At 35.9% G+C, this 72089-nt stretch overlaps 1 protein-coding gene and 2 long non-coding RNA genes across 27 annotated transcripts; all 3 read right to left on the reverse strand.

Annotated features, from left to right (window-relative positions):
- Window positions 1-5797: 5797 nt before the first annotated feature.
- LOC112040930 (uncharacterized) lies at window positions 5798-16596 on the reverse strand. 6 transcript variants are annotated; one of them, XR_010627178.1, is made up of 8 exons: window positions 16323-16596; window positions 14052-14132; window positions 10620-11519; window positions 8583-10163; window positions 8016-8124; window positions 7560-7913; window positions 7005-7076; window positions 5798-6904 (listed from the first exon to the last, which is right to left on the reverse strand). It is a non-coding gene; the product is annotated as an uncharacterized LOC112040930 (long non-coding RNA). The 6 variants fall into 6 exon arrangements; XR_010627180.1 differs by adding an exon at window positions 14963-15105 and having other exon boundaries at window positions 5798-7076; XR_010627179.1 differs by lacking the exon at window positions 7005-7076 and having other exon boundaries at window positions 5798-6046.
- Window positions 16597-20089: 3493 nt separating this feature from the next.
- On the reverse strand, window positions 20090-22459 carry LOC112010960 (uncharacterized). 4 transcript variants are annotated; one of them, XR_010627184.1, is made up of 4 exons: window positions 22387-22459; window positions 22170-22275; window positions 21080-22042; window positions 20090-20717 (listed from the first exon to the last, which is right to left on the reverse strand). It is a non-coding gene; the product is annotated as an uncharacterized LOC112010960 (long non-coding RNA). The 4 variants fall into 4 exon arrangements; XR_010627183.1 differs by having other exon boundaries at window positions 21080-21375; window positions 22082-22275; XR_010627182.1 differs by having other exon boundaries at window positions 21080-22275.
- Window positions 22460-35579: 13120 nt separating this feature from the next.
- LOC112020000 (putative disease resistance protein RGA3) lies at window positions 35580-46162 on the reverse strand. 17 transcript variants are annotated; one of them, XM_065768921.1, is made up of 13 exons: window positions 42235-46160; window positions 41952-42104; window positions 41699-41794; window positions 40157-40577; window positions 39801-39928; window positions 38101-38325; window positions 37430-37515; window positions 37231-37305; window positions 37032-37128; window positions 36849-36932; window positions 36184-36354; window positions 36005-36099; window positions 35583-35871 (listed from the first exon to the last, which is right to left on the reverse strand). In XM_065768921.1, the coding sequence occupies exon 1, from the start codon at window positions 46010-46012 to the stop codon at window positions 42269-42271; it is 3744 nt and encodes a 1247-aa protein (XP_065624993.1). In that variant the 5' UTR covers window positions 46013-46160; the 3' UTR covers window positions 35583-35871; window positions 36005-36099; window positions 36184-36354; window positions 36849-36932; window positions 37032-37128; window positions 37231-37305; window positions 37430-37515; window positions 38101-38325; window positions 39801-39928; window positions 40157-40577; window positions 41699-41794; window positions 41952-42104; window positions 42235-42268. The 17 variants fall into 17 exon arrangements, 16 of the variants coding, with proteins under 16 accessions (XP_065624996.1, XP_065624997.1, XP_065624999.1 ...); XM_065768918.1 differs by adding an exon at window positions 39336-39436 and having other exon boundaries at window positions 36849-37128; XM_065768924.1 differs by having other exon boundaries at window positions 35580-35871; window positions 36005-36045; window positions 36849-37128.
- Between the last annotated feature and the right edge of the window lie 25927 nt (window positions 46163-72089).

Here is a 72089-nt window from a genome sequence, read left to right on the forward strand (position 1 = left end):
ACCTATCACTTATTATCTATTTTCTTCTTTCCTCTTTGATATACGTAATAAAAAATAAAAAAGTAAAATTAATAATACTAATGTATTTTTATACAATTTTATATATGTGAATGAACTTTAGACTTAATTAACTAAAATATAATATTTTTCTTATTATACAAGCACTCAAAATGCAAGTGCTCTTTATTAGTTCAAAATTGGACTTCAACAGTTCAACGTGAACCCCTCAACTCACTAAAACTCATTAAAAAAAAATTAAAAAAAAAAAAAAAATCTAGTAAGTAATGGAATTTCTAACACGTGGAAAATGGGTCAAACCCAAAACCCAATCCGACGCAAACAAGTTAGGTACAGGTTTGACCAATTGAACTGAGGGGTCAAAATACAATTTTTCCCTATACTCATTAAAAGTTTGTTGGCAATTTTTGAATGTACTTTAGATCATTTTCTCAATTTTTTAAATAATTTTTTTGGTAAGAACGTTTTAGTTTAATTTGATAGGTACATTCTAGTATTTCCAACAAAAAAATTTAGATCCAAATCCCCTTCCATAATTGTATCTATCAAATTACTCCTATTAAAATTTATTCTCATTTTTTATGGAAATTTATTGAAATTAATTGATCTAAATAGTTTTAAGCTGTATTATCTTGTGATATTATCTATAAATTGAGATATGGTTTTGTGCATGGTAGTTAGTTTTTATTGGTGTTCAATGCTTGTGTGTACATTATATTGTAGGAATCGTATTAAATTACTGTATTGAATCTATTGATATGTATTGTCTAGTATTTCATGTTTTTTCAATTGTCATGTTACTAATTAGTTGATTAAAATATTTTTAATATTTAGGTAAAAAACAAAGGGCTCATATAGGTTAATCCAAATTTTTATTTTGATTTTTCATAGATCTTAAAAAAAAAAAAAAAATAGTGACTTCTTTAAATTTAGATTTAGTATATCTTTGGATTCTGCGTCCACCTTTTGCATTTTGTGTTTTGCACTTTTTTTTTTTTTTGGGACCAGCGCCTCTTACACTGTTCATGAGATATAAACAATACATTAAGGCAAATGAATAGTAATTTAAAAAGTGAACAGTAACCAGAAATTATTTTTTTACTGTTTTCAATTTTCAGTTTTCAGCAAAATAAGTTGTATCCAAACACACCTTTAAATACTTTTGATCCGAACCCAATCTTGATCTGAATCTGTCGATCCAATCATGTCTTTATTTCTTTTTTGGTTAAACAAAGCTCATAATAACATTAATTAGAAACAATCATTATCAATCTATTTACAAAAAGCCCAACTTTATACTGGGCAGGCGATTCAAAATATGCAGAGCAGGTCCTTTCTTCTCATGTTCACATTCACGCTTCAATAACTTTAACCTCAATTATTACAAATATTGACCACATTTGTGTTTAGGTCAATCAATGCTTTTTACGCTGGCTTCTTTTTAGGTACAGCATAGTTCGCATGCAATTCTCTTCCACCAATTTCACTGATACAGTACAATGCGCATCCAGCACTTTCTGCACTATCTCTTGCCATCTTCCAAGAAATTGCTCCTTTGGCAGACTCCTCCTGGATACAAATATTTTAGATCATCTAATTTTTTATGTAATTTTTTTAAATTATTTGATCTAAATAGTTGCAAGTTGTATTATTTTGTGATATATCATCTATTAGTTGAGATATCTTTTTGTGCATGGTTGTGAGTTTTGTATTGTTGTGTGTGCGTACATATATATATATATATATATATTGTGTGGGGGATCATTATGTTTGCCTCCTTTCTCTTTAATTGTTTCGTTTGATTGTTTCATCTGTATACTTTTATTATTATCAGATTTTATCTATAGGGTTCATGAGACTAAAACTAAAACCAAACTTTTTAGTGTGACCAATTTGATTGTAAATATTGTAAATACATATTTAGTCAAATATATATAATTATATTGCATAAGTGATTGCAGAAGAAATCATTAATTGAATTAATCCCAAATTTGAAAGAAAAATACTTATATATTTAAAACCTTTATAAGTTGTTGACTATTCATGTATCATATAATACAAGATATTATATGTGATATATACAAATATTAAAAATCTAAGTCAAAAATACTATTCTAATTTTGAAAAAATATATTTATGTAAAAATAAAATAAAATGCATGTTAATGGGATTTCTACCATGTACAAAATAATGCATCACAAAACTAGGCTCAATGGGTGAGGTAAATAGGCAACCTTGTAAGGTCCCAAAGAAAAAAGGCCTCTAAATTTTTACCAATATTGATATCTTTGTACCACTAGAAGTATTAATTAAGTCTTACAATTCACTAATAAATAAAAGATAGTTTTAAAAAAAAAAAAAAAACTATTTAAAGAAAACCTTTTTCATTGGATGTGACAATTCGTTTTTCTTAGTTTTAGAGTGAAAGAACTCATTTAATCTCTCACACACAAATACTAAAAAAACTCATTAATTTCCCACAAGTAAATAAATTTATACTCAAATTTTATTTAAAGATTCAAATGTAGAATTTTATTAAAAATTTTAATCATAATTTTTTAATATTTTTTTTCTTCACTCAAGAAATAGTTTTTAATTTAGTTCTATAGGCATTGAGTAATACAATAAATTTGTTTTAATTTGTTATTTTATATTAAAAAATAGATTTTAAATAATAAAAAAACCAAAAGTTAAGTAAATCTTCAACTTTATTTGAAGAAGTTGCCTTAGACTTACACCCCACAATGTCTTAAGTGAAGAATACAAAACTGTAACCTAATTCAACCCAACTAAATCTTCATTTCTCCTCAATTATTACTACCGATTCCATTGTCAGTTGATAGTAGACTCACACAATCATACTCACACGGGCACTTTCTTCTTTATATATTGTCGTCTCATCTTCGAAGAAATTGCAGGCTCGTTTGATAATATTGTTCTAGTAACGTTATTTGTATTTTTTGGAAATACATGTGAAAATTGAAAACTGTTATTTAAGTTGTGGTACCAAACACCCCCTGCTCCTCTAGCAGACTCCTTTTAGATGCCACTACTTGGAATAATAATTTTTTGATCTTTAGTCCATTTTTATATTGATTAATCAATTAATTTATACGTTTAAGAGAGAAAAACTCATGGATTGATCTAAGCTAGAAGACAGACAAAACAAATAAAAATTCTAACCCAACTTCACCTTCACGCTTGAATAATTTTCAGCCTTGCATTATTGTAACTTTTGACCACTTTTGCCATTGCTCAATCAACACTTTGCACTTTATCTTCTTCAGAAAAAAAAAATAATATAATTTTTTTATTAGTGTAAATATGTTATTTAAAAATATTTATATTTTTAAAAATACAACATCATTTTAGTATACATACGGAAAGCTCATCACAGTAATTGAAAATATTCCCGGACTAACATATTCATAATCTGTACAAGCTAATCTATACAAAATGTTTGATTTCTTCAAACGTGTTTGACAACTTGTGGCTACTATAGTTTGGAAGCAGCTTATTTAGCTGAAATTAAAAACATTTTGCTAAAATTACTGTAGATAAAGTTGAAAAGTAGCTGAAATAATACAGTAAAATCCATGAATAATATCAAAAAATGCCATAGAACCCATAAATAATAGCAAAAATAAATTGAATAGTAGCAAAAATAAGTTAAATTGTAAAAAATAAATAAATAAATAAAACTAGCTTTTTAAACCAATGCCAACGCAACTTCTATATCAAACCAACGTACATCTCTAACCATCACAAAAGTCATATACAAAGTCTATAATAAGCTAATTCCATAACTCAATATTTTTCATAGTTAAGTCATCAAGAACATCTACCATTGGATTAGGTATATCCGGAGTCAACTTGACTGGCTTTGGTCAATAAACATGTAGTAGTCTTCCTCATGTGGCACTTCCTGCTCTATCTCTTGTCATCTTCCAAGAAATTGCTCCTTTATGTCATTGTATCTTGATAGTATACACTCTGCATGGGGCACCTTCTGCAATAATCTATCTCGTCTTCTTCCAAAAAATTGGAATTATATTTTGATCTTTTATCCTTTTTTATATTATTGATTAATCCATCAATTTATCTTAATGATTAAGAGAGAAAAACTCACGGATTGATCTAAGCTAGAAGTACTAGTGACTCCCTTTAATACAGGTAGTTTTAATTTGATCCAATCTTGACCTTAATCTATTAAGTTCAAACCAAACTCAATCGTGTAGCCAAGACAGACCCAAAAATAAAAAATAAAATAAAACCCGACTTCACCTAACGCTTGAATAATTTTCACCTTCACCTTCACGCTTGACCACTTTTGCCATTGTTCAATCAACACTTGCCCTTTATCTTCTTCTGAGGTATTTCACATCCACTTGTCTACGTTTGAGTCTTGATGCCTTCATCATTCATGCCACTACGTTTAATGCTTATTTGTACGAATAGTGTTTATTGCACACAAACTAACTCACACAGTCTTGCATGCACGTCCAAACTACAGAACTTGTGCAAGTCATGATTTTTAATTGTGTGCCCCAAAACTGTGTGAATTAGTTTGTGTGCAATAGCTTTTACCCAATTTGATCTTATTTGCTTTTAGAAGCCCCTTTCTTCACCATGATGCCTATTGCTAATGTACCAGAGATTAAAATAAATAAAATAAAATAAAATAAAACGGATAAGGCATCAGAATATGATGAAGTCACTGCCTATCCAATATTATTCCACTTGATTATCAGAAAATTATCAAGGATAAAAATAAACAAAAAAAAAATAGAAAGAAAACTTAAAAATAGAAAAATTTCTCACCGAAATCCATAACTTGATCTCAGGAAAAAAAAAATGCATCAAATTCAAGTCTCAAGTTGCTTTTCCTTATTGGCCTCTCCAATTTCTTGCACAACTCTAAAGACAGAATTTTAAATTTTATGTCGTTTTTATTTCTGAAGTTTGAGCATTCAAATAAAGATATATACAGTGATAATCAATATGTAAGGCTAATCACAAATGCGTACCTCATAATCTAGAAAAGTGTTGAAGCCACTGCTATGGAGACTTTAAGTAGGAAGCCACAACATAAGATTTGAAAAGTGAAAGAATTGTCATTAATTCTGTACATTCAAGAAAGAATAGAACTATTTCTCATTATATAGATGGGAAATGGATGCAGCCATGGCATGAAGTGTAAATGCTAGGAAAGCCTTGGCCTTACTTCAGGGGCGAAACTACACTGCCCCCCTAAATTTAAAAAAAAAAAATTTATTATTATATATATGTGTATTAATTTTAGCAATTTTGTTCTATAAAAATACATTTTATTTCCTTTTAACAATATTATTAATTCTTTTAAGAGTAATGCTATACTCACAAACTTTTTTATAACATTTTTACAAACCTTTTTGGTAGCAAATTTTTATTGGTTTGCATATGGGCACACCATTTACATCATTTTTTTACTTACTAGTAACAACTTATTACATAAGTAATTTATGAAAAAAAAACTTGCAACTCTAGTATTTTCCTCATTTTAGTGACCATAAAAAAATTTATAGATGTAAAATCTAAAACAAAATATTCAAGCCAAAAAAAAAAAAAAAAAAAAAATTAGCTCAACAACAAAAATTACTAGTAAAATTTATAGATGTAAAATCTAAAACAAAATATTCAAGCCAAAAAAAAAAAAAAAAAAAAAATTAGCTCAACAACAAAAATTACTAGTAAAACTAAAAACAAAATTAAGCTTAATTAACTAATTTTATCCAAAATAAATAACCTTGCCAAAAAATTCTAAACAAAAGTAATTTTGTTCTTAACTACAAAAAGAAGAAAAAAAAAAATCTCAACAACTAAGTGGCAGAATTAGAGGTTGAAATCACTGCATACAGCTAACAGTAAAACCGCCCCCTAACTTAAAGTTCTGGCTCCATCCCTGCCTTACTTGATGCTTTGTCGATGGTGATACCTAATATACCCAATCAACAATTGCAGATACATTCAAATTACGGTTCTAGTTGACCTACAACCAAAAATTTTTGAGGAAAAATAATAAGAAAGAAAACTCAAAACAATAAAATTAATGTAGCTTGAGAATCACAACAATCTTGAAGGAATCCAATCATGAGTATCAAGTTGTAACCCCCTTGTTCAATTTGTTTTGAATATCAAGTTGTACTTCCATATAGTGTACACTGTACAGTAAACCGAATATTAAGTTCATCTACAAATATAATCAAAATAGAATAAACAATTTGTCACAGATTTTCACTCAAGTTCAGAACTAACTTCATATGAATTCAGAACATTAACAAACGTTGGTGAAGTTTCAAAATTTGAATAGATGAAGAGCCCTTACCAATGAAGACAATACAATAGTAACTAAAGATCCCTAAGCAATGTATACATTGTTAGTAGACCAGATTAAACAACTGTTCGTAGATTAGAATAAACACACATCACACAAATAATCTCAAGAACTTAAGAATTGATTGTCCAAAAGAATATACCAGATTTCTGCTGTAGGGAGGAATTTGAAGATCTAAGTATGCTATTCAGGAGAATATGTTGCACTATATGAGCACACGATTTTTTTAAAAAGAAAATTTTAAGTATATTATAAAAACATAAGTGCATAAGCTAGTCTATCTCAAAGTGATATGTTAAACAAAAGGACATTTGAGAAAAAATATCAATTTTAGATCTTTTGAGCTTAGAATAAGAACCAAGTGTTTATCAAGATATTTGGAACATGGGCAATCTTGAACTATCTAGCTGAAAAACATGTCCTCTAGTTGAAAAATAAAGGAATACCATCATCTGTCATTTAGTGAGGCACCAGACCCTTACCCCTGCTGGTAGATATCTCAGCTTCTTGCAACTATTTAGAGACAGGTTATCAAATAAATGAAAGGTTCTCCAAATATAGTGGGAAGTCATCCGCTCTTGTTAACTCTTTGATTTCAAAATATGTTACTTACGCTTGTTGGGATAGATGAGGCAGCAACTTGAGCTTAGGCCACCACCCACATATTGTTTGATTTGTGTGCAACCTAAAATGTCTGACACCCTTTAAACAAAAAAGAAAAGAGAGAGAGAGAGAGAGGGAAACAAGCTCCTTTAACAATACAAAATATAATTTTTCTTTCTTTTATGGATCCAGATTACAGTACCAAAGTCAGATAACACCACAATGCAGAGTATGTAACTGAAAACTAATAATGAGTATGCGTTTCAGTATTAGGCACATTTACTTTTGCAACCCTGAAAAGAATCTCCCCCCCCACCCCCAAAAAAAACCCCCCTAATTTAACAGGACATGAGAATCTTTAGTAATAGAGAAAACATAGTAAGATTTTACAAACTGTAATCCAGTCTCAGCTTTAGATTTTAAAATGAAACCCGAGAATAGATCCTTTTGATTAGAAAATGGGGAAAAAAGAAGTTCCAAAATGAACATGTAAAAGATTAAATTAAGAAATGGATACATCATACTGAAGAACTCCATATAGCGTGTGCAAGGTCATCAAAACTACCTATTGCTGTTGATTTGCCACTGAAACATAAAGAGCAGACAAATTTGAGAAAGAAAAACAAATTTAGTAAATAGTACAGAAGATTGAAAAAAGAAAAAGGAAAGAGCAATAATAAACGATAGAAGAGAAGAAGAGAGAACTCATAAATTTTATCTCTGGGCCACTCAACTACTTCTACCTCCTTTCAAAGTGAACAGCAACAATATCCAGCTTTGGCTGTAATCTAAGGTTTTACAAGTGTACAAGTTAAAATAAATCCTCAACCACTGACAAATCTTCCACGTAGCTTTTTCTAGAGAGGGATTGCACATCTATCTTTGCTGGATAGTAGTGAAACAGATCTGCCTCACAACTCTGGAAAGGCTTTAACATCATCAATATTAAATGAATTTAACTGGAGATATACATAAGTACCAATTTAAAAAATATGAAATGACATTAAAGTTACAAACTCACCTCATAATTTGCAGGTTCTGGTATTTGCCAAAAGTAGGGGAAGAAAATTGTTCCTGTCCTTACACCGCCCTAACTGAGTTCAGCAGAATATTTCCTATTCCTTATTTCCCTGCATTGGATTTCATCATGGAGAGCACATTATGGCTAGTATTGATGTAAAAGTCTATTTTTTTTCATTTTAGAATAAGACATAGGTGCTTGGTAATTTGTTATCCTTAATTTCCGTTTTCCTATAGATATACTTTTCTGAACTTCTTAGAAAGCACTGACCATAAAATATACATAATGCTAGAATTTTGAACTACAATTAAAAGCTAGATTTCAAGAAAAGAGCGCAATTATTAGGACAATTATTAAAATTATAGAGGAAAAATTCATCATTGGCTAAAGCTCAAGTAATATTGGGAAAATATCAATAATTTTGTGTGAGTTATAATGGATTTTATAAAAATAAAAAATTATCTTTCATGCATTATATTATGCTGGGGGAAGGGCAATAAAACAAAAAAAACAAAACAAAACAAAACCTTCACAAGAATGAGAGTTAGAGAGCTGAAGGACCCAAACCTGTTCATGCATTAGTGGACCGCAGTTGAAATACAAGTACCAAGTTTTCCTATAGACAACATCATGCCCAAATTTTATGAAAAATTTGAAGAAAGGTGAATATATTAAGGAAGGAATATCATATAGTTTATTAATAAAAGTTTGATATTTTATTCTAAAAAGGAAAAAAATACTAGTATTGGGGAAGAGAGAGTAGAAAGTCAGTTTTGGATGGAATTACCACCAGCTTGTTCTGATATCACATGAACTTCAAGATGCTACTAAATGGATGACATAACAGTCTATCTGCTTTAGATGACAATAATGGAAACCTGGGGAGTTACCTTTGGCACATTCTTCCTTTGAATGATGACAATCTTGGACAATAAAATATCTAATAGCTCCCATAATGTGGGAGCACATGCATCAGCTATGCCCAATCAAAATTGCTGTATGCAACTCCTAAATAGAATTTTCCGTTGTCTTCTAGGGGGGAATATTAATGCCGTCAGTAAGATAAAAACAATTATAATTTCACAAATGCAAAAGGAATCTTTCCTGACTATGTACAAAGCATTATAATATATAATGATTATTCTGAATAACCATCTCATATGAAAACTAAGCAGTAGTATACGAACCAAGCACAAAAGATTCCTTAGTTTGTCATTATTCATGTATGTTGAGTACAAAGTATAAAGACTTAAGTTCTTCAAAATTTGAACCCATAATGAAAAACAGACCTACCCAAGCATTCAGAAAATGGGAAAAAGCATGTATAGAAAAATTCCATCATAAGTATCACTCTACGATCAAGCAAAAGAATAATAAGTTCCCTCTTTAACCTAAAGAAATCCTAAACCTCTTATGAGTGTAAGGAACATCTATACTATCAAAAAATCTCAAATGCCTAATTTAATGAGCTCGACTTTAAAGTTTAAAGTTTAAAGTTTCTATATGGAAACTCTTAATGTATACACCCTGTGTTCTCTATGATTGAATAGCTAAATAAAGAACACCTGATGTTGCTAGATTCGTTAGAGAGAGTAAACTCATCAATGATTTTAGAAAGAAAAAGAGGAGGTTGGTGATAACTTGCCAAAATTAGTTATCTTCACAGTTATTGAATTGCATCATTACAATATGGTCTCAATTGTAAAAGTTTGAGCAATACTAGATTTGATGAGTTCTTACCCTAGTTGATGATAGACTACCACCAACACTTATCATTCAAAAATCACGAAAATATATTGAATTGACAAATTTTCTTTTTCTTTTGCAATGTAACAGGTTAGTAAACATTGTAGGAAAGGAAAAATGATAGGGAAGAGGGGGTCAATGGCATGAATAGTATTTTTTTTTGGATTGAATAAATACTTTATTAGTTAGAAGAGAATATTTGAAAACGTACCAACTTTAACGATATTATTTAGCACTAAAGGCATATCCTTAGGTCACAGTTACCTGCATTTCATTTTTCACAATATATTTAAGCTTTCATGAACTAATGTGGGATGCATGTACTTAAACAAGGCACCTAATGCTTGTGCACAGGTCTCCCGAACAGGAGCAACAACCTGATCTGATACATAATCACCAAATCTGCAATAAAATAAAATAAAATAATTGAATTTACTGATATACGAATACACAAACACAAACACAGATCAGAAATATATATAGTCTACTATTCCGAATAGATTAAGTGACTGTTTGGATCCGGCTGAAAAATCCAGCGTGTCTGCGTCTGGCGTTTTTCTTTTTCTTTTTTTTTTTTTTTTTGGATGCACATGTTTCTGGGTAGGAGACAAAGTTACTGTTCACGCACACAAAGTACTGTTCACTCACTATTCATGGGACCCACAACCACTTTATTCAGAAAAAAAATAAAATAAAATAAGTTTCACGGCACTATTCACACATTTAAAAATTATTTTGCTACAGTGCTTTCAATTTTCAGTTTTCAGCAAAATAAACTGTATCCAAATGGACCCTAAGAGGAAACCGAATCACTCAAGTATGTAGTTCATATATAAATATACATATATCAAACCGTACAGGTCAAAGACACAATAGATGAATTGCACATTCTTGAAGAAATTCACAGTTTTTTAGCCACGAATTCCTAGCTACTTTAACAAAGTTCATCAGCTCACAATTTTCAGGAATATTTTTCAGCATATCTGCTTTTCCAATGGAAACCTTATCCTCAGCGTAACCCTTCATCTCTGCAGTATCAGCAGCATCTTTACACATATATCATGCACCATCAAGAAAAGATTCTGGCTCAGCCTTAACAAAAGTAACATTCAACTGGCCATTATCCAGCCCAAAAGGCCAATTCCACCCATGATCAACCTCCATGCAGACATCAAAATTACCAACCTCACTGTAAGAGACAATATTGGCCATTGTGTTGAGGATGACACATCTTCAAACTTAGGCCTCCTCAGATTTGGCTGAAGCCCATCTGATGAAACTTGCATATTCAAATCAATCAATCAAACTCTCTCTCTCTCTCTCTCTCTCTTCATTGTATTTGATATACCTTGATCTTCTACTTCAACAAAAACTGCACCATCCCAGCTCAAGTCAGGCATAAACACCCCAGCAGAAGCACCTTGTTGAGTAAAAATTTCCCTCAAGGCCATGACACTACCACAGCGAACCTCCCAAACTATCAACATATATAGTCAGAGAAACTACCACTTGAAAATGAAAAGAAATATCAAAGAATAAGAAGCATAATGACCCCGATGAAAGATCTATCTTGTGAACCCACAACACCCTCCCCTCCTCCCCAACCCCAACCAAAAACAAAATGGTAGAAGGGGGAAAAAATCGCTTGCCTGGATCTAAAATATCAAGGATGAGTTGCTCAAAAAAACTATGGAAGGGCCACCACCCGTCTCCATCATGCTCCAAGCTGTCTTCGTCATTATTAACATCCAAAAATGGCTGCATAAGAAGCCAAAAGCAAAAGTTTGTACCTTATAATATGCAAAAGCCAAAACATAGAATGGTAATAAAAAAAACAGTGCTTTGGCACCAAAACAGAGAATGAATAATATAATACAATGTTGAAGCTCTAAACAACAAAACAACATGTAGCTGAAGATATCCACAATGCACAGAAAACCAAAACTGCAGATCTTCAAAAAGATCTTAATACTGACTGCTAAGAAAGCCATTTTATCCTTAGAACATTAGAAGAATGCATGGCTAACTGGTATTGGTTTTCTGAGTAACAGTAGAAATTTTATTATGTTTTTGGGCATTACACAGTTCCAGGCATATTTCTTATACTTGTATTTAATTTTCAGTGTCAAATGTAATTTTTTAATTTTCTGGTTTGTAGGAAGCGCTGTTCCGACAGTCCATTGGCTCTTATTTTGGTTTTATTTGAGTTTAATTATTTAGTTTGGGCTCACAAATGAAAGTCCTTGGAGTCCAACTCTTATTAGGAGTCAAGAAGTACAAGTTGCACTAGAATTAGGTATTAGTCATCTATTTATATGTATGTAATACTTTCTATTCATGAGGAAGTTTCATAAATTTTCGGTAGCTATGAAGCTTTGTTTAAGGTTTGTGGGATACAACCTTTTCCAAGTTGTGATACCGAGGAAATTCTAGATGTAATGTCTAGAAGTTTACATTTTTGTCCTTCCATTTCCATCAAATTTAAACCTAGCAAACACACATTGATTTATCACCTTTAAAATCCTAAAATCAAAAACTTCAAAATCCTAAACCACTAATCCATCAAATAGTTCCAAATAACCCAAAAAACAGCCCAATTACCGTTCAAGGGTTACTGCTCACATCCCTGTAAAAGCAACCCATCCCTCAGGCTTTCAGCCTGGTTTCATCCTCAAGACCTACTATTCTTTTTCGCCATTAGAAACCCTATATTCCTTGCAATTTTGCAGCCTTTTTCCCACCAAAACCTAACCCTAATTCCTCAAAATACAAGCTGAACAGAGTTTCCATACATAATTTGACTTTGTTTCCCGTTGTCCTAAGTCAATGAGACAGAAAATATTATAGAGAATTACAAAGAGGTACACTCAAGCAACAAATTTACATAACAGTAGTAGACCAATAAATAACTCATGTTGAGAAAAAATTTTATTCTCTCAAACAGTAGTAGATGCATTTGTGGCAGATCATTTGTGTAGACAAAATGGGGATCTCCATTGCAATGTGCTTTTTATAAGATCAATTCAAGATCAGGAATTGGAGAGCTTACAATCTTTCTTTTCTCTTCTATACTCCACTAATATTGGCCAAAATGGGGAAGATAGAATGGTGTGGTTGCCTGCCAGGAATGGTTCTTTTGAAGTTAAGTCATATTATAAAGTTCTAACAGCGAGAGGAAGTCGTTCTTTCCCTTGGAAAAGTATTTGGAAGGTGAAGGCTCCTTCTGAGGTAGCTCTTTTCACTTGGACAGCCACTAGCGGAAGATCCTCACATTGGATGACTTGAGGAAGAGGAATAATATTTGTGTTGATGCTGCATAAGAATAGTTGGAATCGGTGGATCACCTCCTTCTTCATTGTTCTTATGATTATAGTCTATGGACACTTAAGGTTTGCACGGCTAGTGTTTCTTGGCTTATGCATAAACAAGTGGTGGAGTTGCTAGCTTGTTGGAACAGGGGTGTTGGTTGGCATCAAACAGAAATTTTTTTGGGAGGGGGGCTATTCTACTGGGTAGTGCACTATTTGGAGAATGGAACCATCAAACTCTCAAGGGAGAGGAAAATCACATCCTTAAGTTGAAATGATTCTTTTTGCTATCCTTGAGTTCAATGGATGACTGCTATGAGTGGTCTCTCTATTCCTTTCCTTTTGGATTTTTTAGATTTATGTAGTTTTGATTAGCTTTTTGTTTCCCTTAGTACACTGCCTGTGTACCAGGGGAGCAGTGTTATCAGTACTTTTTCATTTTTTTTAATAAAGTTTTATTTACACCTAAAAAGTAATAGTTTTCAGAAGATCTTTCTGGGCGAAACTCTTCTTCATAATGGACTGAGAAAGTCTCGTGTAGTTTTCTGAAATTCTTTTTTTTTTCTTTGATTGGTAGTTTTCTGAAGATCTTTCTTCATAACACCTCTTGTCCATAATGGACTAACACAAGCAAGCACCGTCTCATAACTTCAATTTCTCTTTCTTTCTTTTTTGGAATGTTGGGGAGAGGGGGAGCTACAACAAAATTGATAAGAGAAAAAAAGGAAAGACAAAAGGTATACATGATGTATAAAAAGGCTTACCTACAGAATACCTACACAATACGCTGGTCTATATAATCTAGAATAAATGAAAAATTCATGCAGCCAAATGCAAGAATCCACTCATACAAGGATCTCAAAAATAAAAACTTAAGCTCAAGCCCGAACAGCTCAACACCACTATTTTGTGCATGGAGAAGTAGCCAAATGCAAGAATCCACTCACACAATGATCTCAAAAATAAAGACTTAAGCTTAAACCTGAACAGCTCAACACCACTACATTGTGCGTAGAGAAGTAGCCTCCCAAACTGGGCCATTACCATGCTGTCCAATTATACCCTTCGAACAAAGAACTCACAATAAGCAATGAATACATCACCAACTGAATCACAAATAGAGAAAAGGAAAAGACAAAATATCTAGTAATAGGGATCAATCATCCATATTAATCGACACAAATAACCCATCTGGGTAAGAAGAAAGTGTAGACTTCTTTAGTGGGTGTCAATGTGTCATTATATCATCAAGTTATTTAAATTCAAATGCTTGAGGTCACATGGATGCCCTCATGATACAATTGCAACATAGTCGATTCTTACTGGTCAACATCAAGAATCTTTCTATAATGTTTTTGGATGTCTCCGGTGCAAATGAGAGAAATTCTTTGGATTACATGCACTGTTAGATAAGGCTTGACCAAAACCTAACATCTAGAAGGCATATTACACTGGACACCAAATCAATTTGCTATTTAAAGGCTAATGAAGAATCAGCAAACCATCATCGTACGCACTACCCCAAATGAGACTTGGTCTTATTCTTTGGGAAGATGCATATGCCTTCTATAATGCCTCTATCGCCATTAGTTAATGGGTAGACATACTAGCTTGGTCTTATAAGTGGTATACACCGTGAAATATTGCACCTATGGCACTACTCACCTAGTGGCTTTTTTAAGCACAAGCATTTTATAATTCAATCAACATTATGCAACAATATATATGTGTGTGTGTTAAGAGTTCTAGTTATTTTTTATATTAGCAAGTTAATAGGGTAATTTTTCTCTTCCTTCTACTTCTCTCTTAACCCTTATTTTCATAGTTTACAACTCATACAACAGCAGAAACCCCGCTAATGAAACTAAAATGCATGTAATTAGATGAACACACCTTCAAAATGCATGCCATAGTCACACTTTCTAAATTGCTGCTGTGATACATCTCACTCTAAAATGATTGTCACTTGCACTGAGAGTTGCTCCCTTTAAGGTGGAACCACTAGAAACATGCTTCACATCTAATCACTTAACCAGCTGGAAGCCATTAACAAAATTCAATATATGCTACAGTTTCACTATATCCTAGAAGCCATTGACAAAATATATTAGTGGCTAAATACAATTTATTTATGTCAACCCTAGAATTCCTGTATATCCAGAATCAACAATCGCCTGTAATGAGGTTGTCACAGTATTCAAAGAAGCAAATTTTTATTTTTGATAATGTAGGAAACCCTTCTAAAGAAGAGCCCTTTGGACTCACCTCCAGCAAGTAAAACCTATGGGCAACTGACCATACCCACTAAAACCAGTTGTTGGGTGACCAGCATTCACCCCTGACAAGGTAAGCAGAGATATTCAAAGAAGCAACTTACCAAAAGCATTCATTAACAAAGACTATTTAAAGAACTTCTTATTGTACAAATGAAAGCTATCTATATAATCTCTTTAGGTGGCAAAGACCTTAAAACTTCTGCCTTGCCTCATGGGAGAGCATAAACTTCAGGTCTACCTCTCATTAAAAAGCATTAGGTGAAAGAAAGTGTCATTTATCCAATGATCTGGTACATGGCTTCAGAGGCCACCTTCAGCACTAAAGACCAAACTAATTCTTGTATATTTTTCTTTAAGGTTTACTGTCTCTTTCTTCAACAGACTCAACAACATAAGTATGCTTAGTAAAATGTAAACAAAATAATTCCCTGACATTAAATTCAAACATTTGACTTATTGGCACTAACATCTTCAATAGAAGATTAACTCCGAGAGAAAAAGGAGAAAACTTGTATATAGAAGGCATAAAGCAATACTTCTGCTTTAGCATGTCAAAAGTTGAGTTATTTGATGCTGAAACATCATGAATAAACAAACCATTATATGGATGACTAAAAGAACTTATACCCATTTTCATATAGGAACCAACTTTGCAGTATGCATCTCCATTATCACTTGTCTAGGCATCAAAAAGACTTTTTTAACACTTGTGACAGTGTAGATGTACTAATGAGTGGCACAAGTCAGCATAACCTTTGAACAACCATATGGTAATTTTATGCTTTCTTGGAGTAGACCCATTGAAATCATGTAATTTTTCCCTGAACCCGAAGAAAAGAGTGTGCTTTTGTTGATTAAGGAATAAATTAATTCCTCTCAATTAAAAGCCTAATATTATATGATTTGCCACGGAAAAAATATGGCAAATCAAAATCTCAAAACCCAAATCATAATTCTAACAGTAACAGATAAAATACCTGAATTAGAGTTCATCTGAATCTCTGGCCTCTGCTATGCACAGAAAATCTTCTCATCTGGTCTCCTCTCCCTCTCTCTGCAAGCCTCCCTCACTTCTTTCAAATTTCAAACCGTGCTTTGGGCGTCTTCGAGTTTCTCTTAAGTTGAATATGAAACGCACCGTTTAGACTCACCCAAACTTTTTTTTTTTTTTTTAAAGAAACAAACTATCTGCTAAACACATCTAAACTCCGATTACCTATACTTGATTAAACCAAAAACACCATTCCTAAGTCTCTTCACTCTTTTTATATGGTTAACTAGGCAGCACGTGCCTACCTCTTGAGATAATTAAGACAGAATTTTTATTTAACGAAGCATGAAACTATTTACATAAAAAAAATGTTTGTCTCTTATTCATATTAGAATTTTGATTGCTATTTAATATATGAATTTCTATTATACTATAATAGTTTCTTAATATTTATTTGCTAAATGCAATATCCACTTTGCTAAAAACTTCTAAGAATAATAACGAATATCATTATCTTCCAACAATAAGTAACTGAGTTTTACTAAAATATCATAATATTTAAATTTTCACAATGAATAATGACATATTCTACAATCGAATCTCTTCGCCAAATACCTTCAACCATACACAATGAAAATTTTATCATTTATACTTTCTTCTTTTTTTCATTTTACATGAGTTTAGGTACAATGTTTAGCTTAGTTTTTAATGAACACCCATTTTAGGTAAGGAAAAAAAAAAGAAGATAACAAAACGTATGTATCTTGAATTTTAAATTAGATAAATTATAAGTCTCAAAGATTTTAAGTTAGAAAACCAATGTTCTCTATGTGACAAATAAAACACCTTATATCATCATTCTAAAGTATTACTACACCTAAAACTCAAAATACATAAATAAATTTTTTTGGATATTAAAATTTAGTAAGGGTATTTTAGACATTACACAATAGAATAGTTTAAAAATCATAAGCTTTCATTAGGGTTTAACTGAGAGAATAATAGTATGACGTACTTACTCTTTTCCAAAATATTAAGAGTCTGTTTGGATACTGTTTATTGCTGAAAACACTATAACAAAATAATTTTTAAATGTGTGAATAATGCTGTGGGACCCAATTTTAACTTAACAGTTGCTGAAATCCGTATTTGCAAGTCCCATGAACAATGCACGGGACCCAAAGAAAAAATGCCAAACGCAAACTCTTTCATTTTTTAGTGCAATCCAAACTCAACCTAAGGGCGAAAGTGCTTGATTTTAAAGTTTAAGGGGAATTTTGAACTACCCCAAACATAAACAATAAAAAGTGTTTTTACCCTAAATTTTTGTTTTTTGTGTGTGTAAAGCTATGTTTTTTTTTTTTTTTAATTTTTATTTACTTAAAATGGTGCATAAAGAAAAAATAATAATACAAAAAGTTAATCAAAGAAAACTATACGTGAAACCATGAATTTTGACTCAACAAAATTGACTAAAAGAAAAAATTCTAGAAACAAAATAGAATGTCACGTCATTTTCATAATACCTCTATTATTTTATTTTGACTTGTAAAGAATTGACACCTTAACAATTATGAAAATATTATGACAACAACAAGATGTCATAACATTTTCACAAGGAAATGTTCACAACATTTTTACAATACCTTCACAACAAAATCATAAGGTGCAAGTTGTTATTGGTGCACAAAAAAGTAAATTCAGTCGTAGGTTTAAATTAGAACCAATAACAACTAATCGTCTATGATTTGTTGTAAAAGTATTGTGAAAAATGTTGTGAAATGTTGTGAATAAGCATTTTTCTTTTCACAATACCTTTATTTTTAGTTGTGGTTAATTCTATTATGATATTTTATTATTCTATTTTGATTTATAAGGAATTAATACCTCGAAAATTATGAAAATATTATGGCAATTTTTTGTGTCCATATTATTATTATTATTATTATTATTATTACACACACACAAACACGGTAACAGCTCGTATGTATATAAAAATAAATTAAAAAATAAAAAGCGAGTTCAAGTGTTCAACTTAGCTCATATGTATACAAAAATAAATTGAAAAATAAAAAGTGAGTTCAACTAGTGATATTAGATATTACCCCCTAAAAAAAAATAATAATTAGGCTAGCTCGTGAAATGGTGAGAATTGAACAAACCAAAAAAATACTGTAACTTTCATTCACGATCATTTTGTATATAGAAAATAGATAAGATCACATGAATTAAAAGTGGTATTATTATTTAGGACAAAATTGTATTTTTTTGGAAATGTTATGAGATTTTGGTCCCTTAAATAAAACATTTAAAGTTTTAAACCCAAATAACAACAATCAAATTTAGAAAAATCAGCCCGAATAATAACAGCAAAAGTTGAGTAACGCCCATTTTGCAGCCCTTAAAAAATGCTTTTAAAAGAAAAAATCCCTAAACTCATTTAGATACCAATCAAATGGAGTCATAAGAGAGTATTGCATCCTTTTTTCCCTATCGACTATTGAGAATAATTTGGAAATTGACCAAAGAGAAGTTCCCAAGGAGAATGAAAATTTAAAGACATGGTAGGTAGTCAGTTTATGAGGAACTTATAAGTTGCAAAAGCATAAGGCCAGAGATTTAGAGGAACTTTGGATTCAGACAAAAGAGTTATTAAAGTTGTTTCCACAATATGTCTATGCCTTCTCTCTGCTTGCCCATTTTGTTGAGTTGTGCATAACAATGTCACACACTCTTTTCCTATTAATATGGGATTTGTACCCTAATTAAGAATTATTGCACTTTTTTTATTGACTTGTCTAGATAGAGGTATTAAAATGAGAAGGATTTGGATTTCAATTTTTTGTTTAAATGACTTAAATAGAGTATGAAATGACAAACAAAATTTAATATTGACAACATTTATAAATGGATTATAGTTTTAGTAATATCTATATTCCAAGTTAATTTACATTTCAATACAACCAAACAAATCACAAATTTTCAATTGTATGAAAATTTATCATAGTAGGTTCAGTTAACTCAATTGGTAAAATCTTTTGTAAAATAGACTTCATTCTTTCATATCTAAAAAAAGAATTAAAAAAAAAAATACCATAAGTTCAAATTAACCTAGGGGCCCACTCTGTCTCTCTTTCTTCACCTAAATATTAAAAATAATTATTTCTTGGGGAAAATATTACTAATAATTTAATCAATTAGTAACTAGAAAATTGATTAATGCTTGCTTCATTTCCCTCATGGCAGCTCAAGTTGTGTTAATCCCTGCTATGTTTGCCTCAGAGTGTTGTCTGTTATTAGAGCACTGGCATCAACTGTGCCAAATGGCAAAATTTGGCATTTGGCACACCAAACACCAAAAACCATGCCTCATGAGGTGTGTCAAATGCCAAATTTATTTGGCATTTGTGTTTATAATTCTTTAAAGTTTTACTATTAAATTAAGCGAAGTTTCTCTTATTCAAAGACTTCTTGTATGACAGTGACATAGACAGGGAAGTGAATTATGTGCTTGCAGCAATTTTTGGCCACCTTGATGAGCATCTACATTTGACTTCTTTGAATTATGCCTTTACCAATTCTGTATGAAAAGGCCTAGGTTATAATAATGAGCATTGTCATTATTCTGGGAAAAAGTAAAAGCACTACAATATCTAGGGACTAGGAAACCAAGACAGACTAAGAACCAGTATCTCTGACTCAAGTAACTACAACAATAGAGATGCATTTTTTTGGAAAAATTGTAGCCTGGCATTCATAAGTACTCTTTAGTCTTTTAGATACCTAATGTTTTTGAAAGAAAGTACCAAGGGGGAAAGATACAGCATCATTTTAGTATACATATGAAAGTTCATCGCAGCAATTGCAAATATTCCAGGACTAACATATTCATGAACTGTACAGAATAATCTATACAAATATTTGATTTCTTCAAAATGTGTTGGTCGAATCATGGACACTATCTAACCTCTGTAACTTTTTACACAGCTAAGTCACCATTGCAGCTTATCAAGAACTTCTGCTTTCACAGCAATTGTAAAAGAAATTGGATTGGGTGTACTCGAGTCAGATTGCCCAAGTTTGGTCCAACTTGATGCCCATTTCCACTAAAAATCTAGCTTTGCTAAAACACCCTCCAAGTTCTGGAACAGTAAGAGTGGACAAGATTGCTTCAAATGGACTCCCTTAGTAATTAGGTCCAGCCAGAATGGTCCCATCTGATTGTATTGACATACGAATCACCATTTGAACCTCCAGAAATACATTCTGTTGACAGCAGATAGTCTTCCTTTTCTGCAGAATTGGTTCGTAGATAGAGCAAAACAGCCACCTTCTTGGGCAATGTGGATCATTGTAGCTTGCCATATCTCCCTTGATTTGGCTGTAGGTTGAAAATAAATTTAAATGCCAACATATGGCAGCATAAGAATTAAACAAAAGACTGAAGAACAATGGTTTGTAAGGAAACTACTGGATATAAAGGGAATGCTGAACAATAACCCAATTTAGACCTTACAAAAACACCTAATTGTGAAAATGGTGATGAATCATGATAAATTATTCTATAGATATAGCAAATTATTTTACAGATAACAGCACAAAAACACACAAGATTTCTTTGTAATCTACAATGACAATGGTTAAATTGAATGACAAAAGAAAAGACATTAAAATAACACTCACTAGGAGTTCTTTTATTAGTAACTATGACAAGACTATAAGTAAAAATGACAAAAGGTATACCTTCAGCATATAACATCAGTCCTTAGAGAAGACATTCTATCGTCACAGCAGATGAGGTCACCTATTATCAAACATTGGAGTCTTACATACAGGCAGCAATGATTTCTCTACTGACCACCACACTACACATTCTGATGCAATTGGCATTAGCTTTTGATGTTTTCCTTGATACCAAAACACAGAATCGAAAATTAGAATGGCACTAAAGAGAGAGTATCCAATTCTTTCAACTACTCCCATCTGGAAGTGGACTTCAAATTTACCCATTTAAGTAAAAATCTATCAACTTTTCAAACCTGCATAAACAAACATTCAACATGAATTTAGTTACAACAAGAATAGAATCACATTTTCCAGTGGGTTATATGCGTCACAAGTTGAAGCACTACAGTGAGTGATAGTAAAGCTTAAAGCTGGACAGTATTGACTAGGCACAAATTTGTTCAACCTTGATTAGCAATTAGCTAATATCCCTGATTCTTTTCTGGGTAGACTGCAAAATTAATTTGTGTAAGCATTTTAGATTTAACATTCATGCCTGTATGGTATAAATTTTTCCCTAAATTTGTGATGCCTCCCTCAATTTTTTCAAATCAGTTAGCAAATTCTCACAAAATAATCATTATCCTATGGCAAGAAAACTGCGTATCTTATTTCAACCTATCATTGACAATGAGGCTTTAAGTGTAGGAAATACAATTCAAATTGGATAAAAGCCCAGTTATGATAATTTAGATTTTTAGTGATAGACAATTTCATTGATAGAAGTTTCAATAATATTTCTAAGTAATACACATACTGTATTCATTGAATAATTACAAACAAAATTCGGCTTACAGAGACTTATGTCCATTGCCTTATCTGCAATCTGTAGGCTATTACCCTCCATATGGTGGTATGAAGTGGTACACTCAAACAGGTTGGCCTCTTAGTTAAGACAACAAGACTGACAATAAGAGAAGACTGTCACAGAAATTTGAAAATCCATTAATTGAAGCTTACTATTATATGCTCTTTGTGGAGATTTGTAGCCGTGATTATCTGTGAAATGATTTTAACAATCAATCAAGTGTGCAATATGGAAAGTCACCAGATGTATATCTTAGAGCATAACTTGATCACGGAGAAAAAACATGCATCAAATTTGCGTTTCAAGTTGCTCTTCTTAATTGGGCTCTTCAATTTCTTGCAAACATCTGAAGACCGAATATCATAGTTTATGCCATTGATTAGTACTAAATTCTGAACATTCAAAACAAGATATATATGATGATAATTAGTATGTAAGGCTAATCCTAGATGTGTACCTCATAATCTAGAATATCTGAAGTCACTGCTACAAAGACTTTAAGTTAGGAAACCATAACAAGTTATGGTTCCAGCTGACATACAACCAGAAGTCTTTTAGGAAAAAATATAAAGAAAGAAAACTAAAGACAGTAAAATTAGCTTAGCTTGAGAATAAATGTAACTGCAATTATGAAGTAATCCAATGATGAGTAATACAGCTTACCCAACATTATACTTTGATCTCAAAAGAAAAACTTTGTTAACCTTCTCATTTAATTTGATTTGAATCTCAAGTTATACTTCCTTCTAGTGCACACTGTACAGCAAACCGGACTTTAAGGTCATCTAAAAATCTGTTTAAAATAGAATAAATAATTTACCACTGAGTATTTCTCATGTTTAAAACTAACTTCAGATGAATTCATAACATTAATAAACTTTGGAGAAGCCTAAATATGACTAATGAAAGAGCACTAATTAATCCAAAATTGGTTAGTGAAAACTTAGCAGTGAGGACAATGTAGTAGTAACTAAAGAGCCCTAATCAATGCATTGTTGGTAGACCAGAATACACACACACAAATAATCTCAAGAAGTTTAGAATTGATTGTTCAAACAAAAGTACTTGATTTTTGTTATTGGATGGAAAATTCGAAGATCTAAGTATGTATGCAGAAAAATATGCTACAGTATATGAGCACAGGATTTTGAACAAGAATTATGGAAATTAAAAATTAAGTGCATAAGCTAGTCCAAAGTGATATTTAAACATAAGGACATTTGAGCAAAAATACCAATTTTAGATTCTCTGAGCTTAGCATAGGAATCAAAAGTTTATCTATATACTTGGAAAATGGGCAATCTTGACCTATCGATGCTGGAAGTACATAACCTCTAGTTGGGAAATGAAGGATTACTAGCATGGCAGCATCTGTTGGGGCACCACACCCTTGCTGGTAGATATCTCAGCTTCTTGGAACTGTTTATAGATATTTCATCAAATAAATAAAGGTTCAGCAACTATAGTGGAAAGTCATCCACTCTTGTTTACTCTTTTTGATTTCAAAATATCTTACTGGGGATTGTTGAAGTAGATGAGGCAACAACTTGGGCTTAGGCACACATAATGTTTGATTTGTGTGCATCCTGATATGTCGGACATCCTTTAAAAAAAAATTAAATTATTAAAAATGCTCCACTAAGAATACAACAACTATTTTTTCTTTCTTATATGGATCCAGATTATTATAGAAAATTCAGATAACACCACAATGCAGGGTTTGTAACTGAAAATCAAAAACTAATAATAAGTACGCAATTCAGTGTTAAGTGCATTTACTTATGAAACCCTGAAAAGAATCTGACAAGGATATGGGAAGGTTTTGTTTTCCATAGACTGGTTATGACAATCTTTAGTGATGGAGAAAACTTAGATTTCACAATCTGTAATCAAGGAATAAATCCATGTATGTCATAGGGAACCATTCCTATGATTGTTGCATTGATTAGTTCTTGCTGGAAGTATCTTATATTTTGGTAACCATTTTAATACTGTTAATTCTTGAATTTCTATTATTTACTCACTAGCATGATCATCCATCTTCTGAAAAATTTGTGAATTATACTATGGAAATGGGTATTATACTGGGATAGAAATAGCAGACCCTTTGGAATTTGGGTTTCAAAAATAGAGAAAAAGAGTAATCGATAAGAGAAGAGGAAGAGTAGAAGATAAACTTAGCACTTTGTTTCTGTATTATTGGAAAATGGGCAATCTTTACTTGGGCCATTTTTTATTGACAGGAAAGGAGATACCAAAAAATCTGCAGTTCCTCTAATTTGGTGAGTCTTGAATATCAATCATTTGCAATGCCTGCAGAGAACTTTCTAAATTATTCTCCCCTTTTGTGACAGAATGAGGACTTGAGGAGTAAATGAAAAATAGGGGAAATTGAAAAGAAGAATATAGAAATTTGATAAAAGAAAAGGAGGAGATCGAATAATCCTACAGGCACATTCAAAATTTGGGAATTACACGTGGAAAGAAAACAGGAAAAAAAAAATGAAAGCTATAAAAGAGAAGAGAGAGTAGAAGATGGACTAACACATTGTTTCTGTATTACTTTTGCGCAAACAAATCTAGAGCTCTTTGTGACGCTCTTAAATATGAGAAAACTGAAGAGAACAGAACACTCCATTTTTTTTTTTTTTGGTTGATTCAATATGAGAAAACTTATGGCTGGGATCTGTGTTGGACCACCAATCTGCGCTGATGAATTCTAATATCAAAAAGTCATGGGCGAAATTGATGTCAATTTAAAAGATCGTGGACTAAATTGATACATAGCATAAAAATTAGAGGCCAAATATATAATTTATCATTGTATTTATCAAACCATTAAAAATTCTTCTATTTTTTTTAATGGTAATTTGTTGATTTTTTTTTTTTTTTTTGAGAAACAAACACACACACTAGAGTGAGAGAAAATGGTTCTAACACAAAAACACACCATAATTCCACTAAAACCACTATGGTTGTAATTTGTTGAAATTAATTCATATAAATCATTTTATACTGAATTATCTTGTCATATCATTTATTAATTGACTTTTGTGCATGTTTTTTAGTTTTGTGTTAGTGTTCATACTAGTGTGTATATTGTAGGAGTCTATTGAATTATTATATTTTGTGCATGTTTGTTAGCTTTGTATTAGCATTCCATACTTATGTGTATATTGTAGGAGTCGTATTGAATTACTATATTTTGTGCATGTTTGTTAGTTTTGTATTTGTGTTCATACTTGTGTTTATATGGTAGGAGTCGTAATGAATTACTATATTGATATGTATTGTTTTTCTTAGGGAGTTGTAACCTATGGTTCATTTTTTATGATAGCTCTTTATCATCAGACCAAGACATCAATCAATTTTTTGTGTTTTGATATGAATTTTCAATGTCTAATATGTCATGTTTTTATCAATTCTCAATTATTACAAATTTTGACCACTTTTATCTCAATCAATGCGTTAACCTAGTTGAGAAGTGGAAATTAATGTTTAAAATCAGGAAGTGGACTAGCATTGACTAGCATGGTACCTTCACTGATCATTGATTACTTCTTCAAAATAGACTGACATGGTCAATTCATATTTAAAATCAGGAAGTGGAAATTTTTTGTTTATAGGCTACTATGTCATCAATAAAAACAATTAATTTTCAAAAAACGAACGAAAAGAAGTCTTTCATTCCCCCAATAAAAAAAATAAAGTCATTTTTCTATTTGGAAAGTCACTTTCTGTTAAACAAATATTACACAGAACCTTCCTTCCATTGCACCAGTACCACACAACCAAAAATCACATCTCGCTGCAAACACTGCTCCAAGCCGCAACACTGAACCTTTGGTGGGCCCAAAAATTGGTACATGGCGCAAACTTAGGCCACCAGCCCACGTAATGGACACATCTGAAAAAACTGGACAAGTGCTTGGCCCAAAACGTAAGTGTGAAAACGCTGAACCAGATGTTGCCACTCTCATAGACAAAAAGCAAAAACGCCTAGATGATGAAGCAACAGTTCTGGATAAACTTATGACAGATAAATTGGGATCGGCGGTGGCTGCTACGCAGCACCGCCGGACTCAATGAGTATAATAAGCTGGAACTGCCGGGGGCTTGGGAACCCCCGGACAGTTAACGCTCTTATGAGAGCACTGAAGAAAAAAGTTCCCATTTATGTCTTCTTAATGGAGACAAAACTCACCACTGAACAACTAAATGGCATGAAACAGAATCGGGATTATAACCAAGGACTTGTGGTGTCCAGTGATGGCTCTAGTGGTGGATTGGCTCTTCTATGGAAACCCAATACACAGGTACATGTCCAAAATTTCTCTCGGTGGTTTATTGATGCCCATATTTTTTGTAATGACACAGGTTTGAAATGGAGGCTAACCGGCTTCTACAGACAACCTGATACAAGCAGAAGAGAGGAAACGTGGACCTTACTCGAGTCTTTAAAGCACTCAAATAATCTTCTGTGGTTGTGCCTCGGGGACTATAATGAAATCATCAGCCAGGCAGAAAAGAGTGGAGGGAGTTTGAGGCCGGCTCGACAAATGGACAGGTTCCGCGAAGTTATACACCATTGTGGCTTTATAGACCTGGGCTATACTGGCTCTCCATTTACATGGTCTCGAAATCATCCTGTAGACGGCCGAACATACATCCGCTTGGACCGGGCACTTGCCACCATAGCATGGAAGTCACTCTTCCAAAACACCGTCGTACAGCATGTGCCTACGTCTGCCTCGGATCATTCCATGCTCGTGGTTATTCTCTCTTCAATACGATGTCGACGACCAAAATTCCATGCTCCATTCCGTTTTGAAGCAATGTGGTTAAGGGACCCTCGCTGTGCTGAGGTCGTCCAAGATGCATGGATGGAAGGGCTTTATAAAACAGAGGGCACACAAATCACAAATTGCCTTGACAGTTGCCGTGATCGCTTAACATCATGGAACAAACTGGAATTTGGCCATGTTGGACGCCAAATCACACGGCTGGAACAGGAATTGCAAGCACTTGATCACCAACCACAACAAAACCTTGAACGAATCCAGGAGGTCCATAAAGCTCTTGATTGTTGGTTGGACACAGAAAATACCATGTGGCACCAGCGGGCAAAGCAAATGTGGATCACAGATGGCGATCGAAACACATCTTTTTTCCACCAAAAAGCATCCAACCGTAAACAGAAAAATTACATTGAAGGTTTAACCGATGAACAGGGCATATGGCAGACCAATGACCACTCAATGGAACAGATTACTTTGGATTACTTCTCCAATATTTTTCACTCCAATGGTCCCACAGACACTTCGGCAGTTGTTGCAGCAATCAGGCCAGTTGTTACTGACTCCATGAACAGATTTTTATGCCAACCCTTCCAAGCAGTTGAGGTCCACCGAGCTTTAAAGCAGATGCATCCTAAGAAATCACCGGGTCCCAATGGTATGCCTCCTTTATTTTACCAACACTTCTGGTCTTTATCTGGTGATTGTGTTACTAAAGCTGTACTTGACTATTTAAATTTGAGCATCATTCCCCCCAAGTTTAATGAAACTCATATTATTCTTATTCCAAAAGTCAAGAACCCTACCAAAATAACACAATACAGACCCATAAGCTTGAGCAATGTCATCTCTAGGCTAGCCTCAAAAGTCATTGCTAATAGACTTAAGAGGTTCTTACCAAAAATTATCAGTGAACACCAGAGTGCTTTCATGGCTGACCGCCTTATCACTGATAATGTCTTGGTCGCTTTTGAAACCATGCATTACTTAAATCAGAAAAGAAATGGTAAAATAGGGGAGATGGCCTTGAAACTTGACATGAGTAAGGCTTTTGATAGAGTGGAATGGGGTTGCCTTCGGGATACCATGCATAAGATGGGTTTTGACGAAAAATGGGTGAACCTTATGATGCAATGTGTTACTTCAGTTACATACTCTGTCAAATTAAATGGTAAGCCTCGTGGCCACATCATTCCCTCCCGGGGTTTGAGGCAAGGGGACCCCATTTCTCCTTTCCTTTTTTTGTTTTGTGCAGAGGGACTCTCTTCTCTCCTCCAATAGGCCATAGCAACTGGTCTACTTAAAGCAGTAGCTGCTTGCCCACTCGGCCCATAGATTTCACACCTCTTTTTTGCAGATGACAGTATTATTTTCTGCCAAGCTACTCGAGAAGACTGTAGCCATCTGGAACAAATTCTTGAGACATATGAGCATGCATCTAGGCAAAAAATAAACCGGGAGAAAACCTCTCTCTTCTTTAGTCGAAACACCACTCAGGATCTGCAAGAAGAGATCAAGCAACGCTTTGGGGCTGAGGTTATACAACAGCATGAAACCTACCTTGGCCTACCCTCACTTGTGGGTCGATCCAAAAAGAACACCTTCCGTGCTCTGAAGGAAAGACTAGACAATAAACTCTCCGGATGGAAAGAAAAGATGCTCTCCCAAGCAGGAAAGGAAATTCTCATAAAAGCAGTGGCCCAAGCAATCCCAGCCTATACAATGAGTGTTTTCAAACTCCCAGATATACTTTGTGATGAGATGACTAGCATGGTGCGCTCCTTCTGGTGGGGCCAAAGAAATGGAAGAAATAAAATGGCCTGGTTGTCATGGGATAAAGTCTGTGTTCCAAAATCCGATGGTGGCCTGGGTTTTCGTAATCTAAAGGCATTTAACTTGGCACTCCTCGCCAAACAAGGATGGAGACTTCAAAAAAACACCCATTCCCTAGTTCACCGTGTTCTCAAGGCTCGCTACTTCCCAAACAGTGACTTCTTGCATGCAGAGTTGGGCTCAAAACCTTCCTTTGCTTGGCGAAGCATTATGGCCGCACAAGATGTGGTCAACGCAGGCAGCAGATGGCATGTGGGAGATGGCTCCTCGGTTCAGATTTGGCTTGACAAGTGGCTGCCTACACACTCCACTTTTCAGAGTCTTTTTTTTTTTTTTTTAACGTAAATTATGCCTTGAATTCAAGGTTTTTGGTATGCCTAGGCCCTAGAGTGTCCTTACTATGGGCTAAGCCCCAACGTAGGAAAAAAGGCCTAAGCCCCAACTATGGGCTTACTCAATCTGAGCCCCTCCAATTCCAATAAAAAGATTCGATTGACACTTTGAACAAACACATTATAAGACATAAATCGGCAGGTTTAGGTTTGGCATTTTTAAATATTTACTAGCTGACGGAATCATGCAATGCGCGGATAGTGTTGTAAGTTATTATATGAGAAGGTTATGTAGAATGTTTCACATATTTTGAAGTAATAACATAAAATACACATTTTTCACAATTCCAAAAAATAATTTTGGTTAAGTTTTCAATTAGACTTGTTCAATATACCCGTGACATTAGATAATCAATTACATTATATGAGAGGCTCACTTGGTGTTGGTGATGTAGAGAGATAGAGCCAAGAGAGGTTGTGTTAAACTTATCCCAAACTCAAATGATATTATATAGGTTCCTCGTATTATTATGAACTTTTTTTTTTTAAAGAATCACAAAAATTAAAATTTATTTATGATTTGAGATAGATTAAGAAGAGAATCAAACACAAAGGCACAATCTCTCATGTGTGAGTGTGTGTGTTTGATTCAAAATAAATATAAAAAGATAATTGTTCTACATTGCTTTAGAGAGTGTGTTTTGGTATGCTTTTGTGTTAGACTCATTCCCTCTCCTTTGCTTGTATGTGTGATTGTTTCTATAAAAAAAATGACAAAAAATCAAAATGATAGAATGATATTATACTGGGTAAACAAATATAATTGTCAACAAAAAAATTGTGGAACGTTTATGAACAAAGAAGGAAAATTTTTTTGATTTTGCATCTCCTTTTTTTTCCCTAATATCAATATTTATGTCAAAAAGAAAAAAGAAAAAAAAGGAAGTTTATATGATGGGCCAAAACATTAGTATATTTTACTTATCCTGCCAATTCTTGCACCAAAGAGAAGATGGACACATTTTCTGGGAGTGCAACAAAGCCCGTGAGACTTGGACTCTTGCTGCGCTACCCATTGACACTCAGGCCGTACACTACAGGGAATTTGTGGACCTCATCTGGCATCTTATCTTCATCCAACACGTTGGCAAGGAACTGCTTGAGTTAGTAGTCACCATTGCATGGTGTATGTGGTATTCAAGAAACAAAGCCCGCCATGGGACCACACGACAATCCAGCCAAGAGATAATTTTTAAAGCCCGTTGCATGCTTGAGAGCTACCAGCTTGCTCACCTCGGGAAACCACATCATAAGGAGCCTGCAGATACAAGATGGATTCCGCCAGACTTTCCGTGGTACAAGATCAATACTGATGCTGCTGTCTTCTCCGCCTCCAAATCTGTGGGTATTGGTGTNGGGCCTTTTTATATGTAAACATTAATTAAATAAAATTATATAATACTAATTAAATTAAGATTAATTTGATGTAAATGTAGAAATTGATGAATAATACTAGCTCAACTAAGGTTAATTTCAAATAGAAGATTGAATATTATAGTTGAATAAAAAGGAACTTACTTTAATTTGGATGTATGACTATGCATAGTTAAGTACAGTTGTAATTTTAATTTTAATTTTATATATTCTTTTTAAGAGAAAGAGATAGATAGATATTATTTGGTGTGTGGCTTAGTAGGAAATTAGTCATCATTGGTGATTTATCACATTTGCAGCATTTTATTTGAAACATCTTAGGGTTTCGATTGGGTTAAATTTTTATTGGTCTCCTATTTTTAAAGCCATGTTAGAAATGAAAAAGAAAAAGACTAAAAATACTACAAAATATTCACAATAAATGTGATTATGACTATAATTGATGAATTTCAACAACTTAATATATTTGTGTTTGAATTACTTTTTTATGTGATTGGTGAAATGTCAGTTAAATCTATAATAAAATTTATGGTATTTTTAGCATCGCTCTTAAAAAAGAGTACCAATTATTTAAAAAATATTATATTTTTATAAAATTTTGGGCTTTTTACTAAGGGAGATGGGGCCTTTTTTTAGTAGGAAAATTTTTTATTTGTTGTGGGGCCTTAGGCCTAGGCCTTGAGCCGGCACTGCACGGCACCTACATGCATAGACAACATCATACAAGACACTCATCACAGCTTGCAAGCCTTTCGAAAGACACAGGTCCTGCATGTCAAGCGACTTGGAAATAAGCCAGCACACACTTTAGCACGTCATGCCAAAGGAATTGATGATTTTGTTACTTGGATTGAGGAAACTCCGCCATGTATTGAACCTTTTGTTCTTCGGGATGCTTTATCCGTTGCGTAATAAAACACAAGTATTTCTTATAAAAAAAAAAAAACATTACCCAAGTTTATTTAAGGAAAAAAAAATCCTAATTTTCAAAGAATATTCTATTATGATACCATATTGATAATTGATAATTTTAAGTTGATAGAGATCATACAATTTATTTATTTAGTTGTTTTTTTTTTTTAGAGAAATTTATTTAGTTGGTTGAATAATCATTGTTTATATCAAATAATAAAACTTTTTCTAAAGACTTTTTTAATAGTCATCAATTTTGAATTTTTTTAATGAAGACGAAGAATTCTTTCCAATAATATGGCTATTCTACTTTCTGAGCATTAGAGCATTCTTATCAAACCTTTCAAATGCTAAAAATCTTATTTTTTTTTAGCATTTTTAACCCAAAAGCTTGCTCCATCAAATGTTTTAAATGGTATAATTTTTGCAATTAATGAACAGTGCAATCTCATATTTGAGACTACACTGTTCACCAATTGTAAACCATATATTATTTTTATATTCGGTCCAGCCCACTAAGGAGAAATAGAGGGGAGAGAGGAGAAATAAAAAATTATTGAAAAATAATAAAGAAACATTATTTAAATGAAATGGTAAAAAAAAAAAAAAAATAGAAGTTTTGATATTAGTGGGATTGTAAAGTGGTGTGTTATATGTTCTAAAATTGGATTTTGAGATTCTAAATACTATATTTTTTGACATGTTTGATAAGGATGCTCTTGCCTCTTAGTATTGGTGGTGCTAAAAAACTGTATTGCTATTTTTAGCACCACCAAATCAAATTTATGGCTACATTGGTGGAGCCAAAACCAAATAATTTGGCTCCATAGTTGCAATGCACAACCAAAAGCAGTTGTGCACGGTAGCTCATAGGTAAAAAAAAAGGTATTATTAATTTGTGTGTTCACACTATTTTATATTAAATATATTACTTTATTCAGTGTTCACACTACTTTATAGTGAATATATTATTTTATTATAGTGAATATATTATTTTATTATGTTGAAAAGTAAAATAAAACCACTGATGCAAATATGGCTTCAATCATTATTATTATTATTTTCTTAAAACACAAATACAGTACCTAGATGGTTATTACATTTGGTATTTCAATTAAATTAAAAAACATTGTTGCATTGACCAACAGTATAAGCTTTTCATAAAAAAGAAAAGAAAAAAAAAAGACCAACAGTATAAGAATAGTGTTTTTTTTTCCCAATAATAATTAAATTTAAAACTCAAATTAAAAAAAAAATTTAAATTCAAAACAACCCATTTGAATTCAATTAAGAAACCTAATAAATTACGCAAAAACTACTATAATTAAGGTTTACCTTTTTTAAAAAGAATTTTTTATAAGGAAGTGGGGTCAGAGACTTTTCAAGACTACCGTACTCCCTATCAATAAAACTTCCCGAAAATCTAATTAACGAATAGTGTGATAAATAAAATTTGTACTCACAAATGGTTTCCCATAAGCATTCAATCCTTGGCTGTTTAGCTTCCTTAAAAATGGCTTCCTTGAAAGGAAAGCCAATGTTTAAATATTCTAAAATTAAGGTTTGTAAGAGCATTTATAGCAGTGAAGCTATAATGCTATAATACTAAAATTTAGTTTCAAAATCACAAAAAAGAGCTTACAGCAGTGGAGCCATACTTATAAATTATAGATGAATTGCTACAGTGTACATCTATAAATAGATGTGCATTGTAGCACACAGCTAAAAAAAAATTATTTTTTTATTATCTTCTCTCTCTTCTCCCGTTAATAAAACATTTCCTTCTCTCTCTCTCTGTCTCTCCGGCTTCTCCTTTCTTCTTTCTTCCTCAAATTTTTTTTTTTTTCCCTCTGGTATGCTCAGGCCAAAATCCAGTCGGTGGAGCTTGAAGAGCTCATCGCCGGCTTCTCCTTTCTTCTTTCTTCCCCTGCCCAGCGCGGAAAACGCCGACCCAAGCCCCCCACCCAGCGCCGGCCCAAGCCCCTGCCCAGCGCCGACCCAACGCCAACCCAAGCCTCTACCCAGCGCCGACCCAACGCCGCCCCAAGCCTCTACCCAGCGCTGACAATGCCGACCCAAGCCCCTGCCCAACGCCAGCCCAAGCCCCTTCCCAGCACCGACCCAACGCCGACCCAAGCCCCTGCCCAGCGCCGGCCCAAGCCCCTACCCACGCCGTCGATCCACCGGCTATGGAAGTGGAATGATGTTTGATTTTTTTTTTCTTTGGGTTTGATGGCTGTAGTGGTGGGATGATGTTTGATTTTTTTTTTTTCCTTCTGTGGGTTTGATGGCTGTGGTGGTGGAATGATGTTTGATTTTTTTTTTCTTCTGTGAGTTTGATGGCTGTGGTGGTGGCGATGGTGGTTGTTGCGGCTATGGTTTGGTGGTACGGTGTTTGATTTTTTTTTTTTTTTTCTGTGGGCTTGGTGGCTGTGGTGGTGGATTGGTGACTATGATGGTTGTTTGGTTTTTTATTTTGTTTGTGGGTTTAGTTGTGTCTGTGTTGGTGGTGGTGGTGGTGGTGGTTGTGGCTGATTGTAGAGGTGGCCGGTTGTGGTCGGTGTTGGGAAGTTTATTGGGTTGTAGGATATATTATTTTATTGTAAGGTATATTATTTTATTGTGATGTTTATATTATTTTATTGCGTTGATAGTTAAAATAAATCCACTGCTGCAGCAAGTGTGTAGTTATAATAGATAAAGTAACTTTTGGTGGAGCTAAAAAGCTAAATTTTTAGCTCGACTGCTGTGAATGCTCTAACAACCTTTTTTGTGTGTTGATTTTATGGAGGTAAAAGCAAAGCTGTGTTATTTTGTTACATAGCAGTTATTTTCTCGTTCTTTAAGAGTTCCTTCTTTTACATACGACATCAATAAGGATCCATTGGTCTCACTGTGCATGGATCCAAATTGACATGGAATCATCCTTTTTTCCCTTCAATTCACTGCTCCTCATTCTTTTCCCTTGGCTAGTCACCCTTCTTTTAGTGAGCTTGGTTCGCATCGTGGAGAGAGACTTGGAATTGAACTTGATACTTGTCTTAGTCACAAGCTTTGATTAAGCCTCAGTTTTAACTAGTTAATGATCCAAATTGACATGGAATCATCCTTTTTTCCCTTCAATTCACTGCTCCTCATTCTTTTCCCTTGGCTAGTCACCCTTCTTTTAGTGAGCTTGGTTCGCATCGTGGAGAGAGACTTGGAATTGAACTTGATACTTGTCTTAGTCACAAGCTTTGATTAAGCCTCAGTTTTAACTAGTTAATGATCCAAATTGACATGGAATCATCCTTTTTTCCCTTCAATTCACTGCTCCTCATTCTTTTCCCTTGGCTAGTCACCCTTCTTTTAGTGAGCTTGGTTCGCATCGTGGAGAGAGACTTGGAATTGAACTTGATACTTGTCTTAGTCACAAGCTTTGATTAAGCCTCAGTTTTAACTAGTTAATGATCCAAATTGACATGGAATCATCCTTTTTTCCCTTCAATTCACTGCTCCTCATTCTTTTCCCTTGGCTAGTCACCCTTCTTTTAGTGAGCTTGGTTCGCATCGTGGAGAGAGACTTGGAATTGAACTTGATACTTGTCTTAGTCACAAGCTTTGATTAAGCCTCAGTTTTAACTAGTTAATGATCCAAATTGACATGGAATCATCCTTTTTTCCCTTCAATTCACTGCTCCTCATTCTTTTCCCTTGGCTAGTCACCCTTCTTTTAGTGAGCTTGGTTCGCATCGTGGAGAGAGACTTGGAATTGAACTTGATACTTGTCTTAGTCACAAGCTTTGATTAAGCCTCAGTTTTAACTAGTTAATGGCNTTTTTGAAAGATTTTTTTTTTTTTGAGAAACCTAAAAGACGAGAAAAGAGGGAATACCTGGCTCTAGGACAAAGAGACTATGGACGTGAGGAAACTCCTAGACGAGGCTCTAGACGATGAATGTCAAAGAAGGAAAATCTCAAAAGTGTGAAGGGCAGTGGAGGTATTCCACTATTTATAGATAGCTGACCTGGGCATATGAAGCGACACAATCAATTAGATGATGACACGTGGTCTCGAAAAAATGAATCGACGAGGCTGGCCACCACTGAAATTATGACACGTGGCACATCTAATTATGTAAAGAAGCTCGTCCATCCAAAGAATTATTTTAGTATATTTTCTTGGACGACCCATGGACAAGGGGGCAACTAATGGTGTAAAGAAAATGCTCAAGTCTAATCTCGTCCATAGGGGCCGTTCATCTCAAAATGCAAAGAAGGGGATGAGGGGCTCTCATGCTCATCCCTCTTATACTCGTTCCCCCCCCCCCCCCCCCCCCCCCCCCTAAAAGATGAATGAATATGAAGTCATCAGAATCTATCAACATAGTGAATCTTCAAACTATTACACGTCATTGTTATTCATAATTGAGTTAATTATTAGGAATTTAAAGTCATATTTGTTAGTAATACAATTAATGTTTAAACCAAATGTTACTAATTGAATAACAACAAATATAAGTCAAGCTACAGAGATATATGTCCATTACCTTATCTACTAACTGTAGATAATTATCCTCCGAACCTCAGTATGAACTGGGGCACCCTAACAAGTTGGCCTCTTAGTGAAGACAACAAGGCTGATGAGAAGAGAAGACTGCAATAGAAGACACATGGGAAATCCATTAATTGATTCTAGTAGTATTAAATGCTCTAGTAGAGATATGTAGAAGAGATTATCAATGAAATGAAATCAATATGTATAAAATGGATAATCTTCATACATATACCTCAGTGTACAGTAAAGTGTTGAAGTCATTGGAACAAAGGGCTTTATGAGGCCACGATAACAACATAAGATTAGGTGGATGAACTGTTAGGAATTCTGTTTAGTAGAAAAGATTTGTGGTTTAGCATATAGATAGGAGGAAGTAACTGTGATGTAAAAGCTAGAAAACCTTTGCCTCACCTGACATATTTTTGGTTGTCAACAACTTATGCCAACTTCAATCCTTAAAGAGAAATGCAGCTAAAGGAGGAAAATTCATGGGCCAATCCCATCATCTCCACCTTGTGGGAGCTAGGAGATCATCCCAGGACACCTTTGGCATCTAGGGGGTCGCAGACTGACCAAAGAACCCTGTTCAATTAGCGAAAGCATTAGCTGTCCCTTCTAAGGTTGTTTAGTGAGGGCCGGAGAAGGTAAATCATTCATTCTTCAAACCAGCATTCTTAAGAACAATTATTGATTTTTAGGTATAAAAATAAACAATATACAAAAGAAAGAAAACTCAGAAACAGTAATATGGCTTATCAAAACCCTTAACTTGATCTGAGGTAAAAAAATGCATCAAAATCGAACATCAAGTTGCTCTTCTTTATTGGGCTCTTTATCTTCTGGCTCAGGTCTAAAGACATCATAGTTTATCATTAATTATTTCTAAAGCTTGAACATTCAAATCAAGATATATACGATGATAATCTGTATCTAAGAAGGCTAATCCATCAAGTAAGTGTGATTTATAAATGTGTTGAAGTCACCAATATGTCCAATTTATTATCACAAAAATTTTAGGGATAAAAATAAACAAAAAAAGAAGAAGAAAGGAAACTCAAAATAGTTATATGGCTTACCAAAATCCATAACTTGATCTCAGAAGAAAATGCATCAAAACAAGTGGTTCTTCTTTATTTAGCTCTTCAATTTCTTCCAGAAGTCTAAAGACCGAATTTCATTGTTTGTGTCGTTGAATACTAAAGTTTGAACATTCAAATTGAGATGATAATCAGTATGTAAAGCTAATCACAGATGTGTACCCCATTATCTAGAAAACTACTGAAGTCACTGCTACAGAGACTTTAAATTAGGAAACCATAACATAAGATTTGAAAAGTGGATGAATTGTCAAGATTCCTGTATATTCAGGAAAGAAAAGAGTTATTTTTTATTTTACATATATAGGAGATGGAAGCAACCATGGTGTAAAGTGTAAATGCTGGAAAAGCCTAGGCTTACTTGATGCATTGTGAATGGTGATATGTACAGCCAATCAACACTTGTAGATACATTCAAGTTATGGTTCCAGTTGATCTACACCCAGAAAATTTCAAGTAAAAAAAATTGAAAAAGAAAGAAAACTCAAGAAAATAAAATTAGTGTAGCTCAATAATAACTGCAATCTTGAAGTAATCCAATGATAAGTAATACATCTTACCTGACATTATAATTTGATCTCAAAAGAAAAAAGATGTTAACCTCTCGTTCAATTTGATTCGAATCCCAAGTTGTACTTACAGTGTACTGTACAGTAAATTGGACTTGAAGTTCATTAACAAATCTAAGCAAAATACAATAAATAATTTGTTACCAATGATTTCTCAAGCTCAAAACTAACTTATATGAATTCAGAACATTAACAAACTTTGGTGAAGCTTGAAATTTGAATAACTAAAGAGCCCTAATTAGTCCAAAATTGATAAGTCAAAACTTGACAATGAAGACAATGTAATAGTAACAAAAGAGCCATAATCAATACATTGTTGGTAGACCAGAATAAACACACGCACACAAATAATCGCAAGAATTTTCAAACAAAATACTTTTTTTTTTTTTTTTTTTTTTTTGTAGGGAGTAAAATTTGAAGATGTAAGTATGCTATGCAACAAAATATGTTACACTAATATGAGCACACGACTGACACGAGTTTGAAACAAAAATTCTAAGGATATTATTAAAATGAAAAAGGTGCATAAGCTAGTCTATTTTTAAGTGAAAAATTTGAGCTTAGAATAGGAATCAAGAGTTTATCTAGATATTGGGAACATGGGTAACCTTGAACTATCTGTGCTGAAGTAAATGATCTCTAGTAAAGAAATGAAAGATTACCAGCATCTGTTATTTTCCCTGTTGGTAGATATCTTAGCTTCTAGCAACCATTCAGTGGCAGCTCATCAAATAAATGAAAGGTTCTCCAGCTATAGCGGAAAGTCATCCACTCTTTGATTTCAAAATATGTTAATTTTGCTTGTTTAAGTAGATGAGGCAGCAACTTGCGCTTAGGCCACACTCACTTAATGTTTGATTTGTGTGCAGCCTCATATGTCAGACATCCTTTAAACAAAAAAAATAAAAATAAAAATAAAAAACGATAATCCATCATGAAGAATTCCATATAACATGCACAAGGTCATCCAAACTCCCTATTGCTGTCAATTAGCCACTGACACATTAACAAAGAATTTAATAAAGGACAACAAATTTGATAAATAGTCTACAAAATTGAAAATGGAAAAAGGAAAGAGTGATAACAAAATTTGTTGGAAGAGAGGCAATAGATGAGTAGAAAAGAACTCACAAATTAAGTGAGAAAAAGAAATAGCCTTGGAATCAATTTAAAAGTCTGCCTTTTATGATTCTTGGACTATGACCAATCTTTTTATCTCCTTCCATCTCCTTTTCAAACTGAACAGTTGAAATATCCAACTTTGACTGCACTCTTTGCATGTCTTTACTCAAAGGTAGCGACCGAACAAACCAAATTGGATTGGGTAGACCGAAATGAACCAAAATGCATCAAAGTGGACCAAATAGACTGAAGTGACCGAATAGACTGAAGCGGACGAGAATATACCACTTTGGACCGAAGTGGAACAAATAGACCGAATTGGACCGAAGTGAACTGAATGAACGATATTGGACTGAAGATAACCGAATAGACCAAAGTGTATCAAAGCAAATGAATTGGACCGAACAAACTGAAATGGACCGAATTTGACCAAAGTAGACCAAATTCTGAACAGTAATTAGTAAGCATAACTTAAAAAAATTATAATAATAAAGTTATGTAAAACCATAATCTGAGATAAGTAATGTATTCCAATGTGATAAAAGTGGTTTGTTGTTAAAGTAACATCAATTAGATTTGTTATCATATTAATATTTTTAACTAAATTATTATGAATGCATCTGTGATTCTGTGTCTGTTGAAAGTTTTATTCAAGTTCAATTCGGTGCCATGTAGAGAAAGTTGGTACAAATATATATATATATATATATATATATATCAGGAAAACCACTTGAATGTATAATTTATACAAAAAGGAAAAGAAAGAGGAAAAAACCTTTTGTTAGCTTTATTATCTCTATCTCTTGATGTAGATGAAAATGACATATGATTCTCTAAGTAAGAGCAAAATTAGACCCTTCAACGTGATCTTGAATACTGCATTAGTATACAAATATGAATACAATGGTGGAATGAGATTTTTTTTTTGCAGGCGAGTATAAACTAAATATAAATAAATGGTGTATTCTATTATAAGTTACATTTAGGTTCAAGATATGTAAAGTCATGGTAGTAAAAAGTGATGGCCATATCATAATTGATAAGTTTTAATTAGTTTATAAAATGAGAAAAGGTTATTGCATACATTAATATTTATACACATTTTTTTTAAGAAAGTATGGAAAGAAAATGATAACATGGTTGTTGATGTAACTCAACGTAAACATCTTTTAGATAAATATAGATTTGTTTGATTTAAAGGAGAGTATCAGAGCAGGGGATTAAGTTCGACAAAACTTACAACCCATATTGCTTTTACAATATATATGTGAACTTCAAACAGCTTCCCCTTTTATCCACTCAGTAGTCGAACCATTTACCGTCAACTCAAGCACATCTTTCCTTGGGGCAATTATGGATGGACAGCTCCTGCAATTTGGTCAGGTGACAGAAATGTCATCAATTTAGGCATATAAGCAAGATTCTTGCATCCAATAAGTACCATATGTTCAAGAGAGGAAAGGCTGCCCAACCAATCTGGCAAAATTTTACATTCCAAGTCAACAACTAGTATATGAAATAAAGAAATCATGAAGGACAGGCCTTGTTAAAAGGGAGACATCAGAGAAGAAGAAGATGAGATTTGAAGGAACTCACCAATTGTATGAACTCCAATCACATCGTCATCAAGTTAACACCCATCTGGACTGTGCGCAATAAGAAATATCCAGTATTTCTTTTAAAGTGAGAGCATCACATGGCAATAACTTCACTTGAACTCTCTGACAAACCTTTCACTTGGTTAGCACCAACAGCATGTCATTTAGATGGAATTATACCTTTTCTTTTGCTGCCAGATAATAGCATTCTTGTATCCCAAAATTCTGCTCCTGAGCAGATAAAAAAGCTAACCCACCACTCTGGCATAGCTTAAATATCCTCAAAATATGATGCCTCCAACTGTGTACGTGTTTAGGTGTCAAATTTCGGCTGATTGAAAACAAGTGCTTAGATCACTACAAGAAGAATAGGCCCCAAACTTGGATTGTATCAATATGCTTGCCAATGGACAAGAATCCTGCATCAAATCAGAAGCCACCATTGGCTCTCATATCAAAAGAAATGCTATGTATCACCAGCGGATAAAATTTTTTGAAATACTGTCTAAGGATGGAATGAAAATGAATTAGATGCAACAAAACCAAGACTTACAAAACCACCTTTCAAATTTTACAAACCACAAATAAAGAAAAAGAAGAAGAGAATCATTCCTACAATTTCTTCCTTGACTAGTTCTAGCTAGAAATATCATTTGTTTTGTTCTCCAAGTTAGTATTGCTGATTCATAAACGTCTATTATTCACCATGGAAATGACATATTAGTCACTAGCAAGATCACCCATTTTCTTGACAATTTTTTCTTTCTTTTAAAAATTTTGTTGCCAGTGGGTAATGTTCTGAATCTTGATTTTGAAGATTCCATATTGTCTATGTTGTTGTTAAACTATCAAGCATGATGAAGGGGTTCAAGGTGTAACAACAACAACAAAGTCCTAGTCCCAAATTGTTTGGGGTTGGCTAAGGATCCTCAACAAGATTAGGGTCAGCCACATATATTCTTTTTCTGCATTTTGTTATGTCGAAAATCGTAGCCTCTATTTTATCCTTAATTGAAATGTCCTTTTTAACTTCTATTAATAGTCCTCCCATTATTTATTTTTTCTTCCTTCTTTTTGTTCACTTCTTAGCAATGAGCTGTTCAAGAGAAATATAATGCTAAAACTGTCAACTTCAACTCTAAAGCTAGACCATTAGAGATTTTTTTTTTTTGGGGGGAATAGTACTATTAGAGAATTATGCAATTATCAAATCAAATGTCAGAGAGAACAGAGGAAACAAACGTGAATGTTGGTTGAAACAGAACTCTAATGTTAATCATGTACAAGTGATTTAATATCTTTTTTCATGATAAAAAGCATACGTACTCTTTTTAAATTGTTAAATTTAAGTCTTAGAAACAAATAATTACTACGTAGTTGGATAATATCCATCAAATAACCCTAGAGGCACATTATTCAGTTAAATTTGTGAATTACACTCGGGAAGCGAGTATACGACGAGAAATAAATAGCAGATTCTTTGGAATTAGGTTGTCAAAAAATATAGAAAAAGAGAAATTTATAAAAGAGATGGACTTACCATAATGTTCCTGTATTAATGGAAAATGGGCAATCTTTTCTTTGACAGGAGAGAAGTTTGGTGTGTCGTCAAATGAAGCTCTTGAAAAATGAATAACTAAAAGACGAAGAAGAAAGTATTAGGGGAAACTGAACAGAGGAATAAATAAATCAGATAATTTAAGGAATATGAACGATCTGTGATAATTTTGAGGTCGGTTAATTCAATATATGAGAAAAGCTCAGATCTGTCCTAGACCAATCTGCACAGCTACCTGTAGATATATTCATAATCGATTCTGATATTTGGAATGTAGGAAATGTTGGACCACTCTGCGCTGCTCCCCTTTGCACATCTTTCCTTTAATTTGGGGCAATTAAATTGCCATTTCTAGTTCTGCAGATCCAGGCAACCCATTTTGGAAAAACTGAAGAAAGAAAGGAAGAAATTGGAGGTTATTACAAGAAAAAAAAAAAAAAAATTTCGTGGGTCGATTTAAATTGAAGTAGCAGAGAACAGAAGAGCAGAGGATTTGAGGTATGAGTGAGTACACTTACCGCTCATTTTCTCCAATGATAATTTGTACGATCTTCAAATAGCTTCCTCAAGATAATCGTCGATCCAGATACTTGGAATATGGCCAATTTTGGACCACTCTGCACCACTCCCCTTTGCACATCTTTCCTTTAATTTGGAGCAATAATAAATCTCTAATTTGGTGATGCGTCCCATGGCTTGCGCTGTAGGCAAATACATCAGGTTGTTGCAGTTGCAAAGGTACAAGTATTGAAGAGAAGAAATGTTGCCCAACCACTCCGGCAAAGCTTCCATTCCGTCAAATTCAGATATGTCCAGTCTTGTAAGGGCGGTGAAGCATTGAATTTCGTCTGGGAGAGAGTTGAGTTTAGCCCACCCATACAATTGTAGAATTTGGAGGGACTCGTACGAGTGTTGGAAGGCAGTGGAATCCATGAGACTGGGGAAAGCATCCAGCTCCTCACAAAACGGACCAATCTCCAAATACTTTAACTGTATAAAGCACATCTTTGGCAGACAAGTCAACTTTCCACAATTTCTAATTTTTATATTGGTAGGATAATGCAATTCTGGAGTTGATACCAAATTAGGACAATCGCTGATTTCTAATTGGGTAAGATATTGCGAATTTTGTAGCTCCGGAATACATATCAAATTGGGACATCGCTTTATAATCAATTCTTGAAGAAACGCACAAGATTGTCTCCCTGTGGATAGAATTTCAACACCACACTCTGATATCTCCAAGCGTCGAAGTCTCCAATCTTCTTGTTCTGATTTACTTGGAAAGGAGTCAAAGGACTTTAGATTAGGACAACGCTCCACTTTCAACTCCTGACAGGTATTGAGTTCCGGGAAATAACTCAATTTCTCACATCCATATATATGGAGCGAATTGAGATTGTAGTGTCTGTCCTGTGAACCCTCATGTGACGAAATGGACTCCAAATCATCACAATTCCATATCTCCATATGCATCGAACTTTGCAAAATCTTCTCTGGTATAGAAGCAAGTTTTGAAATATTAGAAACACATAGGTACCTGATACTGTCAAGCTTGCTACTAATCTGTTCGAATGCCGTGTTGCAGATTCTGCGTATATCTAATTTCTCAAGGGATCGAATATGAAATGCAGCACTTGTGAGTTGACTAAAATGACATGGAGCACTTGTGAGTTGGCTACACTCTCGAATGATCAACTCCTTAAGGCAAGGAAACACCTCTCCTGTTGTCCTTGCTGGCTCCGTTGCATCCTTCCATTCCACTAGATTGGGCATGCTCTGCAAACAAAGTTTTTTCAACGATGGGAACAAAGCATTTCTGCAACTGCCATTATTATAGTTGCCGTAAAACTCAGTACCTATGCATGTTAGGTTCTCCATTTCTATTATTTCAAGATCCCTAAGAGAGGATAGAAGCCCCAGCGTGGGAAGAACCTCACATTTGTTGCAGGCCTTTAATTTGATCTCGATCAAATTGTCAAATAGCGAAAAACCACGCCTAGCATTTTGACTTGTCAACATCCATGGTGGGAATTTCTTTCCTTGATAGTATTGGATTGTTAAGCTCTTCAAATATCGATGAGGTTGGAGACCTTCCAACACCTCTTCATCATTATTGTGGTTGCTTTCACTTTTCTCGCTCCAATAATATCCCAACTTGTATATTTTGGCCTTTTCTACTAAATTTGCACTTCTGGCTTCTCCTTTATCTCTCACATGCTCTACGCAATAGATGTGTAATTCTCCTTTAATTTGGTTTAAGCATCCCAATTCTTCAATCCTATGACCTGCGTCTTGACCCACAATGAAAAATGGCAATGTTTGTAGACACGTCAATTTCCCTATTTCTTTAGGTGTTCTCTTGATATAAATATGTCTCAGGTTAATCAATTTCTTCAGGTCTTTTGGAAACTCTTTAAGATAATCGCAAAATTTAATTATTAAAGTTTGCAAATTGTAAAGCTTGGTGATGGACTTTGGCAATGCTTCGATGGAGGTACTTGAGAGGTGGAGAAGCCTCAAATGTATTAATTGACCAATTGAACTTGGCAATTCTTTTTTAGTATACCCATATAATTTCAGAACACGTAAGCATTTAAAATCTAATAACTTAATGCCAAGTGCAACATCTTCTGAAATAAATGTGCGCAATTTTTTGACTCCTCCTTTTGAAAATGGAATTCTTGGTACAATTTTTCCATCAAATTGGATGAATAAATGTCTTACATGGTTGATATCATTCCCCAAATCCTCCTTCAAAAGTAAGGTCTCAAATTTTGAAATTGAGAGTGCAAGATCATATACCAAATCATGCATCTTACAACTAATAATATTACCATGCTCATCCTGTTTCACATCTTGGAAAAAGGAATTCGACAACAAGATATCAAAATACATGTTACCAATATCCTCCATCACTAAATGACTTCCTTGAGATGGTTGAAGGAACCCTTCAGCCATCCAAAGTTGAATTAATTCTTCTTTTTTAATGTCATAATCTTTAGGAAAGCACGAACAATATGAAAAACATTGTTTAAGAGATGGTGATGGAAGATTATCAAAGCTGAATTTTAATATTGGTAACATTTCATTGCTATCATGTAGTGAATTCCAAACTTCATTATTTTCAATTGCCAACCATTTACTTTTCTCCTTTTTACGCGACATTGTCCCTCCTAAAACTGTTGCTACTAATGGAATCCCTCCACATTTTTTAGCAATTTTCCTTCCAATGGCCTCCAAATCTGGATTTAATGGAATTGTAGATACTCTATTCTTGATTATGGACCAACATTCTTCTTCTTGTAGTTTATTCAAGTGATAACGAGGAAGTGTCTCTATGATTCTTGCCACGTTGTCACTACGAGTTGTAACAATAATGCAATTTCCCAAATTTGAATTAATTGCAAGCAAACAACTCATTAAAGTGTCCCATATCACAGGATCTTCATTCCATACATCATCAAGTATGAGAAGATATCTTTTACCTTTCAAATGTATTTTAAGGCATTCAAGTATTTCATTCTTATTTTTTAATGTACTTGAATTATGGGTGAGGGACTCAAGAATCCCTCTCAAAATCCTAATATAATCAAAATTATCCGAGACACATACCCATATTTTTTCATCAAAATGTCCTCGTACTAGCCCATTATTATTATACACTAATTTTGCTAAAGTTGTTTTTCCCAAACCTGCCATTCCAACTATAGGAATGACTGAGGGTTGTTGATTGGTTGCCTTAATCAACAAGTTCACTATACTTGAAACAAGATTTCCCCTTCCTACAACTCCTGAATGATCAAGAAATGAGTTTGTCACTTGGTGACTTGAGATAATCTCAGGATTATCATTTACTGATCCGACTCTAGTAAGTCCAAAACCATTTGCTGTATCATTAATCCTTTTTAGTGAATCCCCAATAACCTTAACTTTGTTTGCCATCTTGATACGGAATGCAATGGGATTTGAAAATGAAAAGAAAAAGCGTACCTTTCTCTTCATTTGGTTTCGGATCTCTACCTTTCGCCGGAGAATCTCGTAAGCAAACTCGTCCAGCACGTCATCAGCATCATAAGCAACATCTTTAAGCCTCTGTAGCCAGCGCCTCACGGACCGGTCACTCTCTTGCCTTCTCTCTGCATCAGCCAACACATCTTGAATCATCTCCAATGAGTCAAGAAGCCGTGTCAGATCCTCCTTGAAACCCCAAGCAAGGCTGACCTGCTCAGTAGCAACTGAAATCAGCTTGCCTAGTATTTCGTCAGCAAAAACAGTCAGGATAGTCTCAGCCATCTTTGGTTTGGTGTTTTGAATTCTGATAAGTCAGAAGTAGCTGAAAGTATTTGGAAACAATTGAAGAATGTGATGTTAGGGACTAATATAACAAATATATATGTTGAGATAACCCAAACATCAACTTGCACACATGACGCGTCTTTTACGTACGATACATAGGATGCCTATTGGTTTCCAAATTATTTGTTTGCTCTGCTTTTTTACTTTTGGGAGACTACCATCATAGAGTGGATATAGTGGATTAATTATGTGCTTTTTCTAAGCCAATGAAGTTAAAGATGATTATCAAATCAATTAAAGAGAAGCTAAAAGAAATAAAGAGAAATGTTAACCAATGCTCTAAGGACATTGGTTTAAAAACTATTTTTAACAACATTTTAGAGTAAACTACGTATTTGGTTCCTATCTTTTATATCATATTTCAATTTAATCCCTAACCTTTAAATTGTATCACTTTGGTTCTTAACTTTTCGGTGTCGTGTCAATTTAGTCTCTGCCATTATCTCTTGGATGGAAAAGTTTGATATGTCAAACGGCCTAAATAATATTTAAAAAAAAAAAAAATTTTGCCGCATCATTTGCCTCCTATCAAATATTTATAAAAAAATAAAAAATAAAAAAAATAAAAAATAAAAAAAACCCAAATCAAATCTTTGATTATTTTGTTTGATAGAAGTTATAGAACCACACAAAAAAAAAAAATAAATAAATAAATAACTCAATAAGTGAGGGCTAAAAGAATCTGAGGTTACCTTAAGAGTTTTCACAAAAGACTCAAATTGGAGAACTAGATATGGTGAACGAAATTGGGGCTCTCTATCTCCTTCTACCCAAAAATCTGCACAATTAAAAGGGAACCTTAAAGGTGAATGAAAAGGAAAACTAAAATATAAAATTTTTGTTAATAAAGGGTTGACAAAAAAAAAAAAAATTGGCAATTTATGTCTTCCAACCGTGGAGATAATTTTTTTTTTTTTTTTAAGAGAAACCCAACCGAGGAGACGATAAATTATTCTTTTTGAGATTTTATGAATTTATGGCTAATTAGAAGGCACTTTAGAAGAGTATTGATCTTGGCCCAGGTAAATGTTGAAGCTGGTAAAGTAAAGCTCCATAATTTCTGCCATAGACAAACCGCGACAAAGACCAAACTTAGATTACCAAAGAGTTTTAATCATCTCCTTGTAGTGTCTCACCTTTCTCTATAGAGGACCAAAACGTGAAGAACTCGTGACTTACGGATTTTTTTTTTTTTTTTTTTTAATAGACGTGAGTTAGGGATTTTGAATCCTGATCCCAAAAGTTACTCACTTTCACTTTTTTTTTTTTCTAATTTAAAATTATGCTGACAAGTTAGTCCACGTAGCAGTTGATGTGGCAAATTTTATTTATTTAAGCTGTTTGACACGTCAAACTTTTCCATCTAAGAGATAACGACAGAGACTAAATTGACATTCATTAAAAGGTTATGGACCAAATTGACACAATTGAAAGGTTGAGGACTAAATTAAAATATGGTGTAAAGGATAGAGAACAAATATGTAGTTTATCCAACATTTTATTAGAATGATAAAACAATAAATGTTATTGACAACTTTTTACATTTTCCATGAAAGTGATGTCAAAACTTTTTTATTATGGTTTATTAACAATTGCCCTAAAAGGATCTATTAATATGACCTAAGAAATAAAATGGAATAGTGAAGATTTATTACCACAAAAAAAAAAAAAAAAGGAATAATGGATTGTGTGCTTTTTCTAAGCCAACAAATCAAGAGTACTTTTTTATTTTATTATTTTTTAATTTTATAATAAAGTAATAAACCCCACACACAGGGATTAGAGGGAAAGAAATTTTTGAAATACTTACAAGTTACAATACGGTACACACTCAAAAGGGTCTACTCTCAACAATAGTTGTATACTATGGAGTAATAGTAACACAGCCTTTCACTTTTACTCTCACATAATGTGGATCCCATGTAGTGGCGAAGCCAAAATTTTAGTTCAGGGGGGGCAAAATTAAAAGATATCATTTAAAGTGAAATTGATCTAAAAAATATTAATCGATAATAATAATAATAACAAAATAAATAAACAATTGTAAGAAAATAAATATATTTCATATCATTAAAATAAATTTTAAAAAATAATCAATTCATACTACAAAATTTACAACAAAATGTTTACAAACTGATATGGTAAAAATGTTATTAGTGTTACTTAAACAATATATAATGAATAAATGTTTGAAATTATTTTTTGTAATTGGTGACATATCAATTTATAATATATAAGTAGTAAAATTTGTAATATCTCTAGCATTAATAGACAATAAAATATTGTAAAGAGTATTATTATTAGTGAAAATGGTGAAAAAAATAATAGAAAAGAAAAAAAATTGTGAAACATGTGTCAAACTTGGGACAAGATAAAAGCTACCTATAAGGATAGAAAAATAGGTGACAAGTTGGAGACAACTTTTTTTTGCTTTCTTTTTTCTTGTGTCAGAGCCACTTTGTTTCAACCAAGTGGGAGTCCCTTTTTTTTTTTTTTTTTTTTTTCTATGCGTGGAACTACTTAAGAATTAAAGTTACATATACATGAAAATTCTAGGAGTCAGGGGGGGCAGGTGCCCCCCCTCGCCCCCCTCTGCCTCCGCCCCTGATCCCATGCATTATGTGAGCTGTCATCCATACAGTTGCTACAAGAGATATCTCTCACGAATCAAACGCTTTGCAAATTCAAATTGCACCCTTCTCTTATGGAAAAATTTAGAAAAAACTGAATGGACATAATATTGAGAGGATTGCTTTAAAAAGAAAGGAAAACTTCAAGAAAAAAAAATTATTGAGAAAAAAAATTCTTTGAGATAAAATATTAAACTAACCATATATATATTTTTCAATTAATAATAATAAACATGAATGCCTCTTTAACTAAGGGTATTTAGATGTTGGTCTTACGTTCAAATTGAAAAAGGAATTAGTAGGTACCTCGTAAATTTTTAAAAAATAAAAATAAATAATTAGGCTCTTGGCTATACTAATTATGGATGGTGAACATAATATGGAATCTTCTAGTAAAATAAGTTACGAAGTGAACATAAGAGAAAGGAAGGACCTTAAGGCATCTCTCTTTTTGAAGGAAAAGTTATGATTGCTTTTCTCTCCTTTTCTTTTCCCTCTTTTCTTTACCCTTATCATTCTCTCTCTCTCTCTTTTATGCTTGCTTTTCTCTCTTTTTCTTTTCCCTCTTTTCTTTACCTTTATCATTCTTTCTCTCTCTTTTATGCTTGCTTTTCTCTTTTTTACTTTTCCCTCTTTTCTTTACCTTTATCATTCTTTCTCTTTTTTTCTTTGTCATTCTTTTCCCCTTTTGCTTTCTCTTTTATTTTCCCTGTAACATCCTAGGAGTTAAAACGAGATAATTGAAAAAGATGCAATTCATAGAAAATAAATAGAGCGAATGAATTGGACAAATGCATTATTTTATGTGATCACCTTACAATCCCTATTAACTTAAAAAGGGAAAATCTATTGGACTAATACTATATAGACTATTTCACGCCAATTATCATATTCCAATTCCATAAAACACCACCACCGGACTCCTTGGTCCAAGTGGGATGTTGTGTTCCTATTTTTGTATTGGTTACTTGGAAGAAAACCAAGAACTTGTAATTTACTATGAGGGAAACCTCCAAACTCAACTGGTAAATTCTCTTATCGTTAAATAAGAAATTAAAGTTCAAACCCCACTTACACCAAAAATTAAATGGTGCTTTAGCTTGATGATAAGAGCAATCATCATAGAGTGGACGCCATAAGTTTGAAATACTATCCTATCTATCAACTATCTTGTGAACTGGGAGAAAATATTTAACTGAAAAAGTTAATTTTGAGTATTTACTCATTTTTCAAACATAAAGAGGGAAATTAATTGGTGTCAAAGATAAGAGTAAGAATTGAAAACTATCCCAAACATGGAGTGGAAGGTATCTTTTCCTCTTTCACTCCTCTTAAGGGTACAATCACTTGAAATTGAATAATAATAAAAAATTAAAGTTCAAAATAAAGGTTGAAAAAGAAAATATCAAGAGGGTAGATCAAATATACAACATTCATCTCAAAATGAAATTTGAGAATACATTCTAACCAAACATAATGATGAAAAAAAAAAAAAAAAAAATCAATTTTTGCCAATTATCTTATGTTAGTCTTGACCTTCATTGTTTTTTGCTTCTCAGTAATAACCTTTTGTTGAGTTTTGGTGATGGAGAGTTTGGCTATTGAACTTGAAGCATTCTTTAGGCCATATTGAGATAAATTTGTAGTCATCTTATCTTCACTACTGGCATCTCAAGTCCATCATTAATGACATTTTTTTTCCATGAAAATTAAAATCTCTATTGATGATGCCGAGAAAATCACCAGTAAGTCACACGATACTCGCACACTCGAAGTAATACCTGTACAACAAAAAGAGGAGACTTGACAGAGAGCACCGGTGTGGTATCGGCTAAATACCCTCCGAAGGTAAAGTTAGAACTTCTCACAACTCTAGAATGCTAGAGAATGGTAAATTATGCGTACCTTGATCAATGAGGGTATTGAGGCTTTTATAGTAGAAGGTTGACCTCTCTTCCTTGGTGTAGAAGTCTTTTCCTTATAGAAATCCTCTTCAAATAGTCCCAAACGTGATGGACAAGACATTTCCTTATAAAGAAGATCTTCATTAATACGCATGTCTTCTGAAATCCTCTTTATGCTAGGATTCCATTTATCTTGGGATTCTATGGTGACTAAATGTATGTGCATATATTTCCCCTCTAGGGTTTCTATCTGCCATGTGGGCACTCGATCCGTCCATGTTGCACTCGTTCACGCAAGATCTGTCCATAACAGACCATGCACTTGTTGGGCCCTTCCTCAATCGACCCATGGATGTTTACCCATCAGGCCCATTTCATATCCATCCATCAGTCTAGATTTTTACCCTCTTCAGTTGTCCCCTCACTCCATGGGTCCATCATTTTTTAACGGAAGAACCCGTGGAGTGACGGTTCAAGGTTCAAGGGATGATGGTTCAAAGACCTGTGGGTAGACGGTTTCAATATGGACTCCGTGAACTATGCCTAGTCCTGACAGGTTGTCTGGAAGGCATTTATGTTGCATGACACGTGTCGCTCTTCCACTGAGTATTATCTCGAATCGAGGCGTCGCTTCGTCTTCCATGCATTTCCTCTATAAGTAACACACTCTTCTCCTCTCATTTCTCTATTCTCCGCTGAAATACACTGCCAGAGCGCTTTCGTCAACCTTATCAGAGACCACTCCGTTCAGTCGATGTATCCGTCATTAATGCTCTCTCTCCGTTCACTTACTAACTTGGTAAATACTCTCTTTTTCAAGTCTCTCTTACCGTCACATATAATCTTTTTATTTTTCTAGACTTTATACACCCGTCACTCCTTTTAGACCCGTCAGAGTCTTAGGTTTTGTCGTCATGTGTAGGAAATACCTAGTGCGTCAAGTAACCAGTCAGTTGTCCGTGACGGGGCAAATTGCGAGGAAGTATACCCGTCAGGTCACAAATACCAAGACAGTTTAAGTGAAGAGAGGAGTCCGTCAGCCTCTTCCTCGTCCTCAACAAATAAGGATATGGAGATGGCCAACCCAGAGAAGGGTTCTAATGATGGTGAGGAACAACAAATAAAGTCCGTCGTAGGTGCTGATGGACTTAGGGAGTTCATCATGCTACCGGAGTGGATGGTTAACGTTTTTATGTCCTCAATCAAGGAGAAACACTTCAACAAACTTAGGGCCAACTACCAAATTCCAGACAACATCCCCATCCATCTACCCTATAAATCAGAGAAATGCTACTATGAAAGGGTAGAAGGCGTCGAGGTGTACAAATAGATGCTGAAGGCAGGACTTAGGTTTCCACTAAGCTCCCTTCACCGTGAGCTTCTTCGATACTTGGGCCTGTCCGTCAACCAAATATCCCTAAACGCCTGGAGGGTTTTCATAGCCATGGAGGTCTTATACGGTGCTATGTCGAATGGTGCTAGGAGGCTGACGGTGCAGGAATTCCTTCACTGTTACCATCCAGATGAGATAGACAAATCAAAGGGGATATATAGTTTTGTACCTAGGAGTCCGTTGTTGAAGGTTATATTTGAAACCCCAGATTCCAATAGGACTGGAAGAGTTGTTACTTTTTTCTAGAGGGTAACGAGTGGATATGTCATCCAGGGGATACAAAACACATGCCCGTTGATACGACTTAGGGCATATTAAGTCCATCTGGTACGGACTCATCCTAGTGTATAAAGCCTTTTCATAACCATTCAGTTTATTATAATTTCGTCAATATTTTTATCTGTCTTCTTCTTTGTAGTTCGATGGCATCCACAAGTTAAGCTCGAGGAGTTCAATTTTCTTGAAATTTTTTTTGCCAAGAACAAGCCAAAAGAAAGGACTTGGGCCAAATTAGTCACACTAGATACCATCCATTGGTATTGTGATGGACCTAAACCTACACCGTAGCAGTTAAATACGACGCAAGAATACGCCAACGTAAGTCTGTTGTCCTTATTTTGTTTGACTAGCTTTGATTTCTAATCTTGGTAATTAACTTCATCCGTCCACTTTTACAGAAATGGAAAATGCTAAGAGGAGGGCGCTGATTAGGGCACAAGCTGCCAAGAACAAAGGGACCGGTGATGTGGATCCAAAGGGGGCGAGCTCAAGCAACCCATCCACCAAAAGAAAGTAGCCGTCCAAAAGTGACCGTCCACCCAAGAAACCCAAGGTCCCTTTGGAGCCCGTCGTCAGGCTAATGGCTGAGGGTGCTAAGTTGGTTACTCCTGCGAAGCACGAAAAGGGGAAGGGCTTAATGATCGGTCCATCCACCCAGCAGGAGAGGCCATCCATCCTCTTTCGGGAGGACCCCAAATATGCGTTGGAAAGGCTTTCGTCCATCATAACTTCTGAAGATTATGAGGACTTAAGCAATCATTCGACGGAGGCGATAAGGGAGACAGGGCTTTTTAGCATTGTCCAGGTAATTCTTTCGTCATCATTTCATCTGTCCATGTCTCTTTGTTTTATTTGACACTAATTCATTCTCATTCCTCAGGCCATGGTTATGATGAAGGGATTAATAGGATAGTGCCTTAATCATGAGACGACTCTGGAATGTGTCCGTGCAACAGCCAGGTCGACGGAGGATGAGTTGATTGAGTTGAAGGCCTGAAAGGTGACCCAAGAAAAGAAGCTTGTCACGGCAAAGCAGGCTAGGGATGAGTTTTCTAGACAGACGGATGAGCTCAAGCAGGTCCTTAAGGATAAGGAGAAGGAGATCAGTGACGTTAAGGACCAGCTCCTTTTGGCGAAGGATGTTGTTGTGCAAGAGTACCGTTACTCTGACGGCCTTATTAAGGAGCTTGCTGGTTCTTATGCAGACGGATTTGATGATGCTATCTGTCAAGCCAAGAATGCTTATCCTAATCTTGACTTCTCAATGCTCAATATCGACGACCAAGCCCAGACCACCGTGCAACCCATCGCCTTTGACAGCATGGAGGGCCTCTCCGCTGATGACGCAGCTGGTGATGAAGAGTCAGCTCCTAAAGTTCAAGTCCAGATCGTCCAGGATGAAACTCATCAGCCTGTGGTTGTTGTCGACGTGTTAGAGAAGAATGACGACCTTCCGAAGGAGTAGTTTATTATTATTATTATTATTATTATTATTATTATATATTTTATATTTTGGCATGTAAGAATATTTGGAGAACAATTTATGATCTCTCCGTCATATTTTCTTTTGGATAATGTAGACATTTCCTTATGAGGGTTTCTTAGTATCTGTTTGCTATTTTGGCTAAATCCGTCTACTATGATGACTTGTTTGATATTTGATTCATGGAATACATCCATCCACATTGTTTTAATGGGCTTTAATTAAGTCCGTCCTATCCTTCTGAGATAGCCATGCACCTTAATGAATGTTAGTTTATATCCGTTCGCTATTGGACTCTTATTTTTGCCATTTTGGGATGATCCGTCCACTTTGTGGACTTTTAGTTTATACCCGTCCACTTTTTGGACTTGGTAATATTTTTCATCCTATTGGGATGATCTGTCCATTTTGTGAACTTTGTAAAAATTTTCATCCTCTTGGGATGATCCGTCCAGTTTTTGGACTTTAGTTCGTCCACTTTTTGGACTTGGTAGGAATTTTCATACTCTTGGGATGATCCGTCTAGTTTATGGACTTCGTAAAAAATTTCATCCTCTTGGGATGATATGTCCAGTTTATGGATTTTACTTTGTCCACTTTCTGGACTTTGTAGGAATTTCTTGGTAGAAAAACATAGTTGTGTCTAAATATTCCTCTTATTAATTAAAAAACCATGTGTTTGTAGAAAAGTACCTGCCCCCTTAGGCTTAAATATTGTAGCAAAAATTGTCTAAGTAAAACTAGTAATTGTAATATAACTAAATAAACGGGGAAATTCATCAGTGTCATTGTTCTTCATATTGTCTCTACTGGTAGTATTTTCGTAGGTGCTTCGTGTTCCATGGGTGTTGCAGCTTTTGTTCGTCCAGCGTCTCGAGGTGGTAGGTGCCCTTCCTCTGCCATGATGCGATCCTATAGGGTCCTTCTCAGTTGGGGCCGAGCTTTCCTTACGAAAGATCTCTAGTGGCGCCCATTACCTTCTGTAGTACAAGATTTCCAACTTGAAAGTCTCTACGCCTGACATTGGAGTTGTAGTGTTTTGCCATGAGATTCTGATATTGTGCCAACCTTTGCTTCGTTGTCACCCGTACTTCATCCACTAGGTCGAGCTGAAGAAGCATGCCTTCTTCATTCTTATCCTTGTTGTAGTTCTCCACTCGGTAGCTTGTGAGCCCTACTTCTACTGGGATGACAGCGTCACTTCTATATGCCAGCTGAAGTGGCGTTTCTCCAGTGGGTGTTCTTGCCGTGGTTCGATACGCCTACAAAACGCTTGGTAGCTCATTCGGCCAGATACCCTTTGCCCCCTCGAGCTGGGTGTTGATGATCTTGAGCAAGAATCGGTTCGTGACTTCAACTTGCCCATTGGCCTAGGGGTGTACGGGCGATAAGTAGTGATTCTTGATACCTAGCTCTAAACAGAAGCCCCTAAATGCGTTGTTGTCGAATTGCTTTCCATTGTCGAAGACAAGCACTCTGGGTATTCCGTACCTGCATATTATAGTTCTCCAAACAAAACTTCGAATGTTCTTCTCCATGATAGTGGCTAGGGCTTTTGCTTCCACCCACTTAGTGAAGTAGTCAATGCCAACTACAAGAAATTTTAGCTGTCTAACTGCCGTCGGGAAGGGGCCTATGATATCTAGTCCCCATTGAGCAAATGGCCAAGGGGCTGTCATAAGGGTCAGCTCTTCGGACGATTGCCTGATGAAATTACTGAACCTTTGACACTTGTCACAGGCCTTAACATAAGCTTATGTGTCCTTCAACATTGTAGGCCAATAGTATCTTACTCGGATCAACTTGTGTACTAATGACCGTGTCCCTGAATGGTTTCTGCGGATACCCTCGTGGACTTCTCTCATTACGTAATCCTCTTCCTCGTGGCTTAAACACCTTAGGTACGGTAGGGAGAATCCTCTTTTGTATAAGACATCTCTTATTAGCCCAAATCGTGATGCTTAGACCTTCAACTTCCTAGCGGCATCTTTTCCGTCTAGTAACATGCCTGTCTTCAGGTAGGATATCAATGGCATAGTCCAATTGCTTTCAAAATCTACTTCCTACACATTTGTTCCATCATCAATAAGTAAGGAGACTTGAATAAATGACAATACCTGTTCGAGGACACGCATAAATTCTGCTGAGGCCGTTTTTGCTAGACGGTAGGCACATTCATTTTCCTCCCTTGGGATTTGAACGAATTTGACTTCGAGGCTACTGATTCGATTCTTCACCTCTTCCAGGTATCTTTTCATCCTTTCATTCTTACACTCATAGCTGCCATTAATCTGACTTGTTACCACCTGGGAATCGCAATGCACGACCATGTTTTCAGCACCTGCTGGCTTGGCAAGGTCTAGCCCCGCCATTAAGGCTTCATACTCGGCCTCGTTGTTGGTCGTAGGGAAGTCTAGTCGGATCATGCATTCGATCTTATCCCCCTCTAGCATTTGGATTACCACGACGACACCTCCTACTCGTCTATTGGAAGATCTGTCCGTGTGGATGCTCCATTGTGTGCGATTTCTACCCCCTTGCCTTTTGATTGAGCAAATTCGGTGATGAAGTCGGCCACAGCTTGCCCTTTTATCGCCATTCATGGGCGGCACTGTATATCAAATTCACTTAGCTCTACTGCCTATAAGGCCATCCGTCCAGCAGCCTTAGGTCTACTCATGGCTCTTCTCAAGGGTTGATCCATCAGGACTATGATGGTATATGCTTGGAAGTACAGCTTGAGCTTCCGTGCTGCAGTTACAAGTGCGAAGGCCAATTTCTCCACTTGAGTGTACCTCTCTTTTGCTCCTCGGAATGCCCAGCTTACAAAGTAGACGGGATTTTAAGATCCATTTTCTTCTCTTACCGAGGCCGCGCTGACTGCTACTTGCAAAATTGCTAAGTAGAGGTAGAGTTCTTCCCCCGGTTTGGACGGGTTGAGCAATGGCGAAGATGAAAGGTATTTCTTCAAATCTTTAAAGGCTTTTTGGCATTCGTCCATCCATTCAAAGGATTTTCTCAGAGTGCGGAAGAAAGGTAGACATTTGTCCGTCACTTTCGAGACAAACTTGTTAAGGGCTGCAATTTTGCAATTCAAGCTTTGCACTTCTTTAACCGTCCTCGGTGGTTTTAACTCCATTATGGCTAGAATCTTCTCCGAGTTAACCTCTATGCCTCTTTGGGACACCATAAAGCCCAAGAATTTCCCCGCCGTTACTCCGAATGCGCACTTGTTTGGATTTAGCTTCATGTTATATGATCGAAGGGTGTCGAAGTTCTCCTAGAGGTCGTCTAGGTGGTCATCTTCGCGCAGGCTCTTCACTAACATGTCATCAACATAAACTTGTACGTTCCTCCCAATTTAGTGCATGAACATGAAAGCTCAGAAATGTGTTGAAAACACAAGAGCAATTTAGACCCCCCGATTAAAGATACGACTCGATAGATTTTACACTAACTTAATACTAAGTGCGAAATAGTGTAAATGCGAGCGGATGAACAAAGAAGCTACTCTAATCCATAAACTAAGCAACATAGCAGTATAATGGAATATAAAAGAGTAGGGAAGAAAGATGCAAACACAAAAAACACCGAGATATGTTTTCAAAGGGGAAACCGAAGAACTCGGCGAAAAACGTCTTCGCCGCCGTCCAAGCGGAAATCAATCCACTAGACAATCAGTTGGGATACATGGGTTAGCAAAAGACCCTCTAAGCCTAATTTACCCGATGCACCTAAGCCCTCCAAACTCCTACTCCAACAAGACTTCTCGGAACCGTGTCTTGTCTAGCTCTCCGGATCCCGCAACAAACTCCACGTTGCATCTGCCATCCTTGACTTCTTTCAATACTTCCCAACAGCACCAAAACGTCACTTAACACTCTCAAAGGGTGTGATAAGTATTTGGGCTATCAACCTCTCAATGGTATGGAAATGGAGAGGGAAGAGTTGAGGAAATACCACAAGCAAGTGTATAGAGAAAGGTGGGGATGACAATCTCTAACTCTCAATGTGTTTGGCTAGGGTTTTCTCTCTGAAACATTCCTCAACATTTGTGGATAATGAGGGTATATATAGGATAGGTATAGAAAGTGTGAGTCATTCAGTACAGGCTGGCAAAACAGATTGCCTTGCGGGTGTTTCGCAGGAAGGCCTTACCCGCGAGATACTCGCGAGACACAGCTGTCTCCAAGTGCCCTGACTCTTCGCATTTCAACATGTGCAAAGCACATGATTCACTTCGCTTGAAGCTAGGTCGCGACATACCCATGAGAATTCTTCAGCCTTCAAATGCTTGAGTCTTCACACTCTCTTTCTATCACACATCCTTTACAACAAATTCCACAATAAATACAGGGTATAAACAATTGATAATAATTACAATCAAATTTGGCACGAAATAAAAGCCAACAAAATACATATTTGTAAATAACAACTTTACAATCTCCCCCTTTGGCTATTCCGTGACAAAACCCTAAAACAGACTCTAGACTTAAACGTGAGTTTGGGAACAAAGGCAAAACTCACTCACACCTAATTCTAGATTCTGATAAGCTCTTGAAACATATAAACAAGTATCTCCTGAAACATAATAACACAATAACATCATTGTATGCAGAAAAACTTGAAAAGCATATGGAGCAATATTAGCATGATCAAGCAAAATGGAATAAAAACACTAGACCATGGCAAGATAAAACAAGCAATCACTACACAAAAGCGATCACAATGCTCATTCACACAAGGAATGAACATCCGGACATGCAAGATGATAAGCTCATTTGAAGAGTATCATTTGCAAATCCAACACTCAACCAATGCGAAATACACGAAGTATTTGCATCTAGGAACAATCCTACATGGGCACAAGAGTGTTCATCACTCAACCAATGCATAGAATGTATATGCATCTAGGAACAATCCTACAAGGGCACAAAAGTGATGTACTGAAGTAAAATATACGACATTAAACATCAAGAACACAAGCATAAAGGCTGCATAAACAAGGTATTGCATATGCATGGCACAAACCATAAAAGCCTACAAACAAGCAATAAAACAAACCCTAAAAGCTTACAAAAGCAATATGGGTACAAATAAGATATGCTACAAAGCATAGAGAATATCACAAAAGAACTACTGAAATTATACTGAAATAAAAACAGAGTATTTAAGTCTAAAACATAAGCAGTAAAAACAGTAAGCCTAAAACATCAAACATAAGAACTGGTGGCTTCTTGTCCCCCTATCCCCATACTCCCCCTATCAATGACATCATCTCCTCCTTTTTGTCAAGGAATAGCTAGTCATTTGCTTCTAGCTCCCGTTGAATTTCGTCCAACTGAGTTTGGAGTGATGTGAACTGCGAATCAAGACGTCTGTGGTGAGAGTACATGATAGTCGCCAGCCCAAACATCTTTGTATTAATCTCTTGAAGAGCAGTGGAGATATTGTTGAACTGTTCATCATAGGAATGAGAAGTAAAGCTTGACCTTCCTTGAGGAGCATGATGTTCTTGCTTGGCAGTCTTCTTGGTGTGACTCATACTTGCTTGAAGAGTACGACCATTAATTGGACTTGGCCTAGAGTGAGGGCGCTCATCTTCAAAGGAACGCACACCTTTAAGCTTTAAAATTCGAGAGATAAGACGACAAAACGGAATACAATTCCTTAAGGCAGTTCAGTTAACTGTCTTAACCAAAATGTGAAAGATGTGGGAGCATACATCAATTTCCACATCAGATACCAGATCATGAAGAAATAATGCTCGACCAAGGTTGATGTAGCCGATGCTTAACAATGGGTAGAGATTGCTACACATGATTGTAGACATGAGCCTCAATTTCGGAGAAAGTGAAGCCACATTGATTGACTTTCCACTGGAAGAGAATTCCAAAACAGCTCCTAATTGTCCCCGAAGTGTGTCTTCATCCGGAACTAGATCATCATACACAGGTGGTATAGGAAGAATTGGTCGGTTTATGTTTAGAATATCAGACAGGTACATAGGAGTTACCGAGAACTGCTTTCCTCTAACCTAGCATTGGTCTCTTCTCCTTCGACAATAGCATTGGCATAGAACTCTTTCACCATGTCTTCATAGGCATTTTCAAGATCGGAGAGAAGAAAATTCCAGTCTTTTGTGGCAAACCAGGTAGGAATTTTGGTATCTAAAAGAGATGACTGATCAACGGCTCTTTCAGCTAATAAGGGAGCATCTCGAAAGAGGTTCTTATAAGATTCAAAGGTAGCATAAGACCTAAACAAGTTAGGATAAAAAATTCCCGTTGAAAAACGAGCTCTCTTTGGTCTAGGGGAATCGTCATCAACATCAATGATCGGCTCTTTCCCTTTGTTGCTGCCACCTTTCACAGCTGAAGTCTTAAATGGAGACATCTGTGCAACAAAACACAAAAAAAAGAAAAAAAAAAAAAAGGAAACATGTGCACAACACACAAAACAAAACACAGAACTTGATTAGATTCAAGTTAGTTCAAAGCAAAAGTAAAACTGCATAGAAGCAGGACATAATCAAATCCAAACAATATGCTGAATGCATAAGCATAATGCATGAAACTAAGTAACTGTGCATGTGTGTGCATATGTGTGCATGTGCTGATGTGTGAGTGCGGCACGAGATGCATGAGGGGTGCCTAAGAGTGCCTAGATGTGTGCCAAGAGTGTGCAACATGAGCAAATTGAATGAAACATAAGATCAATGACCAAACTGAGTGAAACATGGTCAGACAAGTGAAAAACCCATAGGTTGAAATCACTTGATTCCAAATAGGCACAAAAATGTCACTCAAACATTTTGTCAAACACTTAGCATGCACAAATTTACTTTAAGCATGAACAATGCATGAGCATGGGAAAAACATGCCTAAATACAAGATAAAATGCCACAAGGGGCCAACTCAGATGCACAAACATCATATGGGACACAGCCCAATCAAATAAATTGAAAAAAATTCGCCCAATTTAGCAAAACACTCAAATTTTTGAAAATCCCCAAAATTTTGAAACCCTAAAGAATTTTTTGCAAAATCTAAGAAGAATTTGTAGGAAAAAACTTTAGAAGACATACCTTGAAGTTAACAATGCAGAAATGATGCTTGAAATTGGTGGGTTTTGAATGGAATAGTGATTTGGGTTTAAAAAAAAAGGGTTTGAAGGGGGTTATGCGAGGGAAGTGTTTGTGATTTGAAAAACTGTCACATCAGTAATATAAAACTGAAAACACGCATTTTTCGCAAGTTAGAGAGTAGCGATATAGTCATGATACAGCCGCAAAAATGGCTACTGAAGCATAAAAGCTTTCGCGAGAAGCTTTAAGTCGCAAAACAGTCGCGAGACAATCGCAATAGCTTCTGTCTGAATTTGGAAAAAATCCAATTTTTAGCCAAACAGCATTTCACGAGAAGCTATTGGTCGCGAGACAGTCACGATATAGTCACAAGAATTTCTATGTGACATGATGAAAAATTATTTCCCTTAAGCCCTTTTCGCGGGAAGCTCTAAGTTGCGAGCTTCTCGTGAAACAACCCCTGAACCAGTTTTTGAAGAAAAACACAAAAATGCATTTTGAACAAAAACAAAAAGATACAAAAGTATAAAATCACTTCCAAAAACAAATAAAACACTCAAAAATCTTTTTGGGTTTGATCAACAAGTTCTTGAGCATACACATCACATTTGAACATATACAATCACACAAATGAGATAGGCATTGATTGAATCAAAGTCTTGTGTGTTGTGTGTGAGTATCAAATGTGGAATAGTCTATAGACCAGAGTGAAGCTTCAATGATCAATTCAATTGAGTCATACACAACTAATATGAAATCAAGTGGACTATCTCCATTATAGAAATGAGTATATATGACCTCCCACACATTGAATAGAAAACTTAGAAGCTTTTCATTTGGCTTCTGCATAAGGCATAACAATTGGTCCATTTTATTTTGTTTGGACAAAAACATCTCATTTTGAGATTGGTACTTGAAATTTATGATATTTCAACATTGATGATTAGCCTTTGGCTTTTTAAGCACCGTACAAAACACATTAATAAGAGTCGCTTTCCCTTTTTCCTAGTCGAATACTAGTGTGTGCGACAAGCTTTTGCAACTCAATATCTCTTTTCATTTGGAGATTTACATTTTGGTGAGCTCTTTTTGCAAAAACATAAAAATAAAGTGGAAAGAGATATAGACACAAGTCTATGCAAGTATCAAGACCAACAAGACTATTGATCAATCATTCATGACAAGTTTGAAGATCTATTTACAATAGTCATACATAGTGTTCAAGGTTTCTACCACATAGAAAAAAGTGCATATATAACAAGCCAAGATTGTAAATGCACTATGCCATAAGTACAAAGGTACTAGGCCAAACTCACATGTGACACACACAAAACAAGTGATCAAACTTTTGAGATTTTTCAATTTTTTATGGGTTTTTGAATTTTTTAAACACACCCAAAACAGAACAAGAAAAGTAAGATCAACAAAAACAGCTGGTACACACCAAAACAGATGAAAGAAAGACTTCTAGAAACTAAATATGTGGAACCACAACAACAAATATGCAACAAAGAGTAGTATAGGTTCACACAAGAGATAGAGTTCAAGGAATGATACTGACACCGATGGTCTTACACAAAGATTCAAACTTTGGGCCATCTAGAGGTTTAGTAAATATGTCTGCTTTCTGATTCTCAGTGTTGATGAACTCCAAGTACACAATCCTTTCCTCCACCAAATCTCGAATGAAATGATACCGAATCTCGATATGATTTGATTTCAAGTGTTGAACTGGATTCTTTGACAAATTTATGGTACTTGTATTATCACAATATGCACACATCGTGTCTTGAGTGATTCCATAATCATGAAAAAGCTTCTTCATCCATAGTAATTGAGCACAGCAACTTGCAGCAGCAATGTATTCAGCTTCGGCTGTTGATAGAGAGACTGAATTTTGCTTTTTGCTCATCCATGACACCAAGTTGTTTCCAAGATAAAAACATCCATCGGAAGTACTTTTTCTATCATCAATGCAATCGGCCCAATCAGCATCAGAATATCCGGCTAGACATTCATTTGAGTCTCTTGAGTACCAAATTCCATAATCAAATGTGCCATTTATGTAGCGGATAATTCGTTTGACTGCTGTTAAATGTGACTCTTTGGGGGCTGCCTGAAATCGAGCACATACGCCTACACTGAAGGCAATGTCTGGTCTGCTAGCAGTGAGATATAAGAGACTGCCTATCATGCTTCGATAGAGCATTGGATCCACTTCTACACCTGTTGCATCCTGACTCAGCTTTGATAAGGAGCTCATTGGAGTGGAAGTGTGTTTCTTAGAATCTAGACCAAATCTTTTAACAAGATTTTTGGCATATTTCTCTTGAGATATGAATATCCAATCTTTCTGTTGTTTTACTTGAAGCCCTAGAAAATAGTTCAGCCACCCCATCATACTCATCTCAAACTCCCTTTTCATTTCTTTGGAGAATTCATGAGCCAATTGATCAATTGTGGATCCAAAGACAATATCATCCACATATACTTGAGTAACTAGGAGAGACTTCTTATCTCTCTTTACAAACAATGTTCGATCAGCTTGGCCTCTTTTAAATCCACGATCCAACAAGTATGTTGTGAGACGATCATACCATGCTCTTGGTGCTTGCTTCAACCCATACAATACTTTCTTTAACCTTAGCACATGATCCGGAAAGTGAGGATCTTGAAATCCCTTTGGTTGCTCAACAAATACTTCTTCATTTAGAAAGCTATTCAGAAATGCACTTTTCACATCCATTTGGTACAGTTTGAAATCTATAACACATGCTATGGACAATAGAATACGAATTGACTCTAGTCTTGCTACTGGTGCAAATGAATCATCAAAATCTATGTCTTCCACTTGAGTATATCCTTGAGCTACCAGCCTAAACTTGTTTCGGACAACCTCACCATCTTCATCAGTTTTATTCTTGAAGATCCACTTGGTGCCGATCACATAGGTATCTTTGGGCCTTGGAACCAATTCTCATACATCATTTCTAACAAACTGGTGTAACTCTTGATGCATAGACTCTATCCAATTCTCGTCTCTAAGAGCTTCCTCAACCTTCTTAGGTTCGAATTGAGCAAGATAACAATTATACGTCACATGATTCGCATTGTATTTTGGACCTTTTCTCAACCGAAGTCCCTCATTTACATCACCAATGATATTACTTTATGGATGATTAAGAATTACCCTTGATGACGGTCTCTTGGAGGTAGAAGGTTCTTCCTCTCGAGAGATCGGAGGTTGAACTTTCGGAGGGGTAAGAGGGCTAGAAGACCCTTGTGTTGATCTAGTCTACCTTCTTGGTATAGGGAGTGTGGACTCTTTTTTCGGTGATTCTTTCTCAATATTATCATCTTATAACATGTTGTCCTCAACCTCCCCCTTCTTCAGGTTCAATCCTTTACCATCATCACTTTCCTTTTCAGATATGGTGTCATCAATGACCACATTTATTGACTACATTACCATCTTAGTGCGCTTATTGAACACCCTATATGCTCGGCTATTTATTGAATAGCCTAGAAATAACCCTTCATAACTTTAGCATGAAATTTTCTGGGATTCTCTCTATCATTGAGAATATAACATTTGCTCCCAAATATTCAGAAATATTTCACTTTCGACTTCTTTTCTCTCCAAATTTCATACGACGTCTTCTTTGTTCCTACTCGGAAGTAAATCCTATTCCCAATGTGACATGAAGTGTTCACAGCTTCAGCCCAAAACTTATGTGGAAGGTTTTTGCATTTTCAAACTCTTGCCCATGGTCATTCCTAATTTTGATGATAGGTACTCCCTTTTCATTCACCAGTCTCTTGCACAATTTTTCCATCTTGTTACATGCTTACGATTTCTCTCTAAGAAAGTCCACCCAAGAATACCTTGAGAAATCGTCAACTACCACCATAATATAACGCTTTCCACACATGCTTTCTGTTTTTGTAGGACCCATTAAATCCACATGCAGTAATTCAAACGGGCAAGACACTTTAGGATGGCTTGACTTTGTTTGTTTTCCCAATTGACATGGACCACAAACATTCTTCTCTATTTTCCCAAACTTAGGTAGACCGACCACAGCCTCAAGTTTCGAGACGTTTGCCACTTGTTTGTAATTTGCATGTCCAAACCGATGATACCACAACTCTAAGAGGTTTACCCAAGCACTCCGACATGCTATGCTGGGTTTGGGAATAACTCCATAACAATTATCGGTGGTCCTTAGTCCCTTCAGAACTTGAACACCTTCTTCATTCAAGATCAGACACCCTTTCTTTGAAAATTGGACTAAGAAATCTTCATCACAAATCTGAGTGATACTTAGCAAGTTCACTTTTAATCCCTTAATATATAGCACATCAGTCAACAAAGGCAGTCCCGGAATATCCACCGTTCCCTTTCCAAGAAATTGTGGATGACTACCATCTCCAAATGTCACAAATCCATCTTCCTTCTCTTTAAGAGTTTTGAACAAAGATTTTTCTCCAGTCATATGCCTTGAACACCTGCTGTCGAGATACCACAAACATGAGTTAAACACTTTCAATGCAATATGAACAAAAAGACATGCATGAGAGAGACATTCTTGACCATCAAAGTAGGGATCATTTTTCCTTACTTCATTCAAGGATGAGTGAAATTTCCTTTTTAAACGATCAAGTTTATCACATAACTGTCTATTTCTTCTCTCATATTCATAGACTAAGGACTTTGACTCACATAGGCTGTTATGTATATCATGGTTCCTATGAACTAAGGATTTCAGCATGTGACTAAAAATTCTAGCATGTTTCTTTGATTTAAATAACTCTAAGAGCGCATTACTAGAACAGTCTTCAAATATGCTCATTGAGTCATTTTCACAAACACTTTTACAACCCTTCATGGTGGTTTTTACAAAATCGCTATTCAAAACACACCAAGGGGTCTAGAATCACACTTAGGTATTAAAACCACAGCAAGTGTACCCGCTTTGATACCAATTGAAAACTCAAAAATGTGTTGAAAACACAAGAGCAATTTAGACCCCCTAATTAAAGATACGGCTCGATAGATTTTACACTAACTTAATACTAAGTGCGGAATAGTGTAAATGCGAGCGGATGAACAAATAAGCTACTCTAATCTATAAACTAAGCAACACAGCAGTATAATGGAGTATAAAAGAGTAGGGAAGAAAGATGCAAACACAGAAAACATCGAGACGTGTTTTCGAAGAGGAAACCGAAGAACTTGGCAAAAAACCTCTCCGCCGCCCTCTAAGTGGAAATCGATCCACTAGACAATCAGTTGGGATACGTGGGTTAGCAAGAGACCCTCCAAGTCTAATCTACCAGATGCACCTAAGCCCTCCAAACTCCTACTCCAATAAGGCTTCTCGGAACTGTGTCTTGTCTAGCTCTCCGGATCCCGCAACAAGCTCCATGTTGCATCTGCCATCCTTGGCTTCTTTCAATGCTTTCCAGCAGCACCAAAACGTCACTCAACACTCTCAAAGGGTGTGGTAAGTTTTTGGGCTATCAACCTCTCAATGGTATGGAAATGGAGAGGGAAGAGTTGAGGAAATACCACAAGCAAGTGTATAGAGAAAGGTGGGGATGACAATCTCTAATTCTTAATGTGTTTGGCTAGGGTTTTCTCTCTAAAACATTCCTCAACATTTGTGGGTAATGAGGGTTGTAAGGAAAGAATTTGTGAATTCCCCCCACATCTAATTGTACACACGACGCGGTGCCAGGCGCGGAGCATCTTTGCCCTCTTCGACCGAGTGTAGGCAAGCCAAGAGGGGTTTCATAGTTTCAGCCCCAGGACTCGGAGTTCCACATCGGAAGGAGGAGCGCCCTACTCATGCTTTATATGCCTCTGGGACTTGCATGAGTGTACCACTACTCACATGTGAGTAGTGGTACACTAACGCAAGTCCCAGAGGCATATAAAGCGTTAGTGGGGCGCTCTTCTATCTGATGTGGGATTCCAGGCTTGGGGCTGAAACTATGAAACCCTCCTTGCTTGCTTGCACTCGGGGACGAAGGCAAAAACCACATCGCGCCTGGCACCGCGGTAGGTAGACAATCAGATAGGGTAGAGGCAAGCTAAGGCTCATCCCAACCCCAAAAAGCGCTTTTTGTAAGGTAAGAATTTGTGAATTCCCCCCACAATAGCCCTTCAAAATTTTAATTTTTCCCTCACATCCGAGGAGAAAGAATAAGATTTTGATTTGCCACACAAGGAAAAAGAAATAAAAATAAAGAAATTTAAAAGAGGGAAGTCATAAATACCCCCGTTTACACGTGCGCAAGCATAGAGACAAACGCTTCTTTATTGCCACTGTCAGTTCCGTATTCCCAAAGCGCTGTATTAATTACTCCAGGAGGCGTTTTGTCCTTTGCATCCAACGGTGGGTTATTGATCCAATGGACAGGGTTCTTCTTCGGGATTTGGTCGAGATGAATTACACCATTTCACCTGTCCCCGTATATAAACCCTTAGAGAAGGTTATTTTTCTTTATTTTACGCATCCTTAGAATACCCAGAGAGCTCTTTCATTCAAAACCTTTCAAGCTTCTTCGAATTTCTGTGTTCTTTGCTTCCAGGATCCACTAAGAGTCCATTTCGAGTCTAGGGATTATACTCCAATCTTGTTTGTGTAAGTTTCAGCACCTCTTGATCCTTTATTTTCTTCTCGGCATGTGAGTAGTGGTACACTCATGCAAGTTCTAGAGGCATATAAAGAATGAGTGGGGCGCTCCTCCTTCCGATGTGGGACTCCGAGTCCTGGGGCTAAGACTATGAAACCCCCCTTGGCTTGCCTACACTCGGTTGAAGAGGGCAAAAATGCACCGCGCCTGGCACCGCGTCGCGTGTACAATCAGATGTGGGGGGAATTCACAAATTCTTACCTTACAAGGGTATATATAGGATAGGTACAAAAAGTGTGAGTCATTCAGTACAGGCTGGCAGAATAGATTGCCTCGCGGGTGTCTCGTGGGAAGGCCTTACCTGCGAGATACTCGCGAGACACAGCTGTCTCCACTTGGCCTGACTCTTCGCATTCCAGCATGTGCAGAGCACATGATTCACTTCGCGGGAAGCTAGGTCACGACATACCCGCGAGAATTCTTCAGCCTTCAAATGCTTAAGTCTTCACACTCTCTCTCTATCACACATCCCTTACAATAAATCCCACAATAGATACAGGGTATAAACAATTGATAATAATTACAATCAAATTTGGTACAGAATAAAAGCCAACAAAATACATATTTGTAAATAACAACTTTACAGAACATTTTGTTCATCAGTATCTGGTACGTTGCCCCCGCGTTCTTGAGCCCAAACAGCATCACCTTATAGCAAAAGAGTCATTGGCTAGTGACAAAGGAGATTTTCTCTTGATCATCCTCCTCCATCTTGATTTGATTGTAGCTCAAAAATGCATCCATGAAGCTCAGGAGCTGGTGTCTTACCGTTGAGTCTACCAAGGTATCTATCCGAAGGAGTGGGTAGCTGTCCTTCGGGCACGCCCTATTGAGGTCTGTGAAATTGACACACATTTGCCACTTCCCATTAGCCTTCTTGACCATAATTATGTTTGCTAACTAGTCAGGGTAGTATACTTCCCGAATGAAACCTACTTCCAATAGCTTCCTAACCTCTTTTGCTATCGCTTTGTCTCGTTCCTGAGCGAACACCCGCTTCTTCTATTGGACAGGTGAGGATGCGGGGTTCACATTCAACTTGTGAACTACGACTGAGGGATCAATCCCAGGCATGTCTTCGTGGTTCCACGTGAACACGTCTTGATTCATCCTAAGGAATGCTGTAAGGGCTTGACGTATTGGCTGGCTGGCCAATTCCCCATCCTAGTCGACCGTTCAGGTCTTGACTTATCAAGGGTTACCTCTTCTAGTTCTTCAACCGACTCTGATATTATCTGTTGCTCTTTTATGCACATGGCCTGCTGGTGGTCTTCCATCTCTAACATGGTAATGTAGGATTCGCGTGCGGCCACCTAATTTCCTCGTAACTCGCCAACCCCATAATCCGTAGGGAACTTGATCATTAGGTGGTATGTTGATGTTGCTACCTTTCATGAGTTAAGCGTTGGTCGTTCGAGGATAGCATTATAGGTGAACGAGCAGTCGACCACAAGGAATGTTACATCCTTAGTGATCTACTATGGATAATCGCCTATTGTTACTGAAAGTGTGACTGCACCTAATGGGAATACCCTTATTCCTCCGAAACCAACTAGCAGAGCGTTCGTCAGTATCAACCGTTCTCTGTCAATCCTCAGTTGCTAGAACACCGGGTAGTATAGGATGTCTGTCGAGCTGCCATTGTCAACCAACACCCGGTGCATGTTGTAGTCTCCCACAGGTATGCTGACAACAAGCGCATTGTCGTGCGGGTGGTGAAGACGTCACGCGTCTTCTTCCAAGAACCCGATGATGGGGTTTCTCTCTGTGCTATCTTTGGCATGGATCCCGTCAGCTAGACGTTCTGGACCATCCTAAGGTAAGTCTTCTGGGCCTTTTTGGACGACCTAATGGTTGCTGTTCCCCCTACAATCATCCTTATGTCTCCAATGGGGGGTCTAAGATGCTCGTTATCCCATCGAGGGGGCTGCTCTTGTGGGGGTGGATCTGCTCTCTCTTTATTGACGAACTTCTGCAATTTCCCTTGTTTGATAAGGGTGTTAATCTGTTGCTTCAAGTCGTAGTAATTGGCTGTGTCATGATCGTGATCGTGGTGGAAGCGGCAATATTTGTCCCTAGATCACTTATTGGGATCTCCCTTCAGCTTTTCGAGAAAAGTTAGGGCCCCTTCATCCTTGATTTGCATTAGGACTTGGTCTATCAAGGCAATTAATAGGGTGAAGCTTGTAAATCTCCCTCTCAGAGGCTTAAAGCGCCTTTCATCCCTTCGGTCTCCTATTCTCTGCATCTTCCACCCTTGGTCCTGCCGTATATCTTCCTGTCGCTCCCTTTTCCTAGGCTTTTCCTCCCTAGCAAGTAGTACGTCTTCAGCATTCATGTACTTGGTAGCCCTATAGAGTACTTCCGACATGGTCTTCGGGTTGTTTTTGTATAAAAAGAACAAAAACTTACCCTTTCACAAGCCATTCGTGAAGGCTGCTGCAAGTATCTTATCGTCGGCTTCATCGATCAAGAGTGCTTCCTTATTGAAGCAAGTTATGTAGGATTTCAACGTCTCGTCCTCTCGCTGCCTGATGCTTATCAAGCATGCCGTGGACTTCTTATACATATGTCCCCCAATAAAGTGTGCAATAAACTAAGCGCTTAGTTCCTTGAAAGCGCTAATAGAGCTCGGTGTCAGTCGACTGAACCATATCCTTGCGGGGCCCTTCAGCGTTGTAGGGAAGGCCCTACACATGATTTCGTTTGCTACCCCTTGAAAGTGCATCAAGGTCTTGAAAGTCTCTGAACGGTTTTAGACCCCTTAGAACACAACCAGATTGGTTAGCCTAGATTAATTAACCAAGTTGTTACTTAGTCAAATTATGCAATTCTAGGTTAAAGCAATCAAACAATCATATCAAAATAATAAAGCAGCGGAATAATAAAAGACACAATGATATGATCATCCAGGAAACCACACGGTAAAAACCTGGGGAGGATTTGACCTAGCTATCCTCAAGGTAAACCTGAATCCACTATGCGAAAGAATCGAAGTTCATACAGAAGGACTACAAGCTCCCCGCTTGACTTCCTAATGCTACCCACCAGTAGAACTTACTGACACGACCACGTGCAAACTCCGAATCCACGGACTCCTTCTTTCTTGAATTCTTCAATCAAGTACAAGCACCCCCGCTTGTGTATCTTTAAGTTCTTGAATCTGCAATTGAATGATCATCAAGGTTTTGATAATATCTCAACCTTGAAAACCCTAAGTTTTGTGTAAAGGAAAGCTCCTCAAAGATCTCACAAGAGATTTACACAAAACAGCGATATAAGCAACAAAGGCTTAGAAAGGTTTGGGTACAAAACCCTAAAAATAAAAGGAGGCACAAGAGGCACTCTAATCTCTCTCTCTCCAAAAGTCCCAAAAACGTTCTAGGATTTTCCTTATATATAGGAGTGATTTACTTGAACCCCAAGACGCTTAAATAGAGTTTGGGCTGAACTGGAACTCTGTAGAAAAATAAATCTGTACGTGGTTCGATCGATCGAGTCTAATTTTCGATCGATCGAGCCTTACAGATTTAGTCCAATAAATCTGCAATCACTCGATTCCAGTTTTACAAATAAACATACTTTGAGCAAGCCTAAACAAGACTAAACATATTGTTTTGATCATGGTTTGCCAACATTACACATTAGAGTTCTAAATACATAAAATCCTAAATCTTTAGAACCTAATAGTCTCTAGGTGATCTAGAGGGTCCTTGACTTCGTCGTAACTATCTATCTGCGGCATGCAAAACTTATGTGGTAAGGGGAAGGAATTGACGAGGGCAATGAACGGTGAGTCGGTTCGGTTAACTAGGTTGTCAAGATCGCTAGACACTCGTCCCTTGAGGGCGTTCATCATGACCTCCATCTATTCCTTCATCGCCTACATCTCCGTGACAATAGGAGGTGGTGCTGTATCCATGAGGGATGAGAGGCTCATATTTTGCCGTTTCGGTCTACTTAGGGCGTTGCTACCTTCGGGCCCCTCTCGATCTCTTCACATGACATTGGTACCTTCTTGGTCCTCCCTCTGATTATTTGGTGCTGCGTTTTTCTGTCGCAGTTGTTCTTCTAGGTCGCGGTTTTGTTTGGTGAGTCGTTCCACAGCAGTGGCGAGAGTTTGGACCTGTCTCTCGAGGGCAGTCGTGGGTGGTTCCTCTTCTTGGATATCATTGGTGGTTGCCATCGAGTGAGTGAGTACCATGCAACTCTTTTGTCTGGGAAGCAATAATATACGGCTTATAAATCGAATTTTCCCACAGACGGCGCCAACTGATGATGACGAGAAAATCACCAGTAAGTCATACGATACTCACACACTCGAAGTAATTCCTGCACAAAAAAAAAGAGGAGACCTGACAAAGAGTACCGGTGTGGTGCTGGCCAAATACCCTCCGAAGGTCAAGTTAGAACTTCTCACAACTCTAAAATGCTAGAAAATGGTAAATTATGTGTACCTTGATCAATGAGGATATCGAGGCTTTTATAGTAGAGGGTTGACCTCTTTTTCTTGGTGTAGAAGTATTTTCCTTATAA

The sequence above is a fragment of the Quercus suber genome, unplaced genomic scaffold (genome assembly GCF_002906115.3).
Source record: "Quercus suber isolate HL8 unplaced genomic scaffold, Cork oak 2.0 scaffold_1023, whole genome shotgun sequence".
Taxonomy (NCBI): Eukaryota; Viridiplantae; Streptophyta; class Magnoliopsida; order Fagales; family Fagaceae; genus Quercus; species Quercus suber.

Excerpts from the sequence above, each read along its gene's own strand:
- LOC112020000 (XM_065768927.1), bottom strand. The coding sequence starts at position 46,012 with ATGGCTGAGACTATCCTGACTGTTTTTGCTGACGAAATACTAGGCAAG.